A 69,976-nucleotide genomic window follows, 5' to 3' on the forward strand; every position below is an offset into this window, starting at 1 on the left:
CCTCCGTGGCTGGGTCTGGCCCCTTCACTCGGTGTCTTGATTCCAGGGTCATCCACGGTGGAGTGTGGGTCACAATGCCAGTCCTCTTGGTGACTGAGTGATAGCACGCTGTGGGTATGGCCCTCTTGCCCTCTGTCATCAGCAGCAGACCTGGGGGACGTGGTGGTGTCCAGGCCTGTGGTCACGGCTCTGCTCCAGGACCCTGGGAGCATTTGGCCCCATTGTTCTAGGTCTGTCCCCTGTGCTCCAGGGATGTGACGCTGGGGCCGCACCACTGTCCTGTCCAATGCAGTGACGAACTCGCCATGGTCCGTGCTGAAGCACACCTGGTCTCTGCACCCTCTGCCTGCGGGCGTCGTCGGGTGCGGCCTGCGGTGCCAGAGAGGGCACAGTCTCAAAGTCTCTGTGGAGTGGCTGTGGTGTGACTGTCCAGGGGTGGGAAACACGTTTCTGTAGTAACTGGGCCTCAGGGAGCCCAAAGAACACCCACCTGCCCACTTACCCATGCACATACTTGCCCACCTGCCCTCCCACTCACCTGCCTGCCCGCCTACCTGTTACCTGCCCCCCTGCCCACCTGCCCACCCAGGTGTCTACCTGCTCATCTACCTGCCTACCTGCCCACCCATGCACCTATCTGCCCACCTGTCTACCCACTCACCTGTCCACCTGCCCACCCACTCACCTGCCTGCCCGCCTACCTGCTACCTGCCCCCCACCACTTACCTACTCACTAACTTTACCTGTCCCCCCACGTACCTACACACCAACCCACCTTCCTGCTCCTGGTCCACCCATGTGTCTACCTCCCCACCCGTCCACCCGTCCACTCCCTTACCCCTCCCTCTTTCTCCCTGCCCCCCACCATTTACTGAGCAATGGTGCGCAGCCCAGCCCTGTCCAGTTAACTCTGATGGTGGAAATATCCGCCTGTGCTTCCCAAGACAGCCACCGGCCACATGTGCCTGTTGGACACTTGAAACACGGCCACTGGAGATCTGGATTTTAATGGGCGTTTGTCCTCTTAGGTTTATGTGTAAACAGCCCCAGGAGCCCAGAGGCCAGCGTGTGTGATGGTGCAGACGAGGCTTGGTGGTCAGGGCTGCCCTCCCCAGCAGTTGGACCAAGGCCCTGCGCCAAGCCTTTGTGGCTTTCTAGAATGCTCCATGAGTCTGGTGGGTGCCGCGGACATGCCGGTCTGGATGCTGTCCTTCCTAACCTCATCCCTGCTTTGGGGTGAGGGCAGTGGTCCCCCCCACATTGTGAACTGGCAGAGCTGAGATTCGGGTATGCTGGCCTGGCTGTACTGGACCAGCCAGGGGTGGCCGAGCCTTCTGGGCAGTGTGGGAGAGAACCGGGGGCCTGGATGTGGAGGGAATGAGGGTTTGGGAGGGTTCAGGAACCTGCCCAAGGTCACAGAGGTCATGAAGCAGGAGTGTGGCCCAGAGCCCAGCTCCACCTACTATACCCTCGTCCCAGGCCTCAGGCAGGGCCAGCGGTGCGTGGAGGACACCCAGTGGCCAGTGGGGGGAGCCCTGCATCCTCCTGGACTGACCTCTTGGTGTCCAGGCTCCGTGGTGCTTCTGAGAGGTCAGGAGCTACCTGGGCCTCCCCACCTCCCTCTCCCAGGACCCTCTGCACATTCCTCCCCTCACTGTGAGCAGCCACGTCCTGCCGTGCGGGCAGTGATGCCCACGGGTGTTCACTGGGCTCTGTCTCCGCAGAGGACAGAATGGCGGAGGTCCCACGTGGGCCCCGGGCAGAGGGTTATCCGTCTGTGTGTGGATCTTGCTTTAAGGATGGGGAAGTGGCCTTAGAGAGAGGAGTGTGGTTACGCAGCCAAGTGACGGAGCTGGATTCAAAACAGCCCCTTCTGGTCCTAAAGCCCCTGCCGTGGCCACATACGATCCCACTCCCAGGAGCCCCGTCAAGACTCTGGTGGCAGAAGACCCCACTTCACCCACCCCAAGCAAAGGGATTTTGTTCCTGGTCCTGGTCTGGGGACTTCTGTGTCTCCCTCCTGGACTTGGGTGTGCCACAGTGACCTCGGTCTGCTGAGACCATCCAGCTCCTCCTCTGGACTGAGTCCACTGGCTGCTCAGCAGGAGCTTGTATACAGTCGGCACACAATGGTGGCTTCATTGAGTGAGTGAATTCCAGAGCTCCAGCCCTGTGCCGGGAAGTACCATGCTGTTTTTTGTGGGGGTGGCCTGTTGACCAGGGGGCACCAGGAGCTGGGCTCCCGTGTGGCCATGGGGGATCAGGCGTGCCTGAGGGACGAGGTGAGGGCTGGGGCCACTGGCGGCCTGCAGATGGCCTGCCTTGCCCGCCCAGCCCGGGCTGTGCCTGCCCAGCTCCTGGGCAGCTTCCCAGGTCTTTAGGACCGACCTGGGAGTGCCCTGCGATGGGCTCTCATGCCAGGGCTGGGGTGGGCCAGAGCCCGGTGGCTCAGCCAGGCCTCTGGGGCAGGGCGGAAGCTTGGGTTTGCCTGGTGCACCCCGTCCTTGGGGCCCCTCTGACGGCTCTTATTGCCTGGCCCTTCAGAGTGCCCCCAGGTACCCGTGTTGGAGACCTGGCATCTGGGAGGGTGGGGGACTCGCCGTCCCCCCTCACCATGGGTGTCGTAGCCAAAGCTGCACAGCAGGCGGCTGGCAGGGCAGGACTTGAACTTGGGCCTCCCGCCTCCCACGCAGGCCGCCTCCTGTTCCTGGAGCCACCTCCTCCTTCCCCAGGAGACTCTATCCACACCCCCTGCAGGTGAGTGGCAGAGGGGTGGGCTTCACACGGAGTCAGCCCTGAGCTTGGCCCGGAGCTCGGGGCCAGTCGCCAGGTCTGCCTCAGGGCCTCGGCCCGCTGGCCGCCCACTGCTCACCTACCCGCCCACCTGTGACTCTCGCTGTGCTGGGCGCCTGTGGAGTTGGAGATCGCTGTTGTCTCTGGTGGGTGTCCTACTCGGGCTCCTGGGGACCCCCTGGAGGGATTGGGATGTCACTTTTTCACTTCTCCGTTCCCAGAGTGGCAGCCCTGACTGGGGCACCTTCTAATGCTAGAACAGGAAGCCTTAGGCTGACCCGTGAGCAGAGGAAGGTGCTGGCATTGCGGGCCCAGGTGGCTGTCTCAGCACCACGCAGCGAGACAGTTGTCTTCTCAGACACCCACAGCTGAGGGAGTCCCAGCCATGGGCCCCTGGGCCCCGGGGAATGAGGGGTCCTCAGCCAACCTGGCCCGAGCTCAGTCCTGAGTTTACCCCCATGTTAAACAGCCTGGGCTTGGGGCTGGGGGCACCAGGCCAGGGTTAGGCAGATGGTCCCTGAGAGACGAGGGTGAGGCAGAGCCTCCCACCTGTGTGCCTCAGCAGCCTCTGCCTCCACCTGCCACTCTGTCCCAGCCATGCCCACCCCTCCCTCCTCCCTCCAGAAACCATTTTATGTATAAAAACAGGTTTATGAATCTGAAAAATCAAAGGACAAAGGTCTTTAAAAACGTAGCCACAGGCTGGGCACAGTGGGGCATGCCTATAAGCCCAGCTGCTCAGGAGGCTGAGGCAGGAGGATCTCAGGTTCAAGGCCAGCCTCAGCAACTTAGTGAGAACTTGTCTCAAAATAAAAAATGAAAAGGGCTGGAGATGTGGCTCAGTGGTCAAACACCCTGGGTTCAATCCTCAGTACCCAAACCAAACCAAACCAAACCCCAAACCCAAACCCCAAAAAACAAACAACACACAAAAATCGTAGCCGCAGTGCACAGCCTCTCTCCTCTGTCCCTGGTGGTGTCCTCAGAGCTGCCTCCTGCCATTTAACACCTGGGTGACGAGCTGCTCCACCTCCATGTTGTTTACTGCCTTCTTCATGGGCATGGCATGGGGTGACGTTGATTTCAGAGAACTCTAATGACGTGTGTGTATGGGGGACTACTCATCATCTATCCATCCATGCACCTATTATCTACCTGTCCATCCACCTACCCATCGTCTATCCATCCATTTACCCATCGTCTATCCATCCACCTACCCATCACCTACCATCCACCTACCCATCACCTATTCAGCCATCCATCATATATCCATCCATCCACTCATCCATCCATCTACCCATCATCTATTTATCTATCCACCCATCATCTATCCATCTATGCATCCATCATCTATCCATCCACCTACCCATCACCTACCATCCACCTACCCATCATGTATCCATCCATGCACCTATCATCTACCTATCCATCCACCCATCATCGACCACCTATCCACTGGTCCATCATCCACCACTGACACCCCACCCACCACTAGCCCACCGACCGTCAGGTCCGTGTGCTTCGTGTAGCACCAAGGCAAGCCTTCCCGGTGCCAGGTCCTACCTGTGGCTCACCTGTTTGGATTCCACGTTGCCCTGTCACTTGGTGTGGTGTCTCTGGGGCACGATGCAGGAGTGACGTGTGACCTGGGCAGCCCAGGCCCCTGGACCTGCCCTTTGGTACCTGAGTCCCTGTGATTCCTCTGGGTCTCTGGGGGTCTTTCTGGACACAGGTTTCAAGGGCTCTCGTGGGAGGAAGCAGAGCCTGGGACTTCCTATCTCTGGAAGGAGTGAAAAGACCAGATTGAGGTCCCTCGTCGCGGTCGGCTTTCCTCAACGCGGGTTCTTTCCCCCACTCACTCCAGGACACCCAGAGTGTGTTCCACGGTCCAGCTTCTCCCTTGTTCTGCACTCCCCGTGGGCGCAGAGAGCCCCGTGGGCAGTCCCACCTTCTTCCTCCTTAAATCATCGATGAGGCCATCTGAGGTGACCGCCCAGGCTGCCTGGAAGGCCTATGGGCCCAGCCCGTGCATGTGCTGGCGTGACCGCCCTCGCCTGTTGCCCTACGGTGAGCGAGAAGCCTCCTGGTCAGCACTGGGGGCAGCCACACGAAGGTGCACCCGAGGTGACAGAGGCCTCGGATGGCATGGTGTCCGTGGGAACCAGTCTCAGAGACATCTTGACAGCCAGCTGGTCCCTGCTGTACTTGTGCCGTCCTTGAGATCTGTTATCTGGGACGCTCTGTGCCCTGACCTTGGGCTCCATGCTGCCCGGGGTCAGCTGGAGCGTGCGGTTCCTGCAGCTGTCATTGCACGGCGGGCCACTTGCTCCCTGGGACCCAACAGGAGGAGCTGACTTCGGGTCAGGAAAGAGACTTCACTTGCCCACTTGCTGGCCATGTGCCCACAGATGGCTCCTTTAACCCCCCCTGAGCCGTGGTCTCTGTCTGCGAAGCGAGCAGTGACCATAACATGGGTGGGGCCCGGGTGAGCGTGAGGCCAGAGCGGCCACTTCTCCTTCTTCTTTCTCACGTGCCACCCCACCCCCTCTCTCCTGCGACCTCGCTGGACATGGGTGGTGCTGCGGCCCCTGGGATCCTTGGCGAGGACACTGGAGATGGGAGGGACGAGGAGTCGCCACGCTGTGGACCTCACTTGGCGCTGACCGTCCTCTGACCTCCTCCTTTCGTACTCGGCTAAACTAGCTTCTCATCACTTCCTGTCTTTGCCCTGGCCCTCCTGGAGAGAGGGTAGGAGTCCAGCTCTGCTGAGCACGAGATTCCAGAGGCCGCCTCTCCAGATGGCCACTTTAGAGAGCAAACTCAGGGTAGGGAGGGACTGGCCAGCAGTGCCCGGCCTGCCCCCAGCTCCTCCCCTCCGATAGTCTCGTGGGCGCAAGGAGGCAGAGCCCTGCGCTGACCGGGAGCAGGGGCTTGGGCCCTGTGCTGGGCCCGCAAAGAAGAGTCCACGTCCCACTCCTTGCTGTGGCCGCAGGTTTTGTTACCTTGTTCCTCAGGTGGACACCCTGAGGCTTCCGGAAGCCCAGATGAGCAGCCTCACGCAGACCCCACGTGGGATCTGCACCACTGGCAGGGACGAAGGGGGCAAGGACAGCTGGGCACAGGTACGGGGAGAGCCCGCAGGGTAAGGGAGCCTCGGAGAGGAAGCTCTGTGTCCCCGAGACTGTGCCCACCTCCTGTCGCTCCCCAAATCACAGAGCGAGAGAAGAGCCACCCTTGGCAGGGACAAAAGGTCTTTTTGGGGGGCTGTGGCTGGGGCTCAGCGGTAGTGCTGTAGCGGTAGGCATGTGTGAGGCACTGGGTTCGACTCTCAGCACCGCATATAAATAAGTAAAATAAAGATCAACAGCTAAGAAAAAATATTCAAAAAGAAAAAGAAAAAAGTGCAGGGCATGTCTGGAAATGCCCGTCCCTAGTCCCCGGAGCCCTGGGGCCTTGTCCCTGGAGGCAAGAGCAGCCCTCCTGGCCTGTCTAGTCCTCAGAGATGGCCCCTGGGCCCTACTGGAAGAGCCACCGCCCGCCCTCTGCTCCATCCCGGATGCCCCGTCTGCCAGGCTCGCGCGTGACTGTGCGCTCTTTGAGACCTGATGTCACACACATCGCCTGTCACAGTGGGCAGTTCAGCAGGCTCTAGTCCTCTGACCCGCAGCACAGCCTGAGAGGAGCCGCCTCCCGCTGCCTGGCCAGCACCTCCTGCAGCCGCGCCCGGCCTCCCTGCGTCTCTGGACGCACCTGCAGCACTGCATCGTGTCTTGCTGCAGTCACTCACATCTCGTGTTCCTGGCTCACCCGTGTGGTGGCGTGTGTCACCCTCATGAGGACAGACACAGTTCAACTCGTGCGCTGGGTGGATGGGAACCTGGGTTGTCTGCACTTTGGGGTCCTTGTGAGTATTATCTGCCCAGGGTGAGGGTAGTGGACGGCTGGGTGACCCCCCTTCCCAGGGAACGGCGCCTTCTCTCCTGCCGCAGCGTGTGGGGCTCCAGGGCGCCGTGTCCCCCCAGCCCTGCACTGCGGGACAGCAGGTGGAGCTCGCTGGGCCCGCTCCTGATGGCCGGTCTTGTGAAGTCTTGACGTGTGTCCGTCGGCTCTTGGCAGAATCCCTTTTCAGGTCCTCCTCCAGCGTTTATTTTGGGCACTGGTTCTGGTTTTCTTTTTTGTGGGGCTGGGGACGGAAGCCGGGGTCTCGAACATGCTGGGCAAGTGCTGTCCCACAGAGCCACAGCCCGGCCTGCGTGTTCTTCAGCCCTGGAGCCGTTGGAGTCCCCCGTGGATCCTCCAGACGCCTGACTTGTGAATATCCCCCGTCTCTGTTCACTTTGGGTCGTGTCTTTGAAGCTTTTTAAGTTTGACCAAGTCTGACGTCTCTGCTGCTTTTGGTGCCCCCCCAAGAGCCCGCGGAAACCTCCGGGTGGTGGAGCTTCATCGCTAAGCAGCAGGAGATGGAGGTTCTAGTCCCGCCTTGTGGGTCTGGTCTCCTGTGGTTTTCGCGGTGGTGTGAGGTAGGGATCTGGCTGTACTCCTGCTCCGTGCCGTCGTGACGTCCCGTCCTGCGTGGCCATCTGTCCCAAGGAAGGGTTCCTGAGCCACCAGGAGGTGACGTTCAAGAGCCTGACAGACCCAGCACTTGGCAGAGACTGCTCTAGGCAGGAGTGCCCGCGGGTCCCGAAGCCAGCGGGTGGAACGTCACGAGTCACAGGACACGCACGCAAGGTGTCAGGTAGGGAAAGTGCAGTGTTCCGGGGGAGGGCCAGAGGCCCCCCGGTAGTGGACACGCACCTGCAGGCCTCCTGACGCCTTGCCCAGAGGACACAGCCCCCCCCCCCTCCGGAGGTCCTGCCCCGTCAGCCAGGCTGAGTCTTGTCACGAGGCCATTGCCGGCGCGCCCAAGCCAAGGGCGTTAAAGTAACTGCCTGAGAAGGGCCCGGAAGACGGAGAGACCTTCCCACGGAGAGCCACAGGGTACAGCTGCAGGCAACGTGTGGGTCAGGGCTTTTGGTCTAAAGGGCTTTTTGTGGCAGTTGGTGAAATCCCAGGGAGGTCTCAGATCAGGAGGCTACAGGAATCCGAGCCGAGGCCTGATCTCCAGGGCGCTGCGGTGGCTGGGAAGAGCCACTCGTCCTCAGGATGAGCGTGGTGACGTGTGCAGGGGAAGCATGTCCCCCACCTCGGCCAGGCAGGGCGAGGAGACAGGCAGCGGAGCCCCGCTGGGAGCAGGCGTTGGTGCCCTCGTGTGAGCTTCTTCACCCTGCTCGCCCTGCCTGCCCACGGGGGTCCCCTGAACCTGCTGGAGGCCTGCCTGTGAGGGGCCCATGACCACCTTCCCGGTGAAGGGCACTTACTTCCCGGGCTTTGGGGTGGAACCTTTGCCTGAATTGTGGCTCTGCTGTGAGAAGCTCTGTGAGCTGCGGTAAGTGGGTTAGCTTCTCTGGGACAGACTCTCATACCTCCACACGCAGACTCTGACTCCTGCCTCGCGGGCGTGAGAGTGAAGCCCCGTCAGACAGAGCGAGGGCTGTTGCAGGGCCTGGCACGGCCCCGGGGCTGGACCCATACTTACCGCACGAAAAGCCAGGGAAGAATGAGAGAAAGTTTCCAGTGGCCTGTCCCGGGGGCCGCTCATCCTCTCGCAGCGTCTGTCAGGAGCTCTGGGGGGTTACCAGGGAATGTCAACGTGACTTCATAAGCCATGTGTCACGTTGTCATGTTCGTCTGCCCCTTTCCTCGGTGTCCCGGGGCGGGCGCTGGGCAGGCCCCTGCCTGCTGCTCAGGCCGTGTCCCCACGTGCACACGGCTCACGTTCCAGCGCCCGCGGGCCTGCTGTGGACAGGGATGGGCCCTGCTCCTTTTGCTCGGTGACAAACTCCCTGGTCCATGCCTGGTCCTGCACAGGTGCTGAGTGTCCGCCCCTCCTGAGCCTCCCATTTTTTCCCCGGGGGCCCCCAACCTCCTCATGGTGGGGTCCCTCAGCCAGGGGTCCCCTCCTGGGAGTCCCCTGCCAGGGTCTTCTCTGCAGTGCTGTCCCCCCAGCTGCCGGGTGGCCCCGCAGCCTCTGTTCTGTGGGCCAGTTGGCTGTCTCCCTTTGGAAACCTCAGAGGCCCTGAGCGGCTGGATGCCCATGGCAGCTAAGCAGGCCCAGGAGGCCAGCCCACCCCCTTTCCCCACGTCTCGTGTCCTCTGTTTGCGCCAGCCTTCATGGGAACCTAGAGGCCCAGCAGCCCAGGAGGCCACGAGGTGGGTCTGCTGGCCACGCTGGACACCCTGTCCCACCTTCTGGCCAGCAGGTGGAGCCGTCCCACACTTTATGGCCCTGAGGTGCCGGTGCCGGGAAGCCGGGTTTGTCTCCGAATGCGGCTTCAAGATCCAGGGGCTACGGTGTCCCTGACCAGTCACTGAGGGGGTGGGGGGAATCATCCTGGTCTCCACCCAGGTTTTGCACTGAGTTTTGAGGCCAGAAGAGAATTTCATTTAGATACCCCAGGATACCTGCAGGAAGGCGGGTGGGCTGGACCGTGGGCACTGGCCCTGCCCGCCAGGCCCTGCCCTGTGCCCTGTGCCCTGTGCTCTGTGTCCAGGCAAGTTATAGACCACTCTGAGCCTCAGTTTCCTCACCTGAGAGGCAGAGATGGGAGTCCAGTGCCACAGCTGTCCAGGGGCTCAGCCGATGCTTGCTCCGTGGCTGTGGGTGGCCTGGGGGTTGCAGAACAGCGGGTGCCCTCTGTCATGCGGGGGGCACTGGTGGTGCTTCCACAGGACCCAGCCTGCCTCACAGACCTGAGGGAAATGGGGCTACAGTCTTTCTGGAGGGTCCCCTGGGGACATGCTGAGTGGACTGTGGTGTCAGCATTGGAGCAGGTGCCTTGAGCTGGGCATCAGAGGACTGTAGGGCCTCTCCAGGGAAGGGCCTGTGAGCAGAGGGAGTGGCCAGGCAAGGGTGAGACGAGCCCCCTGGCTGGGCCCAAGGGGTGGTGTGGAGGGGCCCATTGAGAGGGTCTTACTGAGGTGGGGTGGTGGCCCTGGGCTGGGGCTCTGGAGGACATCAAACCAGGCTGAAGCAAGCCCCCCAGCAAGGATGGAGTCCCACCGCTCGGGGCCTTCATCTTCCCCCCAACATGGTGGCGCAGGCAGGGCACCCCCCCGAGCCTCAGACTGAGATTGTGGAAAAGGGAGCCCGGGGTGGGCCACGCCTGTGGGGAGCTGCTCCGGAGGCTGAGGCAGGAGGTCAGAAGTCCCAGGCCGGCCTGGGTGACTTAATGAGATTCCACCTCAAAATAAAATAATAGGCAGGGCTGGGGGTCCAGGCGGAGTGCTGCCTCGTCGACCCCCACGACCCTGGTCCCACTCCCAGGAGAACGGAGCCACCCAGCCCCGGAGGCTGGGCCCATCGCTCCTCTCTGCCTCCATTCCTGCCTGGGTCCCCTCTGCCGCCGGCTTGTGTGCTGTTGGCCACCTGGGCGGGGGCCTGGGGCGCTCCTTCCTTGCAGGAGGTCGGGGCCAGGCCCTTCCTGCACCTCCTCTCTGCTGAGCCCCAGCTGGGCTCTGCCTGGAGGCCCCACCCGGTGATGCTGCTGCACCCGCAGCGGCCAGGGCTCCGACTCAGGGTCGTCCTTGCTTCTCAGAGTCGGCGAGCAGGGCGGCCCTGTGCCCCCGGCGCCTTCCCTGGCCCCCACGAGCGCAGGAACACGGACCCCTCTGGAGCTGGGTCTCTGGCCCCTAGCATCTGTCCATCTGTCCAGAGGCCAGTGTCAGCATGGCCGGGGGATTTCCTGTGGAGGCGCGGCACCCGGGATGGCCAGGCGATGGCATCGGGCTGTCGGCTGCTGTTCCCATCTGGGGACAGGAAGGGCCCTGAGATGGAACCACCTTGGGCAAGGGCACAATCTGACTGTCCCTGACGGTGACCACTCCACCAGGGCTGGGAGGGGCAGGCCTGGCCAAGCCCCTAGTTTCCACAGTGGACCCTGGGAAGTCGGGAAAGTGGAAGGAAACCTGCAGCCCTGCCCACGGCCCCCCGGGCCAGGGGTCTCCAAGGGCCTCACAGGGGGCTTTTGTAAAGGGGCCGGAATGTAAAATTGGGGTGGCAGGTTGTCCTGCTCACAGAACTGCCTGGCCTTGAACAGTGGCCACCCTGATGACAATATTTAATCCCAGACGCCTTCCCCGGCCGCCGCCGGGGCAGAGCCTGAGGCGCCCACGCCCCACAGCCCACCCCTCTCCCAGCCTTCAGCAGAAGTGAGCTCCTGACCTTCCCAGCTATCTGGCCAGGCAAGTACCAAGGAACCGAGACTGTCACGCTGGATCTTCTCAGGACATCTGCTGTCACACACGTCAATCACCCTTTACCTCTGCATCCGAGGGTCTCCCGAGTAACTTTCCCCGACAGGGCGAGCAGGTGACGTGCCACGGTGTGGCCCCCTGGGCGAGAGGGGGGTGCCCAGCTCCTCCGGTGCCTTTGATGACTTCCTGGCACATCAGCCCCGAGTGGCACTGACCCCTGAGCAGGGTGGGCACCTGCTACAACCCGACAGCTGTGTGGGTCGGGGCTCTGTGGGAGGGACAGGTGCAGGGTGGTGAACCCCAGCCATGCCCCACTCTGGGAGGCCACTGAGGGTGTGTGCCTTCATCCCTGAGGATGGGGACGAGGACGGGGACGAGGACGAGTAGCTGCTCTGAGCTGCCTGCAGCTGCACGTGAGCTCCAGCTCTGCCACTCCCAGGCTCTGTGGCCCTGACCTCTCTGCCTGTCTGGGAAGTCGCACGCGCTGGCAGTGCCCTGTGCTGACCTGCACTCTCTGTGTGGCACACCCCCAGGCCCGGCCAGGCGAGGGCAGCCAGGCGCCCAGACACACGGTTTAAGGTGAGGCCTGCTCTTGGGTGCTGGCCCTGCACTGCATGACCTGCGAGGGAGCCTCTGCCTCCACTTCGCTGGGGCACCTCTCCTGCTTTACCCTGGCCCTGGCCTTGCGCTTTGCCCCACGTAAAGGTCAAGGGTAGCCCCATGGCACAGATGGGCTAGAGGCTCAAAGAGATGGAGCCCCACCCAAGTCTCCCCTGGTGCTGTGTTTTTGGAAGGCAGAGACTGTGCCTTATTTATCTCTCGCAGTTGTGTCCAGCACCTGGTACACAGCAGGTGCTGAATAAATGCTCATTATGTTCAGCGATTGAAGGGGAAGAGAGAGAACTGAGATGCTGTTGGGGTCCACTCTGCGGCCTTTGGCAAAGGGCCATGGTGAGCCTGGGGGAGACCTCTATTGAAAGAGGGAGGCCACCCCCCAGGGGCCACGCTGGTCAGGATCCCCGTACTGCATCCTCAGGAGGCCGCTGACTGCACACTTGCGTCTGTGGAGGTGCTGGTTAGGTGAGTCCTGAGACCCAGCAGCCTCTGTTGCCAGGGGCTGGGGGAATGGGGACACGGGGTGGCTGCTGGAGGGGATGGGGCTCCCTTCGTGGGGATGAAAATCCTAGAACGGATGGTGCTTGTGCCACTTGGGATGTGCTAAATGCCACCCAAGGGAAAACTTTGAAAGTAGTTAAAATGGCAAATTTTGTATTTCACCACCATAATAATAACAAAAAGAACACTGATTTCACGGGACTCTTTGCGGGTGAGTGGCAGAAACAAGACCGTGGCAGAAGGTCAGCTCGTGGCTGGAGTGAAGGCGGGTGGGGCAGCCAGCGCCAGGTCCGCCCGGCAGGGCACCTTCACAGCCCTCAGCAGCTTCCTCTGGCTGATGGAAAGGCCACCGGAGCCCTCAGGGCCGAGGCCGCAGGGTGCAGCGTGGTTCCCGGAGCATGTGGCGGCCACAGCCGTCCCCAGCAGACAGCTGATGTTCCAGAGCCACGGACCCCTCCTCACTGGTGGCCCGTGCCTGCCGGGAGTGAGCGTCCCAGCCTTCCGTGGAATTCCGCGTCTCCTTGGGGTCCCCACAGAGCCACTCTCATCCCCGCCCCCGACAGCCTTCCGGATCTCTCCGAAGCTGGCAGCAGATGCGGCCAAGACAGAACCCCAGCAAGGGGGTGCGTTGGAGAGGGAGGTGGATAAGGATCAGGTACACCTGGGACAGGTGTCCTGGGTGGCCGAGTGTGGGATGGGGTGATGGAGAAGCTTCTAAGATGACAGCGGGTGCTTTTCCAGCTCCTGTTCCTGCCGGGGCAAGACAACGGAGCAGGTCCCCACAGGAGGAGTCCCTGCACCCAGAGGGCCTCCGGGGAGAACTGGGTCCTGAACAGGAGTCCCAGGCTGTGTGGGCTCGCAGGTGCCACCTTCTGAGGTGGAGGTGGCGGGGCGGGGGCGGGTCTCCAGCCTGGCTCACTGGGTGCTGGTGCTGAGGAGGCATCCGCTCAGCTGGACCCAAAGCCCATGGAGAGCCCAGGAGACGGGCTCACCCGCTGCTCAGGGAAGAGCCGTCAGAGCTTTAAAACAAACAAACAGGGACCGGCTTCAAAGGCGGCTGGCGTCGGGGATTTCCTCCCGGCCTCGAGTGGCATCAACTTGTTTTTGGAGTTCCTTGGTGTGAGGTGCGTGTGGGGGGAGAGAGGAGAGCCTACGTCAGCGCTTACAGACCTGCGGCCAGCCCGGGAAGAGAGGCAGCCAGGCTTCGAAAGAACGAGAAGAGAACGGGCCACCTGTCCTTGTCCTTGCAGGGGCTCCACACCAGACTGTCCTTAACTGTACACGTGGGCTTTTAATGACTAACCCAAACCATCTCAGCGAGTGACCACCCAGAGGCGCTGGCGGGGCTCTGACTGGGGGCTTCGGCCCTCCTTCACCAGCCCCTTCCCGTCAGCCATGGGTTTGTTACCAGAATCCACAATAATCCACTTTCTTCTGTTTCATGGGTCCCCTGCTCCTGGTGGGTGAGAGGGCGGCATGGGCCACGTTGTCCTTGGGCTTTTGCAATTACGGGTCACCAGTGGTTCTTGTAATGCGTCCCGAGCTCCTGAGATTCGGCAGAGGGGTTGAGGCAGAGTCTCCTTTTTGGGGAGCGATCTTTGTTACCTTGCAGATTCCTATAGATCAGGCAAACCTCGCAGAGACCACTCGGCCCCCAGGTGCCCTCCCTCTGCAGGCAATGGCCCTCCCGCTCGGGTGTGGAGAGCCAGACGGCCCCCGTGGCAGCCCGGCCATGGAGTTGCCGCGCACACGCCTTCTTGGTCAGCCAACATCGCAACACCTGCGTAGAGGTGCATGTGCCAGGTGTGGTGCCGGAGCCGCGGATCCCTGGGGAACAGAATCGGGCCCAGCACCGAGGAGCTCACGGCCCGGGCACAAGGCGCCAGGACCTGGCTTTCCTCCCACTGAACACAGCATCCCCTACATCTCCAGCTACAGCCACCCTGTCCCTGTCCCTCAGGTCCTCGCTTGCCCGTCTGCCCCTGCTCCTCCGTGTCCGGAGGTAGCAGTGAATTTCACTGGACAGTGTAAGCGATGGATCAGCAGGGGTCCTGTCCATCCCTGGGGCTCCTGGGTGCTGCCGGAGACACAGCGTGAACTGAGAGGGAGCAGGACAGAGGCTGCCGGTGACACAAGTTTCCAGCGGGCCACATAGGGGCTGCACTGGGGACAGGGTGGCCGTAGCTGGAGATGTAGGGCGGCAGGTGTGGCGAGGGGTGGGCTTGCCAGCCCCCGTGGGTGGGCTAACTGGACGGACTACCTAGCTCCAGGGCCCGGGGCTGCCCCTGGTTGTCTGGTACCTGGCCCTGGGGAGACGGGGGGCAGATGCACGGGGCGCAGAGCATGGAAGCCTGAGAGGGAAGCGAGGCCAGAGGCCTGGGAAGGGGAACCAGTGGCCTCTAGCCTGCACCTCAAAACTGGGTCCAGACGGTGTTTCCTAAAACCCCATGAGACACCTGACCAAGGTGGGGTGGAGTCCAGCCAGGCCCAGAGCAGGGCGGACCTCCCTACGAAGTCTTACCCTCTCCAGCAGTCGGTGAGAGGTGGGTGGTGCGCTGGGCGACCCAGGGGCCTGTGAAGGAATGGCTGCACCCCAAGAGGAAGAGAGAACCCCTCTTCTGGGCGGGCAGCAGCAATAGGGCTTGTCTTGGAGCGCAGTCACAGTTTACAGGAAACCGACCTCCAGGGCCAGGTCCTGTGGACCCTCATGGCAGACTGGGGGCAGGTAGGGGCAGTGCTGCCACTTTGTAGGCGAGGACACTGAGGCCAGAGAGGCCATGAGGCTGCCCAGGGCCAGATGGCTCTGAAGGGGCAGAGGAAAGCCCCGAAGGCCGGCTGAGGGGGGCTTCACCCGTGGATTGGCCATCCTGACCGGCCACATGCTTGGTCCTGTATTTGCCCACACGGGTGTCCCTGGGCTCCCTGCACCTGACGGCAGCCTGTGCCCTCGGGCAGGAGGCGCGTTCCCGTCTGCCCAGTTCCAGTGGCTGATTTTGAACTTGGAGCAGGTGGTTTTCCTGCCCAGGCCCCCGAGCAGGCCTTGGAGGGCTGAGGGAGCGCAGTGTGGGCCGGTCCCTTCTCCCGTGTCCCAGAGCCCTGCACCTGCGGACAGGAGATGGTCCAGAGGAGGAAGGGCCCGGAACACCTCCTCGGGCGCTTGTCTCTCCACCGGGTCATTTTCCTTGATGGCGAACACTTTTCAACGGTGCGGGGAGGTCCGTCTCCTCCGAGAGCGCTCAGTGGGCTGCTGTTTTAGAAATCAGGCAGGCCTGAGTCTGCAGAATGGACACGGCCTTTCGGTTTTTTTAATTTAAGGTTTACAAAGTGCTTTCACACTGTGATCCTGGGGGATCCGAAAGGCTGTCTGCCTGTCCCCTGGCCTCCAGGAAATCTGCCCGGACCACCTACGGGAAATCATCCTCCGGGCCTCAGCCCAGCTGGGCGGTGACAGAGCCCCCTCCTCTGCACTGTGGCCCCGTGGTTCACGCCACATAATCTAATCTTTCAAGATAGTTTTCTCCAGAGACGCAGGGAGCTGAGTAACTGAACAGACACAAGCTGCTAATCCCTTTTCCTGGGGCCAGAGGGTTAACTCCTTGCCTTCTGTTCTCAGGCCACGAGCTCCGGAGGCTGGGGCTGTGCTGCAGAGTTCTCGAGCAGGCTTTGCTGTCTGCTTCCTGTAAGGACACAGTCAGAACAGACGCCACTTGCTGTCCTGTCCTCCTGCGTGTCTGACTCTGCTCTACACGGCTGCTCCCTCTCTGTGAGGTGGCATCGTTGCGCACAGAGGTGTGAAGGGACTTGCCTATGATCACACAGTAGAGGACCGAGGATTCCAAAGCCGGCCACTGCTCTGGAGTTGGTGTCTGACTCCTGCGCTCCTTGTTAAGCAGGAGGGACTCAGACCACTCTGAACGGTTTGCTTCGCCCGTTTTGGTCGGCCCGTCAGTGCATTCACTCTCTCGGCCCGTCCTCTGCAGTGCGCAAGGCTGCTGGTTTATTTAGATGGAGGTGCTCAGGGTCTTGAGCTGGCAGCCCGCTGCGGACGAGTCAAAGCCGGAATAATCGTGCTGAGAGAGCAGAGGGGCTGTGGCGTGAGGGGAGCAGGGGAGGGGGAGGTTCTTGTGGAGCTGGGGAGGAGGAAGGCCAGGCATCTGCAGGAGGGGGTGCCGCGTGCTTCAGGGCAGTGCCCACTGGGACACTCTCTGGCCGGCATCGTCTCCTTTGAAGGTGGTGCTCAGTGTGGAGGCCTCAGAGAGCAGAGCAGAGCGCAGCGGGAAGGGGCCAGGTTTCGTTAGCTTGCCTTGGGCAGGGTCTTCCTCAGGGTCCCTCTAAGCTGAGGGCCAGGTGAATGCTGCCCTGACCTCATAGCTCCGCAGGGGTGTGGGGCAGAAAGTTCCTGCTGGAAGTGCAGGACGGAGGGCTCTTTCTGCAAGAGCAGCTGCTTCCTCCTGCTCCAGACAGAGCCTCTGGGTGCCACGGAGCCCTGCCACAGAGGCTGGTCAGCTTGGCCCCTCCTCCTGGAAGGCTCAGGGCTCTCAGTGCAGCCTGGCCTCCAGGCCCCAGGCCAGCGGCAGGTTCTCGGCCTTGTCCATCACAGCGCGGCTTCTGCTGGAGCCCATGTGAGCTGACTCCAGCTGGTTCCATTCCAGGGCCAGTGGACAAACCATCCTTGCATTCTAGCTCTGGGGCCAGCCAGGGCAGCACGAGGGGGGAGCCCAGTGGAGCAGCCCCCTCTCCCAGCCAGGTCAAGATGTTTCCTGCAGCTTGGTGAAGCTGCTGCTGAAAGCCCCTCCTGGGCAGCTGGGTCCAGAGGCTGATGGGCTCTGCAAACGGAAGGTGGAGAAGTGGAACTGGACACTGCTGCCTGCTCTTCTGAGAGGTGCAGATGTTTGCACAATGACTTCCAAATGCGGAGGCTCTTCCTGTCCCTCCTGAGCTCTGCACCACCCAGACCTGCTCGCGGTGGGCCTTCCTCTGCGGCCCCTTCCTCCTGTACCCCTCCCAGCTCCCCTCACTCCTGGCAGCCCCTCTCCTGCAGCCTGTCTCTCCTTGGCTCTCCCTCCCGCCGGGCGGAGCTTGGGTGGCTCCAAGGTGCCTCTGCCCATTGGTCTTAGTTTTCTGTCCCCACAGAGCGGGCCAGTGCTTGTTGTAACTTGGTGTCCCCTCCCATCAGTCCTCACCAACCAAGGTGCCGTGGTGCTCCTGGCCTGCAGGAGCTGAGGGACTTGGAGGGGAGGCCAGCAGACACCCTGGGGAACAGGCCCGTTTGGAAGTGCTCTTGCCAGCGGCAGTGCCGTCCCCCGGGCTGAGTCTCCCTCCCTTTCTCTCCTGAGCCCCACAGGTCGGTGGACGCACCTTTCCCTTTGTTTATGGCGAGGAAGCCAGGCTCAGTTGAATGGCCAGCCCAGGGTCACACGTGCAGGGCACAGAAGACGAAGCCCTTCAGTCCCAGGCTGCCTGCCCTTGGCCCGTCCCCTGCTCCTGCTTTATGGTCTGCAGGCCCCAGAGCTTCCGTGGTTCCCAGGATGCGATGGCTTTCCTGTCCCCTTCTCAGACATTCCGGGCTCCCCGTCAGGGAGACTAGAGGGACACAGGATTGTCCTCCTGGCCTCCGCCCCACCCTGCCCAGCCAGCTGGGTGCTGGGGTGCCCTCTGGTGGTTGGTGTGGAGCACGTGCGTCCGGTCATGTGGTGGGGGGCGGCTGCCAGGGGGTCGTGCCACCTGAGCGGTGGGCACAGCTTTGAGCCAGGCCCCTGCTCCAGCCGGCCGGCTCGGGGCTGTGGGCCACTGTGTCCTCACAGGGCTGCGTGGCCGGGCACCTTGGTCTTGAGCAGAGAACTGAGGGGTGCCACAGGTACAGTTAGATTTAAAGCCTGTCTGTGACGGTTGCAGGGTATTTTTTTAATCAAGGAGGTAAAATTAATTTCAGACTTTCCCTACTTGAAGACAGAGGGGAAGGTGGCTGCAGGAATTCTCATCTCTCGTACTTGCCTAGAGTGACCTGGTTTTTTTTTTTCCTTCCTCGAGAACTTTATTATATATTTTAATAGCAGAAAATATTACTTTGGAACAATGGGGAAATATAGAAAGCATATCGTAAAATAGGAAGTTGTCCTTAGAGGCAAATTTGCGCACATGTGGATTAGTAGTTTTATAAAACGTATAATGTACCTATATTTTTATGTTAATTAAATACATCAGTCACCGAAAAACTTAAAAAAAATGAGCCTCGTCCTTTATGTGAGCTCACTTTACCTCAGTCTATAAATTCAGAAAGCAAGAAAGTGGGAGAATTCGTGAAAAGAGAAATGTGGTTGGAGCCCGTTTCTTATTCTAATGTTGCCATGACGCCCAGTCTCACGCCCTTTCTGGAATGGAGACGTCTACTTGCAAATTTTGTTTTCTTTCTAGTAATTTATTCCACAAATATTTGTGTCAGAACTGAGGAAACCCTGGGAAATGCGACCGCCAAGGGCCCTGGGCATACAGGTCTTGGCATCTGTGGGGAGCCACACACGGCCAGACCACAGGGGGAGGTGCAGGCAGGTGGGGGTTTGCAAGGGGTCTCCTCGGTCGCAGGAGTGTGGGGTTGGTGTCTGGGGACAGAATGTGTCCTTGGGACGCTTGTGCACCTGTGGAGGGAAGCAGCTGGCCAGGTGAAGGTGTTGGCCAGGAGAAGCAGCAGCTGGTGAGGGACAGCATGTGCAAAGGCCCTGAGTCTGGAAGGAGCGTGCTGGGTTTGACCCAATCTGCACCCAGGTGTAAGTGGGCAGAGGACGTCCTTAGCCGTGAGGGAGCCGTACGGAGGCCCTGTCCTCCCCCACTGCCCGATGGCCAGGCTCAGCACCTCCACTGCTCCTGTGTGGTGCCAGGCGCGAGCAGACCTGGGACTGCATCGGGGTCTGTGGGACGACGTGGAGAGAGGGAGTCTCTCCAGGAGGGCTTCCGGGTGAGCGCCACCCACTCCCGCCCTGAGCCCCGGCTCTTCGCAGCCGCCCCCCGTTTTCAGCCGCGCTCTGCGGCTCCTGGCAGGCAGCCTTGCCCGGAGGTCACGGTGCCCTTGGCTGCTTCGCTACCCACTGCCCCGTCCTTTCCTTTCATGGAGGCCCTGCTAGGGTCAGGCCCCTGGCCCGGCTGTGTCAGGTGCAGAGCACAGCCACAGGGGGCTTCCTCTGTGCCCACCCACAGGCACCTGTCCTCAAATTGCAGCAGTTGAGTTGAGGGGTGGACCGGACCCTAGGAGCCCGCACTGAGGGTCCTCTGTGAAGGGTGAGTGCTGACCCCCGTGGAGCTCAGCCCCGGTGGCCCCGGAAGCTGGAGGTAGACCCAGGCTGCGCCGTGTGGGGCGTGAGGCGGCTTCTCTGAACTGCAGGCGCCGTGAGCCTTCCTTCAGCTCCTCCCCACAGCTCCTGGAGGTAGGGAAAGGAGGACAGAACCGAGGGCACGTGACCAGCAGCTTGTCAGGTGGCACCAGGATTCCCGCCATCTCTGGCTGCCAACAGGGGTCCCGACTCTGGGCCCTGGCGTTGAGGGCTGGTGCGGAGCAGCAGGCCCACAGCACCAATTCCTGCTGGACACTGGCCGTGCTCACCCCTGGTCCATTGCTGCTTTTTCTCAGCAGATGCAGCTGGTCTGGGAGGGCAGGACATGGTGCGCAGTCCTGCGTCCCAGCCTCGCTCCCCACTCTGCCTGTGGGGAGTAACGCCACCGGCCCCTGGGGCCCTGGAAGGCTCCGGGCTGTGAGGCTGCTGAGCACTGGGTGTGTGGGCAGTGCCCGATAAAGGTGGCCACTGCACAACTCAAAACCAGGCTTTGCCGGAGGGAAAAGGCCCGCAGAATTCACCATTTGGTCAAAGACTGTGGACTGCGGGGACAGGGAAGCAGAAGCCGCTGCCGGCTCCCCCCTGGGGCCTTGCACAACCGTCCAGGAGTCCCGCTCTGTCTGTGGGCGGTGCTCTCCTGTGCCCAGCATGTCCAGGAGGAAGGCACAGCAGAGGGAACCGGCCTCCAGCTCCCGCTCTTGCAGGTGGGTGGCGGCGAGCGCTGACCTCATCCCGGGGCTGGCGGGCTTCGCCGCGGGCGCTGTGGCCAGTCCCACCAGCAAAACCCACGGGCTGTTAGCTGTGAACGAGGGAGGGGCCCAGAGCCGCCCAGGACCACAGGGGGAGTAGAGCCGGCCTGGCTCAGTCCTCGGCAGCCAGGTTTGTGGTCGGAGGCCGGTTACCAGCTCAGGTCTCATATTTTTGGCCTATGAATTTCTATTGAGTCAGTTATGAAATAAATGGATCCATTTAAGTGAAAATGCTTAGAGGCAGGGAATTTAATGACTCAATAGCTTATTCTTTCATTATTAAAATTAATTAAAAAATAATTCCAAGATGTATAGCTGACACTTTGCCAGGAACATGTCACACTTGGTGCCTCTCTGCCCAGGGTGCTCCTGAACGCCGGTTGGTCATCTGTTCCTAAGATCACCAGGAGCCCTCCCCGGGGAGCCTTTCCCCAAACAAATTAGGATTCGTGGCTTTTCCTTGGGGGGTGAGATCCTGACGGGTATGCACATACGCACACGCACACACACACACACGCACACGCACGCACACGCACACGCACACACGTCTCCGTCCCTCTGGGTTTGCATCTGCCGCGTGTGTAAGGAAGTGCACACGTGTGCCCATCTAGACTTGCCACACAGCTACACGTGGTTCCAGGGTGTGTTCTGAGAAACTGTCCTCAGGTGACTCTGTCACTGTGCTGACTCTGCAGAGTGTTCTTGCACCAACCAAGATGGCATGTGTCACTAGCCAATGTCATCCTATGGGACAACTGGCATATGTGCAATCTGTCATTGGCTGGGGTGTCACCGGGTGGCCTGTGACCCTGTGTGTCCTGTCCAGAATGGAGGTGTCAGTGGGGCTGGGTTCTGGTTGTCACGATCCCTGTTCAGTGCGGAGAGCTCCTGGGGGCACCAGGGGCTGTGGGGTGGGCTGTGGGGGGGGCTGGGTGGACACGGCCAGCCCAGGGTGTCGGTGAGGAGGGTCGTGCCTGCCAGTGGCCTCTCCTGCTGTTGCTTCAAGTCCTTTCAATCTGGTTTCAGGAGGCCCTGCCCTGTCCTGCCCACGAAGGCTTGTGCTGAGTTTCTCTGAGATCCACCTGGGACCCCATCATCCAGGCCTACCCCGGCCTCCACGCCGGCAGGTGCGCTGTGGTCAGCGTCCTGGGGCTGTGGTCACAAAGGGTGAGCGGGGCCTCCTCTCACTCGCCAAGCCCAGAGGCTGGGATTGAGGTGTCGGCTGGGCCACGCGTCTTCTGCCGCCTGGGAGGGGAGAGCCAGCCCAGGGTTCCTCAGCCTCTGGTGTCCCTTGGCTTGTGCTGCCGGGCAGTCTCCACCTCCGCCTCCGTGGGGCTGCGCTGCACCTGTGTCCAGGTCTCCCCCTTCTTGGAGGGGCACTGGTCATTGGGTCAGGCCTGCGTAATCAGTATGAGCTCATCTTGAGCATGCCCACAGAGACCCTGACCCTAATAAGGCCACGGTCACAGGTCGGGGCCAGGAAGGGGCCACAGCTTTTGGGAGCACACAAACCAAGTGGGGAGGTGCGACAGTGGGCCCAGGCAGGCCTGGGGACGGCCATTCTCAGCTTCTGCAGTGTGTGGTTGGGGCCCGGCAGGGATGTGCTCTGGTGGGTGGCCTGGGCCAGCACGGGAGTGAGCCATCCTCTCCTGACACCCCAGTTCTGTTGCCTGCTCCCCACCCTGGCCTTCACCCCACTCTTGGAGGCTGAGAGGAAAGTCACAAAGAATTTTGTTTGGCCGCGAGACCCCTGGCCAGGCCGCGTGCCCCTTCCCGGGGCCCTGGGTGCTGGTCTGGCTCGGCAGGGGTGGGGCTCTTCTCAGGCTGGCCTCCGCCAGGAGCTGACACGTTTCCACCCACACCGCCTCATAAAAGCTGGAAATATATTGAGCAAAGGGTTCCATTTCCTGTCCTCCGGCAGCGGGCCTGTGTACCAGGCTTTCATTCAGGGCCAAGCACTCTGGGGAGGTAACAGTGCAGACCGTTTTTCTGAATAAATGTGTGCACTGTCTGATTTTCCTTTGGTCAGAGCGCTGCGTGCACAGAGAGGGACAGGAGCAAGCGAGGCCGGCTCCGTGTGAAGACCAGCGCCGCGGGGCCCATGGTGCCGTCGGGAGGGGTGTGGCACGAGGCACACTGGCTGGTTGGCTGCTCCGGGCCCCCCCTGGCCCTGCCCTTGAGACCTGGTGCCCCCACCCGTGTTAGGAGGCTTGAGAGTTCTGCAGGTTCGACTCATTCATTCCCTGGGCCTACTTGTTGCAGATACATAGATGGTTTTTTCTTTGATTTGGTTCCCTTGGTGGAGACTGTGATCTAGCTGACGGTTTTCAGGTTCTGAACCGACCAGGAGAGGTTCTATTTTTTAAATGAATAGGCTGTTTTTTAGAGCCGAGTTTTTTAGAGCCAGAGACCTCCCACACTCCCTCCAGCCCCTGTCCCCCGTGACCGGATCCGTGCACCAGCGACTGCTCCGTGGTGCTGAGCGTCCCTGGGTCTGACCACACACCAGGACAGGCCTCCTCCATCCCAGTGCGCTCCAGGCCCTGCCCACCTGCCGTCCTGTCCCCGCTGCCCTAGGCCCTGGCAACCACGGATCTTTCCGCTGTGTGCACGGTTCCGCCCGTTCCGGAATGTTGGAGCTGGAATGACAGCGCCTGGCCTTCGCACTCGCTTCCTTCTTGTGAATTGTCTTTTTTGGTGGTGCTGGGGCTGGACTCTGGGGCGTGTGGGGTGTGCGCTGCCGAGCCGACCCGGCCCTGCCCCGTGTTCATATTCAAGTTCTTCAGTGTCTCTCGAGCAGACTTTTATGGAACTCGAACACCTGCGGATGGCTCCCCAGTCACTGTGCCAGGTCACCGGGTTCTCCCAGCGTGACCCCCTGTGAGGCCAGCCCCAGGTCTGAAAATAGTAACCACCCTGAAGACCCCATGTCCACTCAAGTCCCCCTCTCTGGACTCCCAGCGCCGCAGCTGTGCCTGCTCAGACCTGGTTCTACGTCTGGTTCCCCCGCTGGGCCTCGCGTCCATGGCTCCCGTGCTGTGGGCCGTGGCTTGGTGGCTCCTCCTGTTGTCACGCATCCACGGTGAGAGACTGCTGCTGCCCTCACCCGCCATTGCTGGTGGGCAGCTTCAGGGCTGGGCCTCACGTGGAGCTGGCCCTGGCCTCTCACTGTCCTTCACACCTGCCGGTTACACGCGTCTAGCCAATCTGTGGATTTTGGTGACACCACCAGAGGGGGTGCGGGCGGCTCCCTCCTGGGGGTTTCTCCTCTTCACGTCTCTGGTCTTGGTGGGTCTGAGCCTCCCGCAGCCTGTGGTGTGGCCCTCGAACCTGCAGCATCTTGATCAAGGAGGCTCCCCATTGCCCTTCTGTCCAGCCCCGGAGCTGGCTGGGTTCTGGGCTGTAGCAGCACCCCTCAGGGCCGCAGCAGCACTGCTTGTGGCCCCAGGAGCACCCCTCCTGGCCCCAGGGATAAGCCTTGGTTGGCTTTAGCCATTCACTGCAATCCTGTCCCTCTTGCTGGGGTTAGTCTAGCAGTGGACTGGGTGCTATTTTCTAGGCCAGCAGCCCTTGAGGGGAAGTTTCCTGGAGCCTCCGAGAAAGATCCCACTCCCTTCTCTCAACGGGGCCAGGTAAGAACCAGGAGTCCCCATTCCATCCTGTCTTGGGGTATTGCTTGAAGCTTGGAGCAGTGGTGGCCTTTCTATGCCCATGAGGGGAGAGCTGATAGACAGCCCAGAAACTGGACGTTACTGACTGGCTGGATGGACACCTCTACACCTGTCCTCTGGCTAAACGAGCCAGTTAGACGCCGTGTGGCTGGAGACATATCCAATTCTCTATTCTTTGTTTTACAGCCAACACCAGCCCAGTGTCACGGCAGGTGCCCCTCTGGGGCTGTGAGGCTTGGACGTGCAATCAGGCAGTGAACGTGAGACTCTTGGCTCCAGGCTGACCCTCAGATCTCCCAGAGCTCACCTTCCGAGTCCCGTCCGGGGGTTGCTTCCTGGAGCTGGTGGCTGCAGGAGGAACCGGCCCTGTCTATGCCAGACACGGCCAGACTCCCACGTCGGCCCAGCCGGTTCTCAGGGTGGTGGGGCGATGGCTTGGCCACCAAGGCCTCTCCAAGTCTCATCTTGTGCTCACAGCCCTATCCCAGCTCCTCCTGTGCTCCCCCGAGGTGGAGCTAGGCCGTGCGCTGTTTGACTCCCAGCTGTTTACGCACTGGTGGCTTTTTAAAATCGACTTCATGAAGAGGGCGTCCCTGCTGGGGCCCGGGAGGGGCCTGCTATGCTCCGTCCCCAAGCCGTGTTCTCAGGGCCCATCTGACTTGTGTCCATGGCATGGTCACCACGCACTGGCCTCTTGGCCATCTTGCCTGTTTCCCTAATGACTCCACAGACCCGTGATCCGCCCATTCTGTTCTCCTGGCCCTGTGTTTCCTACTTTAATGTGGACCCTTTCCTGGTTTGTGTGACCCCCACCCTAGAGCGCCGGGCCTGCTTCTCATCTGGCTCCGGCATGGGCCAGACTTGGAGGTTCTACTGTCCAGCGGAGTTTCCACGTGGGCAGGTGGAGGCCTGGGGATCCCCTGGGCACCCAGAGCCATTCTCTTTGGTGACCCTGTGCCTGGGCGTTGCTGGTTCCTCGTGGAGATGAGAGAGGGCTTCGGGGACAGCTCCCCATGGCGCTCTGCTGTGCAGCTGGCCCCAGCTCATCGGGATGTCCCCGGCTAGTGTCCACAGTGGATTCACGGTCACACTTATTTTACCATCGGGGACCTGGAGGCAGACGGGCGGGGTGGGCCCCCTCTCTGCAGAGCCGGCATGACACCGGCATGACACCAGCATGACACCGGCGGTCCCACGGCTGGCCCCGCCTTCCTTGGCCTCCCCTGCCCCCCACGCCTCCTGCTTCCGGGTGTGGGTCTCCTAATGGTCTTGCATTCTCTGATCCCGAGGAGGCCTTGGTGGACGCTCCTTGTTCCTGAAGATCCAGCCTCCGAGACTCAGGGAGCAGGAGAGGCCTGCAGGACGCGGCACGTGGCAGGAGGCTCCTGTGCCCTGGGGCGGAGGCCAGCGCCCCTCAGAGTCCTCTTGAGTGTGGGGGTGTGGACAGGGCCCCTTGCCCCACTCAGGCGCGGGGGAGTGTGGCTCGGAAGGCTGGACGGGCTGGGCGCTTCCTGCAGGGTCTGTTGGTCTGTGCTGCCCTGCTAGGCCAGGCGCGGCTCAGCTTGGCTTCAGCCTGCACTGACCAAGCCCTCGGGGTCTGTGACTGCAGCCCCCGCCCCTTACTGACGCATGTGCCGCACCTTGTATGCTGGCTTAGAAACTTCTGCACAATTGCTATTTTGTATCCTTCACAGGACCCAACTGCGTTCTTGGCTGAAGGAGGAGAGATGTGTCCAAGACATCCCAGCCTCCCAAATTCCCCAGATTAGGAAGGGCTCAATATCATGGCATCATCATTATTTTCTGTACTGGGAATTTTGAACCCAGCATTGCTGAACCACTGAGCCACATCCCCAGTCCTTTTTGAAATTTTTAATTTTGTGACAGCCTCTCACTAAGTTGCTTAGGGCCTTGCTAAAGTTATGAGGCTGGCTTTGAACTGGCGATCCTCCTGCCTCAGTCTCCTGGGATGCGAGGCGCGTGCCTCTGTGCCCGGCTCGACATATTTTTGGCCTAAGTATATACTGAAAATTAATTTTGGTGACAATCCCGTTGGTAAAATCAGGTTGTTCACTTCATTAGATGTAACCTGATAGGTATGTTTAGATACCTGTCGAGGGTTATGGAAGTGTGCTGGCGTCACACTGGAGGTGGGGATGCTGAGACGGCTGAGCTCTGCTGGCCATGGAGGGCTTGCCGGGTACGAGGTCCCCTGCCGAGGCTCCTCTGTTGGTGTGGTTGGTCCCGTGGTTTTCTCATTGCACTGATGTTGGAGAAGTTGAATCCAGAGCCATGAAGTGAGGAGTCCAAGTCCAAGTTTGGTCCCAGGGTCAGAGCCCCCCTGAGCAAGGACCAGTGGACTGGGAGTCTGTGAGGCGCCTCGCCTTGTCCTGGGGGCCCTCTCTCTGTGGTTTTCCGTCTTCTGTGCAAGTCTTTCCTGCAGACAGGGCTGGGGAACCCTTCCTGTGCCTTCCTCCGTGGACCCTCTTGAAACACACTGGAGACCCCGTGGCCCAGCCGCCTCGATACCCAAGTGACGTTGGAAGTGTCCCAAGGTGCAAAGTGCACAACCCACCGTGGAGGGAGACGTGTGGGAGCGGAGGGCATGGAAGGGGTTATTTTCTGTCTTACTCTTCAAAGGACTGTGGAGTCACAGGGAGTGGCAAAGACAGAGTGTAAGGTCGCTTGAGCCCTCCCTCCTGCTCTCCACATGGTGACATCCCAGGTTTACTGCCGTAAAATAGCGAGACCAGGAAATCGACACGGGAACAGCGCTGGGCTCCAGCCTCGCACAGATTTCACCAGTCCGTGTGCGTGTTCTGTGCACGTCACCTCTGGAGATCCGCGTAGCACCACCACCGTCAGAGGGAGCTCCCTGGTGCCGTCGTGGAGGAGATTAAAAACGGTTTACTTCACTAGTATGGCAGTGTGTATAAACGTGGATGTGTAACCAATGAGAATCTGCAATCTGTACACGTGGTAAAAATGGGAGTTCATAACCCACTTGAATCAAATGTATGAAATATGATATGTCAAGAGCATTGTAATGTTTTGAACAACTAATAAAACAACAACAACAACAACAACAAAAACGGTTTACTTAAGTGGACAAGTGCAGATTGCATATATTCATGGGGTAGAGCCTAATGCTTTGGAGCCTGTGCACCTGGTGGCGTGGCCAGGTCGAGCTGAGTGACGGGTGCATTACTTTGTGTACTCCTCGTGTGGGGCAAGACCACTTAGTATGTGCCCTGGAAGCAACCTCAGGGTTAATGACATGGCTACCAATGCAGGCCCCTTGTCCTGTGGCGGATGGCCCTTTCTTCCCCTGTAACTGAGACTTAGTGTCCTCGGGTGGCCGTCCTGCCAGTCTCCCTGACCCCAGCCCCTGGTGGCCACCGTTCGACTCTGTGTCACCAACACCAGGGTTTTGGATGCCACTCACAGGTGGGATGGTGGGTCACTGTCCTTCGGTGCCTGGATCGTTGCGGTTGGCAGACGGCCCCGTCCACCCCAGGTCCACCCCTGTGGTCACAGATGGCAGGGTTTCCTTCCCTTTTAAGGCCTAACCGCCTCTCAGCAGGTCTGCAGCGCCTTCCCCCGTCCACCCTGCCCTGGAGGTGGGTGCTGGGGTCCACTCGTCTTGGCCTTTTGACGGCTGCCTGTGGACACGCGGTGTGGAGCGCCTTGGTGCTGACGTCAGCTCCTGTGGGGTGGTGGACCTGCTGATCCTGCAGAAGTCCTATTTTTAATTTCCCGAGGCCTCTGCTGCTTTCCGCAGCAGCTGCACAGTCTACGTTCCCACCAGCAGCGTGCGCGGCGTCTCTGGGGGACTTTTGAGCGTTAGAACACATTATGTGATCAGGAAATGTTGACGGTCAGAGGGGGACTTCCGAGGCCCAGCCCCCGCCCGAAACGGCCTCTTTCCCTGTGGACTTGGGGGGCCGTTTCCTGGCTTTCTTCCAGCGACCTTGCTGCTGCTCCCCGAGGTGTGCTTTCCCATTCCGACGTGCCGTCCACTGGTGACCACAGCTCGCTCGCCAGGTCTTCTGTGGGTCCCGACGCCGAGGGCCGGGTCTCCCTGTCCCCCACGGGCTGGCCTCCCTCTCAAAATGCTTCTCGGAGACTGGGGACGGCAGCCCCCTCTTGCAGGGTGCCCGGTGTGGGGCTCTGTGGTCACAAGTGCCCGGGGCCCTTTCACCTGCTTGAGGGGAGGGCGGCTGCTGAGCTCGGGTCCCCCGAGCACAGGTGGCCGCTCTTGTCCGTCCCCTCCCTGTGGCACGCTGCACCAACAACCGCGGCCCTGGTTTAAGGTCTCCCTCTGCTCTGACGAAAGACGAGGCCGTGGCGGGGCCTGGGGGCCGTTCTCCTAAACATGGATAAGAAAGTGGGGGCTGGAGCGGCTTTTCCTCTTGGGATTTTCAATAAAGTCAGAGACTAATCCCTCCTCTAACCCAGGCAGCGAGGGCTGGGTTGGAGGGAGTCCGCTCCGTCTGTGAACAGGGTTAATCTTTCTTTATGGAAAGCCGGACTATTTTCAGAAGCATTTCAGACAAACATCCTAAGAAGACTTAGCAAGCTCAAGATGTTTACCTTGGACCCAAAGCTCGTTTCTAATTAACCAAGTCTTCAACAGTCCATCAGAGAATGCAGCTACCTGCCAAATCTCACACCTAAGGGGAAAAGATTCCCAATAAAATTTTCCTAAAAAAAAAAAACACACACACACACACACACACACACACACAAAACAAACCCCTGCTCCCTCTCCCACCAGGCTTCTCAGCTCATTGAAGTCAGTGGGCTCCTCGGACACGAGGGCTCGGGCACTGCAGTCCCCTCCTGCCCCTGCCCGCCCGGGTCCCCGAGGCCGTCTCCCTGGACTCCGCGGCCCCAGCGGATGCCTAAGCAAAGGTTCCGTGCCCAGGGGAGCGGTGGCCTCCAGCCCTCCAACTGCCCAGGACGTGCCTCTGATGCCACAGGTGCCGTGCAGAGTGTGAATGGTGGCCTTGTTCCAGCCACTTACGGAAACAGCCGCGTGCAGAAGCAAAGCCGTCCTCTCAGTCAGAAAGGAGTGAAGTCCCCGGGGCTCCTCCCCTTGCCACGAGGAGGGACCGAGCTCCCAGGCCCAGCAGTCCTGCCGTTTCTGCCCCTCCCCTGGGTGCTGGTGCCTAGCCGGCTCCTGTCAAGGATTCACTGAACCCAGAAAACGTCTGTGGATGGGTGGCAGCTTGTCTTACTGATGAGTTCCCAGACTTAAGCGATGAAGACTTAGGGATTGTCCCAATCTAACAGATCCCTGTACACGCACATACACACAATGCACACAGGCACACACACACACACACATGTGCACACATAGAAGACCCACATGCACACAACATACACATATGCACACATACACACATACTGGCACACAAACACATGTACACACATAGAAGACCCACATGCACACAACATACACATACGCACACATACACATGTGCACACACACATGCACACACAGACATGTACACACATGCACATACACATGCATACACATATACACACAAGGATATGCACACATGAACACACATACACACATGCACGCATACATGCACACATGTGCACACACATGCACACAATGCACATACACACACACGGATATGCACACACACGTACACATGGACAATGCACACTTGCACACATATATACACATATGCACACACAGACACACACATGCACACACACGTGCACACTGGGCTCGCTGGCTGTCATGGATCAGTCAGTGGAAATACTTTTTTCCTTTTCCTTTAGCTTGTCGGTTGGCCCAGGAAGAAGTCCTCTGTTGGTGATTTAATCTTGAGTCTCGCGAGGCTGGCGAGCCCAGCACACTGCGCTGGGGACATGAGGCCACGGGAAGGACTTCACCGCTTTCCAGCTGTGGCCATAGGCCACTTGCTCTCTGGGGCGGTGGGTTGGGGCGGATTCTCTGGGGTCCCTCAGCTCTGATTCTGGGGCCAGCAGGGGGTGGACCTGCAGGTTCAGGCTCAGAGCTGGAGAGATGCTTTGCTGCCACTGTCTGGCTATCACCGGTCACCAGTAGGGAAAGGCTCACAGGGACAATCTGGGTTTTCTGAAAGATTGACCATTAACATGGGCTTTTTTGGGCGGGGGGAGGGGAGTTCTTTTAAGTATTTTCTTTTGAGTTTTCCCTGCAGTTGGCTATCTGGAATGGAGTGATTCTTTCACTTTGGTTTGGGATCTGAGAGAGCATGCATTCTTTACTTACTTTCATAAAAAAATTGGAAATGATTTTCTAAAAATGCAGAGCATAAAAAGCATTAATCCAGAGAGTCAGGGAGAGTGAAAGAGGTGAAGGGTAGAGACGGAAATGATACGAGGACCCAGACTGATAGCAGTCACAGCAATAAAGACACCATTTAGCACTGAGCTTCCTGGCAGCCAAAGCAAAGACCAGAGCAGCAAAGTGTTGTTCTCAGGTGTTAAACACAGGGAAGCAGAAATCCAGGAGAGGGTGCTTGTCCACAGTGAGCCCTCAAAAGTTCCTGGAACATCCTGATCCCATTCTGCAAAGGAAGATTTGGTGAGAGTGTGGAGTCTTTGGCTGAAGTTCAAGTCCGAGAGGCGGAGGGATGTGGAAGTTCAGTGCTAGGGAGTCAGGAAGTGCTAGAGTTTGGGAAAGGGAAGATGCTCTTCAGGCATTAGGGGCCACAAAGACAAGCTCACTGAGGGAGGGCAGGGGCTGCAGACGGGTGGGAGACTGGACTTGAGCCACCGCTCTGCCGATGGCCTCTGGGACTCGGGGAGGCCCTGCCTCGCAGGCCTCCGTTTCCTTGTTGTAAAAGCAGAGGGCTACGCGGCTTTGAGACCCCAGCTGTGGCGCTGTGCTTGGGGGTCTGCGGTGGGGTCAGGAGGGCGTTTCCTCGCCGGGCACTCAGCCTTGCTCCGAGCCCAGCCTGGGCCTTCGGACGTGGGTGACGCCGCGGGGCTCCTGCTGTGGACGTCTTTCCAAGAAGCTGTCTCTGGGCAGAAATGCCGCTGCTTTCATGGGAAAAATGGTCTCAAACATTGGCTTTTGTTTCTATGGAAAATGGTGAAAAATCTGAGGGAAACCACAAAATCCTTTGCTTTTATTGAAACCACAAAAATTGATTAAAATTTTATGTTTTTAAAAAGCAGAGTTTTGCCGAGAGCTGGGCTTTCTCCTTTGAAGGCTCTGCTTCCTTCTCCTGCTGAGGGCCTCCCGGGAGCCTAATGAAAGGTCCTTCTGTTGGCCGGGCGGGCGGCCGGCGCTCGCAGGCGCCATACAGAGGTGGCTTCTGTGCCCGAGCAGCCTTGGGGTGCTTCCTGTGCTGGCTCCAGGCACCCCTTGGCTCTCCCCAAGCCCCCAGGTGGGCAGGGGCCTGAGGCACTGGTGAGCGTGACCTGGGCAGCACCCGGGGACACTCAGGCTGGAGGGGACCTCGATAAAATCAGTTGGCTGGTCCTGCTCGGCTCGGCTTCCTGCGCCAACGGAAAACCAGGCTCAGAGCTGCTGCCTTGCCAGGGGCCTCCGCCGGCCTCGTGAGTTAATTGGTCCCGCACCTGGAGGCTGGCATGGCTGTCCCCGGGCAGGACGCAGATGTCTGTCTTTCTCTGTGTCCACCGGCACTCAGCCCTGTTCAGCCAGGGCACCGCAGCTTCACGCTGCACCGGGGCTTTCTTGATGAAGGAGGCTGGGAGTCCCATGCCACGGAGCGGGCGCTGGTTTCTGGCCGCCACACAGAGGCCCTCTCCGTGCAGTGGGAGGGGAGGAGCCGGGGCTTCTCTGGAGACGGCGCTCAGCCCAGAGCCAGGCATGTAGGGCATGTCGGGCCTGCTGTGCGAGGGCCCGTTCCCAGCCCAGGTGGCTGGGTCTGTGTGAGGCTCCACCTGCCCCGTCTCCATCCCCCTGCACTGGGGGCAAGAGGACACCCTGTTCCAGGCTGGCCTGCTGGTCACTCCTCCCCCGGCAGGGGCACTTGCCCTTCTGGGCCTTGGTTTCTCCCTCTGCCAAGTGGGGCAAGGAGAGCACCTGCCGTGGGTTTGTGGAGGGCGGAGCTGCGTGGGCACGTGGGAGGCCAGAGCTGTGATGCTGGGGTCACAGTCCTGCCTCCTCCAGGTCTTGTTCCAATCTTCAGATGACAAGATGGCAGACTGGCGACCTGGGAGGCAGACTTGGGGATAACCGTCAGCACTGCCCACCGTCCTCAGGCCATGGTGCCACACAACTGCCACCGCGGCCAGTCTCTGCCTCGTGGCCTCCGTGAGGAGGAGTTCCAGAGGATATGGCTTCATGCCCAGTGCCTTCAGCCCACTCCCTGGCCAACACTGGGAGACCCCAGCCCCTTGCCGCAGAACCTGGCTGCAAGCCTCTGCGCTCACCGACATGCACAGGACTTCTGTTCCTCGCGGAGTCTCCGGGAGGGGGTCTGGGGCATGGTCCCATCAGTCCTCACAGTGGGGGGGAGGCAGCTGGAGTTGGGGCAGGGGGAGCTATCCAGTGGTAGGGGGTGGTAAGGAGCTGCATTTCTGTGGTCAAGGATCACTGGATGGCTGGGCACAATGGCCACGCCTGTCATCCCAGTGGTTCAGGAGGCTGAGGCAGGAGGATTGTGAGTTCAAAGCCAGGCTCAGAACAGCAAGGCACTAAGCAACTCAGTGAGACCCTGTCTCTAAATAAAAGGGCTTAGGGGTTTAGTTTAGTGCCCCTGAATTCAATCCCTGGTACCAAAAAAAAAAAAAAAAAAAAAAAGAATCATTGGTATTGCTCCCAGGGTCGGGTAATATTCAGAGTCGTTAAGCGCCTACGTGACAATTGGATCATCGCGCAGCCCACTGTTATGTTCAGCGCCAACACTGATAAAAACATTTGGAAAAGAACAAGTCACACAGCCCCGGGGGGGACCAGTGGCCCTGCAGGTCCTCCTGGGGTTCCCAGCACCCTTCCCTGCTGTCCCAAGCAGCCATCAACCTTCCTGATCCCCTGATGTCCGGGGTTCTTCTTTGCCCATCTCCAAGGATTCCGCCGTGTTAGTCGGGGGCACTCCCCGTGTAGATTTCCTCTGGATCCTCAGATGGGAAGACGGCGATTCCAAACCTCATTTAGGAGACACCGAGGAGAACCAAGTCAGGCCTGCGGGGGGACATCTTTCCAACCTCCCGTGGCTCCCCTCCATGTGCTTCCGGATGCCCTCCTGTGGCGTGGAGCGTCCCACGTCCTGGACGTGACATGCATGTAGTCCTCGGCGGCACTCGTTAAAATGACACTGGCAATGGCAGGTGGCTCACAAACCCAACACAGTGGGGACGTCCCAGGCCTCCGGCCTGGATCCAAGAGGGCAGAGTGACCAGCCTGCCCGGCGGCCCTTAGGTGATTTGTCAGGACCGCTGGTGTCCTCTCAGAAGGGGTTGGGCTGGCCCAGGCAGCTGACCCACCCACCCTGCCCTGCTCCTGGCCTCGGCATCTGCAGAAAACCCCACTTTCCTTGTCCCACCGACCGGGACCTGGAGGCAGGGGCTGGTGCAGACCCATCCCACTCCCTGGGCAGCACAGCTGCTGGACACAGCTGCAGCCCGTGGACTGCATTTGGACTTCCTGAGCACCGACTGTGTGCGGCTCCAGGGCTAACACAGTGGTTGAAGGGTCTGAATCCCCTCTCAAGGGGCTTTGTCCAAGGGGGGGGGGTCGCACACCAGCACCTGCACCTCTCACCCCAGCACAAGCTTCTCCACCTGCCACCTGCCTCCACGTGAGCAGGTCCTCTGCTCTCCACAGGGAACAGGCTCCCGGCTCGTCCATGCCTCAGGGACCCTTCCCTGCAGGGCTGAGGGCTACGGCCTGTCTCTTGCTGGGGCCCCCAGGGACTGCAGGGAGCTGGGCTGTGCCTTCTGCCCCTCATCCTGCTAGATCCCTGCTGAGAACCCGTCCATTTCAGAAGGGCCAGGGCATCTGAAGGAGCCAGCATCGAGGGTGAGAAGCGCGTCACGGGCACTGTGTGGCCATGGGCTGCTGGGCCTCCCTCCCTCTGCCTGTGGACATCTCTGTGGGCCGAGCCATCCGGTGGCTGCGGAGACTCAGCAGCAAACAGGAAGCTCATCCCCTGAAGCCCCGGGCTCGCGTGCAGAGACTGGGGACTGAGACGGCCGCTCTAGAGAAGCCCTCAGGGGCAGCAGGGCTGGGGGCTGGCCTTGGCCGTGAGCATGGCGGGTGGTGCAGAGGCCTGCTACGTGGCCAGGGCAGGATGCGCCTCGCAGGCCCCTTCTGGGCTGGTGGAGGTTGGAGGGAGCTCCAGGAGCCCCATGGCCACCTAGCATGCCCAGCTGCCGGTGCAGGGGCAGCAGGGAGGCCACACTAGCCGCACCCCTGCTGGCTACGTGGTGGCCGGGGCCCCCTCCTCACTGTGCCTCTGCATCAGTGACAGAGGTGTGTACCCTGCACGGCTGTGGCCAGCGGGTCCTCGCAGGAGCACGGGCCACTGGGTGAGCAGACATGTCCCACCCACCTTCCATGCACTGGCATAGGAGCTGACCTGCCCGGGGCCGACGGGCGCCTTAAGGTTCCTGTTTCAGGGCGAGGCCCCAGCTGGAGCCTGGTACGGGACCGGATGTCCTGATGTCTGGGGTTCTCTGGGCTGGGATGGCCCGTTGCTGGGGATGGGCTTCTCTCCAGTCTGGCACGCGTCCCGGACCAAGGGTGGGGGCTCCAGGGCGGTACTCCTGCACGTGGGAGGGACGTGGAAGGAGGCCCAGGGGCACTGTCCCCCGGTGGCTCATCCACACCACACCTGACCCGTGGGAGGCATCCTGGAGCCCTCCACTGCTGCCCAGAGGTGGGGCGCCCCTAGCCTCGTGGGGCTCACTGCCTTGCCTTGCCCTGGGCCTGCCCACTGCTGGCACTGCTGCCCGGGGCCACCCGGCCCTTGCCCTCACCCATCCTCTGGCAGGCGCTCCCACACCACCTGCAGCTCCACGGACTCACCTGACTCCGTAGCCCGGGCGCCCACTGCACTGCCAGCTCCCTGCACCCGGGGTCCTTCTCTGGGGCACTCCCAGAGGCCAGGACCCAGCTGTCATTACACTCTCAGCCCCCTCCCTCATGGGGTGGGCGGCAACCTGAGAGCAAAGGCCAGGCCTCTGGACTCTCATGGCCTCTCCCCTAGCACCACGCTGGACACACGGTAGTGTTGAGTGTGTTGTTTTCCACAGACAGTGGCCTTAGGAGGAGAGAGGAGCAGGGTGGGGACTCTCCTTGTGCCATCCTGAGCTGGCCTAGGGGACGGTGAACTCCGGTCGGCCCACCAAAGCCTCTCACTAGGACACTGCTCCCTCGGGGTGGGCACCACACGGGAGCCGTGGGGTGTTCATGTGCCAGTGGGTGCACGGGGACCAGGGCAAGCCGGCCTGGAGAGGGCAGGCGGGGGCACAGCCCAGGTGAGAGACAGAAGCTTGAAGACTTGTCGAGGGGCGGGAAGAGGAGAGAGCGCTGTGCCCACCAGGTCCCACAAGGTCCCCGTCCCTGGTCTAGTCCCTGAGTGTCTTCTGCACTGCCTTGTCACCTGGAAACCAATCCCTCTCTGTGGCTTAAGCCAGTTACCCCCAGTTCCTGTCTCTATGGCCCCAAGGGCTTTGCCAAGGCTCTGCTCCTAGGGCCACTAAGGGCAGGCACAAGAGGCTGAACCTGGAGCAGCTTGGCCTTGGCCACGAGGGTGACATTCCCGGAGCACCCCCTCCTCCCTGAGCCCACGCAGCCGGGAGTGAGGCCCTGCCCCGGGAACACATGTTCACGCTCCGGAGAGGGCCTGCAGAACTCCACTGGGCCGGAGCCCTGCCAAGGGACAGGGTCTGGACACGCATTCCAGCCAGGGCAGCGGGCACTGGGACTGCGCGGGCCTCCTCCAGGGCCCTGCTGGGCGGGGATGCCAGCTGGCCTGTGGACTTTTATTGGTGCTAACTTTCCGTCCTGACCTGTGTGACTGCCCAGGCTTCCGTCCAGGATGGCGCTGGCTCCCCCTCAAGAGTCACACCTTATAAACCACGGCTGGGACCCGTCTGGGAGCCTCGGGGAGCCAGGCTCAGCCTGGTGAATTACTCGGCACCATCTCCGTGCACATTTTCAGCTTTGCCTTCAGTTGCAGAAGAAATAAAACAACTTACTTAATGGTGCTCTTTAGTCTCCTGCACCAGGGGCTCTTTACAAGCTGTGACTTGGAGTCCGCGTAAAGCCAGACCCTGCAACAGGGTCAGTGTTTCCTGACAGGGGCTTGGGTGGGTGGGGAGGGCCAAACCCCCCCCCCCCCCCCCGGGCCCATACAGAAGCAGGGGCTTCCTGTCACCCAGTGCCACTGACCAGCAGGAGAGCTGGGCTTGGCCAGCTACTAGGACCCTGATTCCCTCCCCCATCCCTCCCCAGCTCCACTGAAGTCCAGACCACAGAAAGGACAGGAGAGAGCTGGTCCCCATGACAGTTCAACCCGAGAACGTCTGTCCCTCTCACGCCTGCCTCTCCCTGCCTGCCAGCTCTACACCCTCCAGACATTTCCTCCCGCGAGCGCAGAGGACCAGCCCCTGAGCTGCCCTGGAGAGAGGCAGGCCCTGCCCCCTGACTAGGAAAAGTCCCAGGGAAGGACTCTGATTGGATCATGCCTCTCCACTGGCCAATCAGCTGCGACCGTGGGGGTGGAGTCATGGAAGCAAGGACCATCCCCCTAGAAGGTGGGGCTGAGGGAGAAGGGAGGGGCATGGCTTGTGCTGGGGGTGCATTTGGAGGAAGGAGGGAGCTGGTGATAAGGTGGGAGCCCACTCTCTGCCCTAGTGTGGTCCTGCCACTGCATGGATCCCAGGGCTTCCACGAGCCTGGGCCCACGGCACCGAGGGTGTGGATGGAATGGCCAGAGGTCCCTTCTGCTTCCTGGCCTTCCTGAACCCAGTACTGCCCACGTCCACCCCACAGTGCACCCGACTGCAAGCCTGGGGCCCTGGGATCTCTTTGTGAAGGCCAGGCCTCCACGGCTCTGTGGGGCCCAGGTCTTGGTCCCACTGGGTGGGCCACGCACGCTGCAGCTGGGAGGCCCACATGTGGCTTCCTGGAACCTACGCTGTCCTTGGCAGCCGGTGTCTGCAGCACCCAACCCCAAAGACCGGAGCACCGAGACCTTTCTCATCAGGTGCCACAACTTGCGTGACCTAGGACCTAAGTCTGTTCAGGTCTTCATTCATGCCACTTAGTGGGCGATGTTCGTGTTTCTTGTGGAAGTGTTACGCACTTGACCGCTGGGGCTTCCCAGGCCCACACCCCGAGGTGCTGGGATGCCTTCCCCAGCCCCAGACTCCGAGCTCCAACAACATCTGGCCCCAGAGTTTCAGGTGAGGAGCTTGGAGAGCCACAGCCCTGCCCCTGGCCCAGTGCTGAAACCCTACGGGGATAAAGCTGGCCAGCTCCCGGGACTGCTGATGGTGGGGGCCAAGGCAGGGGCACAGACCTCCCTTCATGCCGGCTCCACGCGTTACGCGTCCCAGGCTGTTGGACCTTCGCCGCCGCCCTCTGAGGCTGGGGTGTCACACCGCCCCGTTTTTTGAAAGCCAAGGTGGGGAGTCACCTCTGTCAATCAACTTGCCTGGGTCACAAAGCCAAGGAAGCAGCATCTCCGAGACGGGGCGAGTCTGACAGCCCACAGCGGATGCGCAAGGTGCCGCCTGCTGATGCGCCCGCGCTCACCCAGGTTCCCGTAGCGGGAGCCGTGCCAGGCACACGGGGCTCCTGCAGGCCCTGCGAGGTGAGGGCTCGGCTTCGACACTTGGCCTGGGGGAGGGTGATGCTGAGCAGGCAGGTCACTTGCCCAGCCTCACAAGCAAAAACGGGGAGGCCGTGGCTAGAGGCCAAGTGGCCTTGCCTTTGCCTGGGGCTGAGCTGCTTCAGGTGGGAGCCTGAGTACATAAGTGCTTCCTTCCGTGTTCCCCGCGGCTCGGTTTCCAGAGCCCTGCGCAGGGTGGGTGCCGTCCTGTGCTACAGCTCGGGCAGGCGTGGGTGGCCGGCCAAGGGCTCGCTGACTGCAGGTGCGCCATCTGCCCCCACCTCTGGTGGGTAGTCTCCTACGGGAGCTGGAAGCAGGGCACCGAGGCAGCACAGTGCTCCCCGGGCCCAGCGGCCAGCGCTGGCTGTTGCTCAGGCCAGAGGAGCTGGTTTCGGGCTGAGCAGGCGTGTGTGGGGGGGGGCTGGGCGTCTCCAGAGGACAGGAGGCGTGTCGGCAGGGACACGTGCTGCAGGCTCTGAGGACAGCACATGGAGGTCTGCTGACCCAGCTGACCCAGGCTGCACCCGGGACCGGGCAGTAGAGGACACCATGAGATGCCCCAGGCAAAACGGAACAGCAGGAGGCCCGGCTGCACCCAGGCAGCCTCGCAACACCTGGTCCTCCACTGGCACGCTCGAGTGCCTGGAGAGCCGCTCTCCTACACGCACACTTGCACACGCGTGTGTGTATGTGTTGAGGGGAACAAATCAAGTGTAAAATACAAGACTAAGGTCATCAGAACTTGGCTCTGATTCCGACAACTGTTAAGGGATGATTCTTGGTGTCGATCGGGTTGGAAATCAGAGGCTCCCACTCTGTGTACGGAGATGCCCAAACACCTCCAGCTGCTGCTCTTCAGGGACTCAGAACCCCCTGGTCTCGGTGGCCACGTGACCGGGCAACGCACTGAGGGTCTCCTGCTGGCCTCGCTGTGGATCACGTCTGACGTGGGGGCTCTGAGTACAGTGGCCTAGGTTACTCCTCAGGGACCTGAGGCTGCTTCTGTGGAAGACACGGACTCCTCTCTCGAGCCTGCAGGTGGCCCCCGGTGGCTGGCCTGGGATGAAGAGGCATGGCATCTCTGCCTTCACTTTGCGTCTGTCCCCTTGGTCACCGTGACCTTTGGGTCAGATTCTACTCGGCTCTGCGGGTGGTCACCAGGTGTCATCCAGAACTGTCATCCAGGGCTAGCGTGACCTGGNAGGAGCCTCTGGGCCTGGCTCAGGTGGCACTATGTTTGCTCCCTTTAAGAAGTTGTTGTTTTCTGGTGTGAGCCGGGCTGTGCGCTGGGAGCATGGCTGGACAGCAGTGCACTGGCCTTCAAGCTGGACGGGGTGGGGGCTGCTGGTCCGGCAGTTCCTCCCGTGGTGGCCGCGTGGCACAGGTCTTCTGGCCAGGGCAACGGTGCTCCAGACAGGACTCAGGCAGCAGGGGGCTAAGGACACATGACAGCTGCTCGTGTCTCAGTGTCCCCCCGTCACTGTGGGCTGAGTTCCACGTGTCCTCCCCAACTTTCCAGGGTGGTCCTAAGTGACTGGAGTGTGCTTCTTTATACCCCGGGGGTCACGCTGCAGGCCCAGGGCCGCTGCCTGCTTTGGTCACTCAGAGCTTCCTGGCCAGAGGGCAGCCGGGCAGGAGGATGAGGACAGGCCGGAGGAGGCAGGGCCGACCAAGCATGAAGGACGGTGGGTCCCCTGAGCCTGCATCACCCTGAAGAGGGGAGGGGAGGGCAGGCGGGGACCTTGAGGTGGGATATTTAATTCTGAATAACTAATCAACACAGCTGGGAAATCTCATAGCAGAGGTGGAAAAGTTTGGAAAAGTACTTTCCAGCATGAAAAAGAATCTTTCCCCAGTCCCATCAGTGCCAACAGGAAGGAGGCCCTACTGTTACCCACCGTCTGGGTTTCTCCGGAAGCCTGCGCCACGTAGCCGGGCAGGGGCAGGGCACACAGCCCCGCTGGGCTCCGTCCAGCGCCGCAGTAACAGCCGCCTGAGGGGCCGCGGGGCCTCGGGGTGCAGGGAGCTGGCGTGGCGTGGCGGGGCGGGGCTGTGCATCTGTGTGTGGTGTGTGTGGGTGTGTGTACGCACGTGGGTGTGAGCAGGTATGTGTAGGTGTGTGTAGGTATGTGTAGGTGTGTGTGTGTCTCTGTGTGGGTGTGTGCAGGTGTGTGGAGGTGTGTGTGTCTCTGTGTAGGTGTTGTAGGTGTGTGTAGTCACATGGGTGTGTGAAGGTGTGTGTGTCTCTGTGTGGGAGTGTGTAGGGGTTTGTGTAAGGTGTGTGTAGGCATGTGGGTGTGTGCAGGTGTGTGTGTCTCTGTGTGGGTGTGAGCAGGTGTCTGGAGATGCACAGGTGCCCACACTCAGGGACAAGACACAGACACGGTTGGTGGCTGTGGTTAGGTACTGGACTCTGCCCACCCCTGTTTGCAGGTAACTCCCTCCTCTTCTCAAGCCGGCCCCCGTGACGTCCCTGTGAAGGAGGCCGGTGGAGGCCGGCGTAGCAGGGCTCCTGGGACGGTTCTGTGCAGGAACGGCTGCCCGGAGCCGCAGATGGCTGTGTTCCCGTCTCCCTACAGGTGAGGGCCCCTCAGCCGCCCCTGGCTCACGGTCACCAAGGCCACTGCTGTTGTTTAAGACGGGGGTTCACACGTTGGAGACCCAGCAGGGTCCGGCTCTACTTGGAGGGACACTCTGGGCATCCAGTGCACAGATCCACATTCACCACCTGGTTTCTGCTGGCCAAGGTGACTGGCACCTCACGCCGCCACCAAGAGGACAGGACGGCAGCCTCGCAGAAGGGACTGTCAGGGCCTCGTCCCTGGTCCGCCTGTCCGTGGGCCCCGCCCTGCAGTGGCCTCCTGAGCTTGCTCTCAGGGCCGTTGGCACAGCTCCGTGCACATTCCGGGAGTTTGCTGCTGAGGCCCTTTCCTGGGCCCAAGTTCGACAAACAGACGGACGCCACAATCCTGCCTTGACATGGGCTGGCACTGCAGGCCCTGGTGCTGGGGACGTAGATCTCTGTGGCCAGGGCAGCAGCTCTGTGGGCGTCCCCAGCTGGCCAGCTCTAGGGGCGGGAAGGGGCCTGCACAGGCTGCAGGCTGGACCCGGGGAGTGGGGAACAGAGCTGCTGGGGTAGGGGCCGTGGCCTCTGCTGGGGTGACGCTGTCAGAGGGCTTGTCAGAATGTCCACACGTGCTCTGGGATTCCCGTGGCGTGGCCCAAGAGCAGCTCCAGACAGATGGGAGACTCGCTTCTTATATGAACCTGAAAGATCCTTTGAAGCCTGCTCACCTTTGTGTCCTGTTAGGGAGTAGGGGACCCGAGACTCTCCAGTGGGAACCTTCTCACCGCCGCTGGGCTCCACCCCGGCCACATCCCTTTCAGGGTGGGTGGGACACGGGGACATTACCAGGTCCTCCAGTGGCAGCACCTCACATGGGAAGCGCTCTCGGTCATGTACTCAGCCTGGGGTGCACGTCCTCTCTCAGGGGTGAACACCTCTGGGACCGCTGACCGGGACCCCTCACCTTCCTGCCCAGGACCTCGTCCTTGAGGACATCCTCTGGACCTCATTTCAGCCATCTTGGGGTGATACCAAAGGTAACGAAGTTTTGGTTTTAAGTTATATTTCATTATCATGATTTCATGATGAATCGCTGTCTGTCTGAAAGGCACTGAATTCAATGTGTCGTAAAATAACGGCATCTAACTGTCCTAACCAAGGTCTGTGTCCTGCACGGCTGGCCAGGTCCTCAGGTCTGCGCAGGACCTGCACTCTGACCATCCCCTTTCCCCGGCCCTTGCCTCCCGTTTCAGAGAAGAACGTCCTAACCAATCTTGGTGGGTGGACCGTCCCCTCCGGGGCTCCAACATGGGGCCCCTCCATTACGGAATTTGCCACAAGGAGGGTTGGGACGCGGCTGGACACCACAGGGTTTCTGTCGCACCTTGAGCTTTCTGGGTGGGCTTAAGCTGAGGGAGGTTGGCATCTGTCTCCGTGGCCCTGAGGGCCAGAGGGAGGCCGAGGAGGCCGTTCATTTGTGCAGCCGAGTTCCTCGGGTAGCCTAGAGGTGGGCTCCCTTCCAGCCCCCCATGCGCTTGGGGGAAGTGGGGGATGGCGTGCCGGGGGCTCAGGTGAACCCCTCGGAGGCGCGGCGGCCTCCGCCCCTCAGGCACACGGCAGCGAGAGCTGAGGGCGGCTGCTGTCCACTGACCGCAAGTCTTCGCAGAGAGCATGCAGAGCAGCGGGCGGGTCCTGGGGCAGATGCGGCCACAGGGCGGAAGCTCTGGGCGCGGCCTCTCGGAGTCCACACTCCTGCAGTGGATGAGGACTCGGGTGAAACGGTCCTGGACGGCGGCCACGTGGGTCCTGCAGGGGAGACACTGTAGCATGGCCGTCTGCCCTGCGGGCCTCAGGGCTGAGACTCAGCTGCTGTCAAGTGTCAGGGGCTGGACACGCCCGCTCGGCTCCGGGCAGGGAGTGCGCTGAGCTGGGCCGTCCTCTGTGCGGTGGGTGAGGCTGGAGCCCGGCGGCTGCCTGGAGGGTCGCCGGACTCCGCCATGTGCCCAGCCGTGTGTGGGGCGTGAAGAGCAGAGCCCAGGTCAGGCCACCTCACCGTCCACAGCCCACGTTCCCACCGGGGCCCGGGGCCTGAGCTCCGGGCAGTTTGACCAAAGGCAGTGGGCAGACCCCAGGTGGAGCCTGGGTGGAGAGAAGCAGCCTGCCAGGGGTGGGCCTGGGGACGAGAGGGGGAGAGGAAGTGGCTCGAACGGACCAAGAGAGCAGCAGCTGAGGACCGCTCAGCAGTTTCTGGGAGCACTTTTCTTGTGTTACCTCATAAGAGCGAGTGTGAGGTGTGACTCCAGGGACCAGCTCCCCGCAGCTTGCCTTGCTCTCCTTGTTTTCTCAGGGACACTGTCCAGGCTGCATTTGTTGTGACTCAGCTGAGGTTGGAGGGTGGGGCCACCATGTGTAGTTGTTCAGGTTGTCCACTGCACAACCCCCAGGGCTCCACTCACCTCCGATTTCACAGACGCGACCTGTTATGACGCCTTCCTGTCAGATAGGGGTCAAGTGAGTTTCCCATGAAAGGCACGTGTGGCCTCTTTCTGACAGATGGAAGACATGACATCTTCCTAGTTCACAGCAAAGGTCCGTCTGGGCCCTTAGTAGCATGCTTATTGGATGAAGTCGCCGCTCGCTCTGTCCGGAGGAGGGAGTCACATTCTACTACATCTACATCTCAGGAACCTGAGATGGTGGTAGCGTCTCTGTGTCTGGTAGAAAAGAACCTGCAGTCAAGTAGGCCTTGCCAGAGAGGCTTCTGCAAGATCAGGGAGAGGATGGTGAGGAGCAGGGGCCCAGCTGGCTGGCCTGGGCCCAGGCCGGGCTCTGCCACCTCCTGGCTGTGTGTCTTTGGGCGACCTCACTTACCCTCTCTGTGCCTAAGTGTCCACATCTGTGAAGGATCAACAAAGACAGTGGCCATTCCACAGGGCTGAGTCGGGAGCGGTCCCCGTAGTGCGAGAAGCTCTTTCACTCCCACCCAGGGCCCTCAGCTGGCTGACTGAAGGCCTCCTCGGGAGCAGAGCCAACCCCAGGGGCTCTGCCAGGCCTCTGTCCCTGACTGCTCTGAGCTCTGCATCCCTGCCTTTCGCGGAGGCGGAGGGCTCCGCGGGCAGCTCTGAGGGGGAGCGCTGCCCGCGTCCAGGGAGGGCTGGCTCAGCTCGTTCAGCGCGAAGCACTCACTACAGGCGTTAGTGCTAGATTCTGCTGTGATTCTGTGGGTGGAATTTCATAAAGGGTTTGTGGATTCTACCCTGATCGCTAAGTGTGCGATATTTAAAAATAGACCTGCAAAGGATAACGCGGCCCGGCGACGGACACCCTCGAACGGCGTCTAAATGGAACGAGTCCACGCGATTGGGCTTCGGCCGAGTTTGTCTTGTGTTTTTTTTTTAATATCCCAAGGCGTGCAGGGGCAGGTTATGGAGTAGGAAGCTGGCCAAGCCAGGGCTCTGGGCCGTGTGGCAGCGTGAGAGCTGGCACGGCCTGTGGAATTCTATCCTGACTGGGACGTGCTCATTTCCCACCTGCAAAAACAGCTCTCTGCGGCAGAGCAGGCTGTGGGCGGCACTCACCCGCCCCGGCCCTGCTCGGGTCCCTCCACCAGGTGGGCGTCCTCAACGGGCCTTATGTAACGGACCCCTCGGACAACACTGAAGATGCTTGTTTGTGTTTTTAAGTGTAAAAAGGGTTTCCCACCAGTCCATGATGAAAGGAGCTGTGTGCAATCTCACTGGACGTCTCTGGGGTGCTGAACAACCCCTGGGACTGCGGGGTCTTAACAAACACTTGTGAAACCCAGGGACGAGTGCACGTGGGCCCAGGGGAGTGATGGGATTTCAGAGGGAGGTCTGAAGACTCGGTGCAGGTCTCAGGGTGACACGCAGGAGGCAGCACCTCAGGAGGCAGAATGGAGGGTGCATCGTGGGCCAGCCCAGCATCAGACCCACATGGCAAGGCTCGGCACCTCTCTGAGCCTCAGATCCTCACCTATAAGAAGGAAACAATGACTTTCCCCATGCTTCTGAGGGTTTTCATAAGACTTGAATGAGGGAAGGCAGGTCCAAGGTATAGGATTAAATGTGCACAATCAGCACTCAGGATACTGGCTATGATTTTTAGAAATAATGATGGTGGTGATTGATGATGCTGGTGACTGATGATGATGCGATAGTGATGGTGATGGAGATGGTGATGGAGATGGAGACGGTGATGGAGATGGAGACGGTGATGGAGATGGAGATGGTGATGCTGGTGGTGATGGTGGTGATGCTGGTGGTGGTGATGATGGTGGTGATGGTGGTGATGATGGTGGTGGTGATCATGGTGGTGATGGTGGTGATCATGATGGTGACGGCAGTGATGAAGATAGTGATGGAGATGGTGATGAGTCTTTCTCTGTGGTCTGGAGACTTTGAATAGATTATTGCTTTCTAGGATAATTTGAAGGAACTCACATGTGTTCCCTAATAATCACTGAAATTCCACCATTGACAAGTCATTCATGTAGACTCAGTTCTATATATCCTCCCCAGTGTCCTCAAATTTATCAACTTTTCTTCTATAACTTGCATCTTTACCTCTTATTAAAAATCCTTATCAAAATTGTAAGCCAATGTTTTCTTTGAAATGTTTTAATATCTTCTTCTCACATTTTGCTAGATATAGTATATATATAGTATATTTGGAGTGTATTTTTACCTATGAGGTGAGGTAGGGTTTTAATTTTTTTTAACTTTCTAACGGAATTCCTCCATTGCCACACATTGAGGAAGTCCTTCAGTTCTGTTTTTGTTGGTCTGAATGATTTCCAGAGTATTAGATCTCTTTTCAGTTTCTGGAAAGTGAATCTGACAGCAAGGGAGGTAGGAATCTATTGTTTACTAAGTGAAGGGAGTCTTTTCTCAGGTCTGCATTTTCCAACTCAATTGAATATTGATTTATCCAACTACCCATCCATCCACCCATCCATCTTCAACTGATTCATCATCCATGCACCCATTTATCCTTCCACCACCCATCCACCCATCCACCCATCCACCCATCCACCCATCCATCCATCCACCCATCCATCCATCCATCTATCCATCCATCCATCCATCCATCCATCCATCCATCCATCTACCCATCCATCCACCCATCCATCCATCCACCCACCCACCCATCCACCATCCATCCATCCCAAGCTGTTTGTAAATCAGTATGTTTCTTTAATTCAGAAAGTCATGTTCTTGTTTAATTTCAGAAAAATTTTAGTTATTATTTAAGTTAAAAGAAGTTCTCTCTCATTCTTTACTTTATTCCTTTCTAAAAAACGTTTTTACGTGTGCATCATAGTTACACATAATAGTGGGGCTCACTTTGACCGATTCATAAATGCACATAATGGTTTGTTCCGTTTCAGTCCCGGCACTATCTCCCGTGCCCCTTCCTTCTGAGTAGTTATTTCTTTTTAACTGGTGCATTACAGTGATATAAAAACTGAAATGCCTTGTGATATATTCAAACTTGCACTTGGTAAATCTGGATCCCCTCCCCACCCCGTTCTACCGTCCCCGCTTCTGTTTTGGGAGATCCCTCTTTCATTCCTTTTTCCCTTTAGATTCTGCATATGAGAGAAAAATTTTGGCCCTTGACTTAGTGAGCCTGGCTTATTTCACTTGTAAATAAATCATTTTACTCTTTGAGAGTCTTACTGAAGACTTCTTATCTTCCATGTCTGAGCTTTCCGTATGTTTTCTACCTCTGGGTTTCTGTGCAATCCTGTAGCCTTATTCTCTCATTCACTAATTTTCTCTTTTGTTGGGTCTGATCGTCGAGGCCAACAGAACAGGGATGATTGCGTGTGGGATACTGATGTGATGCCTAAATGGAACTATTTCAGTGCAAAAAGAACTTGGGGCCAGACATGACGAGGGACCGGAAGGAAGCTCTGTCCACCTCCCAGAACCTGGGTGACCAGCTCAGACGGTCCCCTGCCCCACACGTGTGGGAACTGAGCCAGCTTCATCTGAGCTGGAATCTGGGTTACCCTGGTGTTTTCAGAATTGTGTGATGTTTTATTTAATATCCAGAAGTTTATTTTTCATTTATAACTCTTCAGGATTTTCATGGGAAGTTTGAAAAAATGATGGTTTAGAACATTTCTGTGTGTGAGCCGTGGGTTTTCCTTGGAAAGCACTAGACAAAAGCACCTGCCTTGGATCAGACTGTGGAACATCAACTTTGGAGATCTTTTGTGACCACGGATTCCTGCTGAGTCACGTTTGTGTGGTGAGACTTAAGTGTGGGCCCCAGCCCTGGAGAGGCAGGGGGCTTGCACCCTCGAGCTGCGCCGTGGGACTCATCCGAGAGGCTCCACTGCTCAGCCCCAGTTTCCTCACCTGCAGAGGAGAGGATGAGATCCGTCGACCTTCCAGGAATACGGCGTGGGCCAGGTGACGGCACAGATGTGCATGTGTTTGCCCAACGTTGAGTGTTTGGGTTGCTTCTGAGTCAGGTAACCTTGGCTCTTGGCTCTCGCTGGGTGGCAGCTGGGATGGCTCTCCTTCCCTCTCATGGGGACTGCTGGGCTCATGTGGAGACGGTGTGCGGAATCCTGAAGTGACGTCGTGTTGAAGCTATGGGAATGCTGTCCTACACACTGTAGGGTCACCATGTCCAATAGCGATGGCCACATGGGCCGCTGGCTGAGTGCCCTGACGTGCTCCTGCAGAGGAGTCACCCGGGGCCCTTGTTACCGGCGAGGAGCTTGGGGCTGGCCATGTCAGTGTGAAGGGGCTTCTGGTGCCAGCGAGGAGGTGGCAGCCGTGGGGAGAGGCCTCCAGACCCCGAGTCCACGTCTACAGGGTAATGTTGGGTTGGGTACGGTTTTGCCTCCAGCCTGTCTGATGGACACCTACGACTAATGGACAGCCAAGGGACGGTAGTCAACCAACCAGTCACCAGCCAGCGACTTGGCAGGTTTCTCGCGGTTGTCCTCTCAATACCACGTGTGGGAATGTGTCCCTCTGTCAGGGCACCTCTGCTCGGTGGGAAAGTGGACGGCCATCCTGCTCAGGGCCCTGAGTTCCAAGGCCCCCAGCTGCATGGTGATCTCTGCAGGTAGGTCACCTGTGTCCCTAGCACCCAGCACGGGCGGCAGGCTGGTGGCTGGGGTTGGTGGGCTCAGCACCCCCCCCCCCACCTTTGCTCACACAGATGCTCCTGCCCTTTCACCTCCTCCCGGAAGCGAGCAGCCGAGGCCGGTGGACGGCCCCAGGCACACACCCAGGTTGGAGGGCTGTGTGCCCAGCAGGTGAGACCTTGCTGGGTCTGGAGACCCCACCTGCAGCAAAGCAGAGATCATTCCCGAGGTGCTGCCTCCCCGGGCTCTGCTCTGGACGGGGCGCCTGCCACGTGGGCTGCACCCTGGACGGGGTCAGGGGCTTGAGCCCAGCAGAGCCACTAACACCTTGGGTGGCCTTGGCTAGCCTCAGCCACCGCACCCTCATTTTATGGACAAGGCCACCGAGGCCTGGAGTCCTGAGTGTGCCCCTCCCCAACCCCCCAGCTCTGGCATTTCAGCCCCTCTGGCCCCTCGTTAACAGTATTTTCATTTTCCAACAACCGGCATTCCAGCCTCCTCCTGGGAGCCTCGACCCTCTGGCAGGGAGCAGGCCGGTGTGAAATTCCCTGAACCGCCCTGGGGAGTCGCCCATCTCCCGTGAAAGGGCGGGAGGCCAGGCGCAGCCACTGCCCCACCGGCCGCAGTGTGCACCGAGTGGCCACGCGGGGCTGCCGGGAACCGCCTCCCCCGGCCCGCGCCCGCCCGTTATGGGCCTCTCGGTTCACCGTCTGCTCGGAAATTGGGTAAGTGTTTTCTTACCCAAACTTGAGTAACCGCCGTTGAAACGTATGGTTGGAAAGTCTTGGCGCTCGGAGCAGACCACACAGTGATCGCGTGAAACCCAACGCCCCGGGCGCTCAGCTCTGCGGACTCAGGACTCGGGAGCAGCAGGACGGGTTTGGAGGGATTCAGTGTCTTTCTGTCCTTCTCTAGGGCTTCTGTCGGTGGCCTGAGGGCTGGAAGGTGCCTGCGCTGTCAGCCTCATCCTGAGGCCTGGTGTCCCAGCTGTCCAGAGGCCCAGAGAAGGTCGGGGCCCGGGCCGTGCGTCACTGTGGCGTGACTGCTGTGGGCGCAGGGCAGCGGGACTCCAGCCCGGCCTGGTTGTGTTGGGCCTGTTCTGGGAGGCTGCTCAGCTTCCAGAACAGCCCATTTTTAATCAGCCTCTTTCAGCCGCACAGGCCAAGGAACAGCTGTAAAGTCGGGAGCAGAACAGAGCAGATATTGTCCCCGCGGCCAGCCCTGCGCAGCCTCCCGGCTGACCACACGAATGGTTCTAATCAGCCCCCGCTCTCCCTGGTGGGGACTCGCGCTTCCTCGCTGCATTCCTGGGCAAGCCACCCTGCAGCCCTGCACCGCCTCCACCCTGCCCCGCAGAACAGAGGGGCGATCGGGCGTGAGCTGGCGTGTGTGCGGGGGTGCTCGGCACACCCAGGAGGAGTCCAGTTCTGCCATCGGAAAGGCCCTCTGCGTAGAGGCCGTGGGACCCACAGTGTCCATCTGGTGACCTGGGGACTTTGGCTAACATGGTTCAGGGCCTGCAAGGAACATCTCACCCTCAGGGGACCCTTGCCAAGCCTGCCTTCCCACCCTGTCCCTAGGGACTCAGGTCCCGCATCCTGAGTCTCATTTGGGGCTGTGTCACTCACCCCTGCAGAGGACACAGGGCCTCTGTGGACACTCATCACTGCCTTCGTCAGGGAGCCCTGGGGGGCCGCGTCACCTGGGGCAGGCTCTCGGCCACACTCTCAGTGAGCAGATCATCCAGGGGGGACACGTCTCCCGGGGCTGGGGCTCATCCATACGCAGCCGTGGGACTTGAAGGGCCAGAGTGTGGAGTCCTAAGTCGGAGGACAGGCTCCCACCCCACGTTGGCAAAAAGGTGTGCCCATAAGGACCGGGGGCTGTGGTGACGCTTTCTAGACCCAAGACCCGTCGAGAAGTAGAAGTGACCCTGGAAACCCCTCTGGACGTGTGCTGGGCCTGGCGGCCACTGCGGGCAGAAGGCCAGGGGCTGGCAGGTAGGTGGAAGGGCTTGGCGTTGCAGATGTCCCTGTGGGAAGGAGTGATGGCGGCCGAGGGCCTGCATGTGCGCTGGAGGGACCCGAGGGCTGGGCTCTCCCCGTCCTTCCTTCCTGTCTACCATCAGCTCCCAGGGCTCCAGGGGTCAGATGCAGGTCGAGGTCCAGTAAGGCTCCCAACACTCGGGCTTGAGGTCCTGTGACCCCAGGGACAGAGGCGGAACCCTCTTTAGTGTCTGCTACAGATTGGGCTCCGGAGGCAGATTCAGGGGCAGAGTTGGGGTCCCCACTCTTTTGGTTTTTTTTTTTTGGATTAATGTCTGCAAAAGGCTGAGGAACCAGGCTGGGGCAGAGGGGGACATCAAGCTGCCCATGGCAGTGGGGTCTGACAAAGCAGACCCCAGGACAGTCTCCCTGGGCACCTCTGTTGAAACGCATGGGCCCTTGCACCACTGTCTTGGCACCAGACGTGGCTGTCCCAGGCTGCTGTGGCTTCTTGGAGCTGGCGTAGACCCCAGAGTGGGTGGCTGGCCGGCCGACCACATCCTGTCGCTGAGGACCTGGGGTGGGTCTCCACGTGAATCTAGACACTGGGTCTCAGGCTGCACCCTAGGGCCCTGCGAGTTCTGTGGAGGTGATCGAGGGGCCTAAGAATACCTTCAACATTGAAACCGTTGTCTTCATAATGCAGTTGCTATAGGTGGCCTTTTGGGGCCTGAGTGTGTGCCAGCGGCTGCCTGGTGGAGGCTGGGTCCTGCGTGACCTTCTCCAGCTGTGGACTTGGGCAAGTCACTTGATCACGCTTCTTAAAACAGGCCCTTTGGAGCCATGAGAAGAAAGTGGAGTTAAATGAGATGGTACGCGCAGGGAGCGTGGCGCGGTCCGAACACGTGTCCTTTGTGGTTGTTATCCGTCTCTCCATGGTGTGGGAGCTGGAACCACACTCCCCAGGTTTCCACGCCATCGCCCCACGTCAGCCGGGGCCCCAGGGGAGGTGTGGGTGACCGTGGCAGACATGGCCCAGGCGCGAGGCACCCCCTCCAGCTCTCCCTGCCAACGCAGGGCAGCATGGCTCCCGCTCCTCCAGCAACCCTGGGCTCCCCTGAGGTTTCTGAATCGCACACACAGCCCTTTCTAGAACACAGCGTCCCTCACGTCCGCTCCGCGGCGCCTGTGACCTGGCTGGGCCTGAGCGCTCCCGGGGGGCTGCTTCTTTCCTCCCCCAGAAGGAAGAAGCCTCGTGATGTCAGCTGCGAGGAATGAGCTCACCGGGGCTCTCGGCCGCACTCTGACCCAGGGGCTTGCCTGCTCCGGGCCTTTCCGAGTAACCAGACCCGCCCCAGCCTACCTTGCCTGGGCCACCCAGCCTTTCCCCTCCCTGCAGGAAGCCTCAGTCGTGGGTGGGCTCCCCCATGGGCGCCCCAGCTGGGCGTTCCTCCCCTCCAGTGTTAACCCTTTCCTGTAATGGGAGAACCAAGGAAGGGGGCGTCTTCTCTCACCCAAGGCCACGAGCGGCCCTGGCCTCTCTCCTGGGGCCGGGTGGGAGCCTGTTCCTCCAGCTGCCCAGGAGCGCCTGGCCCATGTTCCTCTGGCCGCCCGGGAGGGCCTGGCCCAGGAGCACAGAGCTTCGCTTGGCATAGTGCAAGTCTGCAGTAGAGGTTCCCCAGGGCAGGGTCGGCCGTGCCTGGACGTGGTGGTTTCCTGTTGATCTGCCTGCTCTGCGTCCAGCTTCCCTGTGGGAACAGCACCTGCATTCGCCTCGAGGGACCGCAGCCTCTGCCCGTCCAGCTGCCTGGCTCAGGGCAGCTGTGAGACCCAGCGAGAGCTCTTCATCCTCTCTGACCTCAGCACAGGGTCCAGCCCTTGGAGTATCCCAGCAACCCCACCCAGAGCAGTCCACGAAGGTCTCTTGCTGCGACTCTGAGAAAGAGAAGCCTTTGTTGTCCTGGGCTTGCTGAGCTGTGAGGATCGGGTGTGAGCATCGGGCTCCTTGTCACCTGGTGGGAAGTCCCACCTAGAGTGTGACTGACACAGGAAATCAGCAGAGGGCTGGAGAGGCCAGCAGCTGCAGATGCTGTCAGAGCCTCAGGCCCCTGTTAAGGGAAGCTTGGCCCTCGAGCTGAGAGGAGCAGGGCACCCCAGTGGGCTGTGGCGGCTTAAAATGGGCCTCTGTTATTTGCAGCCCTGAAGGGTCTTAGTCCATGCAGGTGGTGTTTTGAGAGATGCTTGCAAACGCACTAAAATTGCTCAGATGATCAAGTTCAAACCAGAGCTTCATCTTGACCACAACAGTGGTCATCATAGCTGTGTTCACTGGGGGCTTATTACATGCTGGGAATTACATGAAAGATTTAAATATTTGTCCTGAATAAATCATTAAAATCACCCTGTGCCACTATTACTGTCTCTATCACCACCATCCCCATCATCACTATCATGTGACATCATCACCAACATCACCTGACATCATCACCAACATCACGTGACAACATCACCAACATCACGTGACATCATCATCAACATCACGTGACATCATCACCAACATCACGTGACATCATCACCACCATCACCCCCATTACCACCACCACTTGACGTCATCACCACCACCAGCATCATGTGACATCACCACCACCACGTGACGTCATCACCACCGCCATCATCATGTGACATCACCACCACCACGTGACATCATCACCACCACCATCACCATTGTTATCATCATGATCTCTACACCACTATCTCTACCATTGTCAAAACTAAGGGTTGTTTGGCGATGCACAGGGAAGGTCTGGGTTGTCACCGTGACTGGGGAGAGCTACTGCCCTTATGGCCCAGGGGCCAGGAAATCAAACTGTCCTGCAACGAGCGTGCTCCTCGGTGTGGTCAACAACCATGGAGGATGGCAGAGGCCTCGGTGAGAAAGGGTCTGCTTGGAATCTCTGCACACATCCGCCCTCTGCGCCAGTTACTTGCTGCAGACCTGGAGGCTGGTGACCTCGGGGGACCAAGCCTGCCCTGGCCCAGCACTCGCTCTCTTGGGCGGGAAGGCGACCACCAGCCTCGGGTTGGGCTCAAATTTCCCTCCTCTGGTGGAACTTTGCTGGCAGTGGCTGGTGTCTCCCTGAGCCATTAAGATTCCTCAGGCTGTACAATCACTGCCTCATTTTGAGGTTCAGGCGAAATTGAGCAGGGGAGTTATGGTTCTGCGACTTCCAGCACAGACGTGGGTTTTGTCTGCTTTCCAAGGGGAGGGTCTCCCCTTCTCCAGCCGTCGACCGACACAGTCAGGGTCAATTGCTGAGTCATGTGGTCCGGGACAGCTCTTTTCTGAGTGCAGGGGAAGGCAGGGGCCCAGGGGTCCACGCCACTCACTTCCCACTCACCTCTTCCTCCCTTATCTGGCTTTGTCTGTTTTAAAGCGACCCGGGGTTCATTCGTGTTCCTTTAGCTGTGCGTCCTGCTCACCTGCAGTGGCTATGCCGGGGCGGGGTGTGCTGTGCCATCTTGTCCCCATCTAGGGCTTTCTAAAAATGGCTTCTCAACTGTTCTACTAGGGACAGGTTTGGTTGCAATTAGGAGCCGCCTGAGTACAAAGTTTAGGTAAATGGATGTTTACTTCTCTCCTGAACTGAGGGCAGGGCATCCCTGGGTCCAGCAACTCAAGTGCCCTCAGCCCCATCTCTCCCCTCCCAACTGGTCTCTGCCTCTCTCTAGATGGTCAGTCTGTCCTCTCCTTCACAATCGGCCCTTTCCAGGGGCAGGCACTAATCTGAGGTTCCTTCCTTCCAGTATCTTCCCCAAAGAGAATGAGGGCATTTGTCCTGGTCTGTATGGAGACCCTGGGGAAGGGTCTCACTGGACCAGCCGGCGCACACGTTCCTGCTCTGCGAGTCGCGTGGCTGGGGGTGTGAGCCTCTGAGGCTGAGGCTGGGGGCGCAGCTTCCCTGGGGAAGGAGGAGAGGGCAGGGCGCCCAGCACCTGTGGATGCCACTCTTTCCCTTGGAGCTGACTGGGCTCTGGACAACAGACCTGCTCTGGACAGCTGGGTCAAATGGTGGTTCCATTCCAGATTTTCAGAGGAATCTCCACACTGCTTTCCAGAGTGGGTGGCGCCAATTTGCAGCCCCCCACCCCGGCAATGACTGAACCTTTTCCCCACATCCTCACCAACTTTTATTATTACGTGTATTCTTGATAATTGCCATTCTGACTGGAGAGTGATGAGATTTCAGTGTAGTTTTAATCTGCATTTCTCTAATTGCTGGAGGTGTTGAACATTTTTTCATATGTTTGTTGACTGATCATATTTCTTCTGTGATGGGCCTGTTCAGTTCCTTTGCTCACTTATTTATTGGGTTATTTGATTTTTTGGTGTTAATCTCTCTGGGTTCTTTCTTTATAGATCTTAGAGGTTAATGCTCTATCTGAGGTGCAGGTGTAGGCTCGTTTTTCACATCTTGATTGTTTCTTTTGCTGTGAAGAAGCTTTTTAGTTTGATTCCATCCTATTTGTTGATTCTTGATTTTACTTCTTACGTTTTATGGAAGTCGGCTCCTAAACGGACGTGGTGATGATTTGGGCCCACTTTTTCTTCTAGTAGGCGCAGGGTCTCTGGTCTAATGTCTAAGTCTTTGATCCACTTTGAGTTGATTTTGGGGCAGGGTGAGAGAGAGGGGTTTAATTTCACCTTGCTGCATTTGGATTCCCAGTTTTCCCAGCACCATTTGTCGAAGAGGCTGTCTTTTCTCCAGTGTATGTGTATGACACCTTTGTCTAGTGTGAGACAATGTATTTATGTGGGTTTGTCTCTGTGTCCTCTATTCTGTACATTGGTTTACGTACGTGTCTGTTTGGTGCCAACACCATGCCGTTTCTGTCACTATGGCTGAGGAGCATAATTTAGGTCTGGCATTGTGACGCCTTCTGCTTCACTTTTCTTGCTAAGGATGGCTTTGGCTATTCTGGGTCTCTTATTTTTCCAAATGAACTTCATGACTGCTTTTTGTATTTCTAATGGAGGGGTGTTGTATTTTCTATTTCTGTGAAGAACTCCATTGGGATTTTAATAGGAATTGCATTAAATCTGTTTAATGCTTTGGGTAGTGTGGCCATTTTGACAAGGTTAATTCTGCCTATCCAGGAGCATGGGGGTTGGGGTCCGTCCATCCTCTAAGGTCTTCTTCAATTTCTTTCTTTAGTTTTCTGTAGTTTTCATTGTAGATTTCTTCACCTCTTTTGTTAAATTGATTCTCAAATATTTCATTTTTTTGAAGCTATTGTGAATGGGGGTAGTTTCCCTGATCTTTCTCTCAGTGGATTCATCTCTGATGTATAGGAACGCATTCGATTTATGGGCGTAAATTTTATATCCTGGTACTCTGATGAATTCATTTATTAGTTCTAGAAGGTTCATGGTGGAGTTTTTTAGGCCTTCTAAGTATAGAGTCATGTCACTGGCAACAGTGAGAGTTTGAGCTCCTCTTGTCCTATCTGTATCCCTTTAATTTCTTTCTTCTGTCTGATCGCTCTGGCTAGCGTTTCAGGGATGATGAGGGCATCTTGTTCCAGTTCTTAGAGGGAAGCTCTCGCTTCTTCTCTCGGGTTTAGCCTGTATAACTTTTACGGTGTTGAGGTAGGTCACTGATATCTCTAGTTTTTCTAGTGTTTAGAACATGAAGGGGTGCTGATTTTTGTCAAATGTTTTTTCTTGGTCGACTGAGATAATCATATGATTCTTGTCTTTAAGTGTGTTGATGTGATGATGGCCTTTATTGATTTCCATCTGTTGAACCAGCCTTGCATTCCTGGGATGAAACCCGCTTGATCGTGTGCATTATCTTTTAAATGTATTTTTGTATGCGATTTGCCAGAATCTTATTAAGAAATTTTGCATCTGTGTTCACCAGGAAAACTGGTCTGAAGTTTCTGTCCTTGGTGTGGCTTTGGTTCTCCTTCAGGGTGAGTCTGGCTTTGTGGAGTGGGTTTGGAGGGGTCCCCTCTGTTTCTTTCATGGAGTAATTTGAGGAGCACTGATGTTAATCTATGAAGATCCACTCGGGCCTTGCGTGAGGTCCCCTGCTGTGGATGTCTGTCCCAGGAGGCTCTGTGCGTGACTGACTGCAGCCCTGTCACCTGAGAGCAGCCTTCTGGTCTCCAGACCCACACAGAAGACAGCACCCTGCCCCTGTGGGGGAGGGACATTCTCCAAAGAAGGGTGTTGGGTGGGAGGCGGGGGAGAAGAGGGCTTGGCTGAGTGGATTTGGCTCAGTGAGGGCCATGTCCCGTGGGGGGCTCGTCTTGTTGGTGGGGGGGCTCTCTGGTTTGACTCCTTGTGCATGTCCCCCACGTGGGCTCTCAGGGGTAGCCTTCCCTCGCAGGCTGTGAGAGGCCAGGTGGAGCTCAGCCCAGACACCTAGACTGCCCCTGAGATCATGCAGGAGCCATCAGCCCCCTGGAGCCAGACCTGGCTGGACTGGGAGTGGGTCAGGATCGGGGCTCCAGGACATCTCCTGGTTCTCTGTGACCAGCTCTTGGAATCCATGCTGCAAGCCCAGGCCAGCACCTCTAAGCCCCACCCGCCCGTGGCTGCAGGTCAGGCCTTGCGTGGTGGGCCTGGCCGGGTAGAGGGCAGGCTCCAGCTAGAGACCCTGTTGCCCAGCAAGAGGGGGACACAATGCCCGGATGTGGAGGGGCTCCCCTCAGCAGCAGAGGGGTGCACACCAGCTCCAGCAGGCGGGGTGCAAGACTCACCACCCTTGCCCAGGGAGGAGCCAAGAGAGCAGGTGGAGGCTGCCCGAGGGAGTCCTGCAGTGGACAGTGGCACCCACAGGTCCCATCTGGAGGCCCTCTCTCCATGCAGCCCGGTGCTGGACAGGCGGCCCCAGAGGTGCTCACTGAGCGCCGCGGCCACTCTGAGCGGCCACGGGCCTCCAGCATGCTGCCTGCAGCCCTGCACTCCTCACCTGCACTGACCTGTGCGTCACAAAGGGACCTCCGAGGGCCAGGTGAAGACGGGCCTTTGGCCCCACGCGGGCCACCTTCTCAGATGGCCTCCTGAGCCGCCTGTTCACCATGCACAGGACATTATGTGACAGTACCCTGAAGAAGACACCCTCTCCCTTTTGCCTGGACTGAGGACACAATGCCCAGCAGCCCTGTGTGTGCAGATGACAGAATGGTCCTCCTCAGGCCCATTCGCAGCAGCGTGGCTGATGAAGGAAGGGGAGGAGAAGCCGTCACCAAGGGCCTGGTGGCCATGAGACGTCCAGCTGCATGACACGTCCGGAAGGCCCAGGACGGGCTGCAGGGGGAGGCAGTCAGCAGGCTGGTGGCTGCTACGTGAGGGGGAGGGACCGCCGGGGGGCATCCTGGGGTGGCTGCGTGACGGGGGAGGGGGTCCTCGACACCAGAGGTGTGGCCGAGCCGTGGTTGGAATGGTGGGTTTTATGTCACGTGCATTTTACAATAAACACAAGAGGACAAAAGAGCGGGTGGGTTTGGAGAAGGGCAAGCTGAAGCCGGCCCAGGCCGCGTGCGGTGGGTGTGGGGCCGACGGGTGGCCGTCTCCTATGGGTGGGCCAGCTGCGGGCTCTGCCTCCTGGGGCTGGGCCACACCAGCCTGCCCTTGGTCTCTGACCCACGCTTTGATCTCCTCTCTGGGTTTCTGTTGATGTTCCCAGATGGCAGCCCTGAGCGGGAGCCCTGTCTCTGGAGCCCAGCCTCAGGAATTGGCCCTGCCTCAAGCCAAATGAAGGTCAAAGAAAACAAGATTTATTTCCAGGGAGAAGCCAAAGCCGTGTTTGCTGTAACATCAGGCATCAAATGATGATGTGGTCCCCCCCACCGTGGAAAAATACTTGCATCTAGCTTCTCCTATTAATAACGGTGGTCAGCCTGTAAAAATCAATGTGTCAACTTCCCCAGAGCCGCGCCATCTCGGGGGCCTTTGATCACCCGCCTCGTGGCTGCCGGCCCTCAAAATGTTTTCACTCCATATTTTCTCTTGATGGGTTGGCAGGAAGGTGATTAAATTATTAAAACTTTAATTGCCTTCCTGTATGTAATTATCGCCTGCTAAAGGACACTCTATTCCCCACTGAAAGCTCCGTTTCTTCCACTCTCTCCCAGACGAGGCTCTGCCCTGCGTCAGCCGAGGCCCTAACGTGCCGCGTGTTTTTCTCCCATCTTTACCGCGTCAGCGCGGAAGGTGGCTTTGATTTTGAGGAGGAAGAGGATGTCCTCTCTCTGCCCTCCCGCCTGAGGATCTAGGGGGCCGCGGTGGACGAGCCACCGTCCAGGGGTTTCCCAAGCAGAAGAGCACAGCTGCTCCCCGTCAAGGACTCTGCGTCCCCTGGGAGGTGTTTCCCGTGTGGACTGGAAAGCCAGCGTCACGGGCCGTGAGCCGCGAGGACACAGCCTGGGCTGCTCCAGGGGTCTGTCAGGGGATTTAGAAGAGCTTTGCTCATTCTGCTTGTCCCTGGTGCCCGCCGAGCGCCGTCTGGCTTCTCACCCTCACCGTCCCCACACGGTGGCTGGTCACCGTCCCCACACCGTGGCTGGCAGCCTCAGGGTCTTACGGCTCGCTCTGGAGTCGGCTTCTGTCCCTGATGGCACAGGGTTTCCAACCGCCCAACCCGATGGCTCCTCCTGACACAGCTGCTTCGCAACCTCCCTCGGGTTCTGACGTGGAGCTTGTGTGACAAGCGATCTACACGCACCGCTCAAGGACAAGTGCTGCTGGGGAAGCCTTCCTGGGCCAGCCTGGGCTGTCCCTCGTCCGCCTTGCTGCCCACTGGCCAAGCAGCTCACAAGGTGGTCCAGGATCTAGGGGAGGAGGAGCAAAGACCCGTCCGTCTCTGGCTGGCCGCAGCCCCTCCTCTTAGGCGCTCATCTGCACCAGGCGCTGGACTTTCTCGGTGCAGGGGCCGGGGCCACTGGTCCTTTAAAAACAGTTAAAAGTCGTCCCCACGCCTGCTTTCAAACAGCCCTGGTGCCCACGTTCGCACTATTGAGTAACAAGGGGCAGCACACCCGGCCGTCTACTCAGGCTGCAGCTTCAGCTTGGTGGGGTCAATAGGGTGCCACGAGAGCCCGTCTCATTGCAGAGTGGCAGTGGCACTGGGACCCTGGGCTCTGGCACAGGCCGTTGGTCTGGATCCCTGAAAAGTGGGAACGCAGTTACCCCCACTCTGCAGGGTGCACAGGGTGTCTCTGGAGCCAGGTGAGGTGGTGCCTGGACAGTGGTCACCCAGGAAGCCTCAGCCAGTCTCGGGGGCACCCAGGCCTGCAGCGGAGGGGCTCAGCAGGGCCAGAGCTGCTGGGTGCAGTGGGCAGCTTTGACTCAAAAGACTTTACTGATAGGACATTTGCCTGCGTGTGACCTGCCCGTCTGGATGTTCTGTCCATGGTCCGAGCACAGCACAGAGGTGAGCCATTGCCACCTCTTCCTGATTCTGGAGCATTCCATCACTACCAAAGTGAGCCCGGGCCTTGTGCTGCGCTGCCCACTCCTCTCCCCAGCCCAGGCATGCAGCCTCTGTGGACCCGCCCCTCCTGGACGTTCCACACACAGGGAGGGAGTCGCTGGGCAGGTGGCCATCACGACTTCCAGGCTCTCCAGCACTGCTGGCTGAACGGAGCTCCACTGCTGCCCACTGCTGGTGACCCCATGGGTGGAGCTGCCACACTGTGCTCACCTGTCCGTTCCTAGAGCGACAGACACCGTGTGCGTCCACTGCTAAAGCACACGCTGGGACCGGGCACAGAGATGGCGGAGAGCCAGCGTCCGGTTCCACAGAGTTGTCCCCAGCCCCCGGCTTCCAGACATGGCTCCCCATGGACACAGCTTCCCATGGACACAGCGAGAGGCCAAGAGCAGCGCACAGACCCAGCCACTGAGGCCGCCCCCCCCCCCATTGTGTCCCAAACTCACACCAAGAGCTCATTTTCGGAGAACGGGGGACCTGAAAGGAAGAATAACAGAGACTTTGTTTTCGCCCGTTGGTTTTGCACAGATGCACATAAAATTTATATATGTTTTAATTATTTATATAACGTGTATTTATGGGACATATCATAAATAGATAATGTAAAAAGCATTTGGGTATAAATACGCAATCAACATAAAATCAACAGAATCCATCAAGGAAGGTGGGTTCCACAGAGCTGCTGGGTCTGGGGTTCATGCCGTGCCCTGGGCTCTGTCCTCTGCACACACACGTGTGCCTAGGTGCCCACAGGCGACCCCGCCTGTCTCCCGGCCACGTGTGTGCGGGTACCTAACGCAGCCAGCGACTCACCAGGAGCCCACGCCAGGACGAGCTCTGTGGGGCCTCACTGGTGGTGGGGGGCAGGAGCAGAGGATGAGCTCAGCATGCCCAGCTCATGGCCTGGGGACAGCAAAGGCTACCGTGTCCCTGTTGGTGCACGCCCCCTGCAGCCCGACGCCATCCACCCCAGGGGGGCATGCTGGTGCTGCCCCTGCCCTGGGGGGCCCCTGGCCTCCAGGTGGTGCCTGCCCTGGTCCACTGGAGCTCGCGCTGGGTGTGTGGGGGTGGGAAGGCATTTTGGTAATGGGCCCTCTCAGCCCGGAGAGAAGACGCGCCGTCCACAGGCCGCTTGGTCCTGGGGTAAGATTTCAAAGGTCCCTGTTTTGAAATTATGAGACCACCAAAAAAGCATGCTGGGGCCAAAAATGACTGTAAAAGGTAATAATTGTTAATAACTTGGCGTCGGCCTCGTCATTTGAGCAGCCTGGGTTTGGCAAACATGAAGGACAACATTGTAGGCAAATAGGAAGGCAGCAGCTTGGCCCGTAAAACCGTTAACCACACCATAACTAAATATTAAACGGGAGTTTTTAATTCAATTTATAGTTTAAATAAAGATCTTTGCACCAGCCTCGGGGCCGGGGGGGGGGGGGGGAGGCGAGGCCCATAAGACACAGCGGGCCCGCAGCAGGACTTCCGACCTTCTGCTGGTTGATGGCAGTGTCCTTGACCCGGGGAGGTTCCCGAGGTGTTTACTGAGTGGGTGGCACTTCTTTACTGAGAGCCATGCGGAGGGAGGCGGGGTGCCTGCCCTGGGCTCTCGCCTGCAGGACGCTGGGAGAGCTCATGCTGTCCTCGCTGACCTGCAGCTGGCCTGGCGTGGCGTGGTGTGGCGTGGCGTGGCGTGGTGTGGTGTGGCGTGGCGTGGCGTGGCGTGGTGTGGCATGGCGTGGCGTGGCGTTTGCTCCGTGGGCTCCGGCTGAGCTGCTTGTCCAGGGGGGTCACAGGTACCCATGATGCTGGGCGTCCTCTGTAGGTGGGCTTTGGCCTGGACCTTCCAGCTGTCCCGGCAGACCCCCGTGGCGTACAGGGGCAGGGCTGGGGCCTCGAGGGGAGGCCTTAACTGTGGTGTTGGCAACACCCGGCCTCTGTCTCCCCTCGTCTCCCTCCGTCTCCCCCGGGTCTCCTGGGGCCTCCCTGCAGCTAGCTGCCCGTTGGCGCCTGGTCCTGAGCTGCCCAGCTGCACTCCCAGCCGGGCAGCGGGGGAGAGCCGTCAGACAGGGAGCTCGCGTGTAGGAAGACACTCCAGTTGCTTCTCTCTGGTTCATAAAGGTTGCCCCTAAGGCAGAAGCTGAGACGCGTCAGAGCGTCACCTCTAAGGGGACCAGAGTCGTGTGGCAGTCCAGCCCTCGGAGCTCAGTCTGCCCCACGGGGCGTCCGTCCTCTCTGGCACAGGGGTGCTCATCTCCCTCCGCCACGCGCAGGTCGCTTCCCCCGCCACAGACTGCCCGGCGCTGCTGACTGAGGGCTGCTGGCCAGGGCTGCCCAGCTGCTCTCTGGGGCTCTGTGTCTTGTTGTGGGTGAGTTTTTACAGACTGGTTTGCAGGCGTCCCTCACACCCCCGCCTGGTCAGGCCCGTCTGCTCTCAGGTATCTCCCTGCTGACTGGTGCATTTGTCCTGGGGCTTCAGGGCTCAGCGTGTGGACGGGCAGATGGAAGCGTGCTGCACCAATGTCATTTCCAAGCTGCCCTCCGCAGGAGAAAGGACTGCAGGCCCTTTGCGCTTGGGTAGCTGGTTATGCACGTTATTAACAGCCATAGTGGTCTACATGGTCGTCTGATAGCCATAGCACCCAAGTGACATTATCTCCAGGCTTCACCACTAAATGTTTATTCCCAGCAATGGCTTAAAATAGACTTTTGGTGCAGAAAAGCATGAGTTCCCTTGTTTGAATGAAAACCAGAACAAAGAGATTAGGGTTAGTTCTTTGTTGCTGTGACAAAATGCCTGAGGAAGATCACTCAAGGCAGGTTTGTTTAGGCTCAGTCCTGAGGTTGCAGTTCATGGCCAGCTGGCTGCATTGTCTTGGGCCTGAGGGGAGGAAGGGCATCACGATGAAGGGCATGAGGTGGACAGCTGCCCACTTGGTGGTGGCTGGGAGGCAGAGGGGAGGGAAGGGGCCGGGACAGCACACCTTCAAGGACACGCCCCAGTGAGCTCCTGCCCCCGTCGAGGCCCCACCGCTCACGGTTCTCACGGCCTCCCGTGGTGCCCTCAGTTACGGTCCCATCCATGCCTCAGCCCACGGAGGTCAGAGTCCTGTGACCTGGTCACTGCCCAGGCCCACCTCAGACACTGCTGCACTGGGGTCCCAGCCTCACACGCCAGCCTTGGGGGACGGACCCTCACCATAGCCTTGGCCTTTAGGAAGGGAGCCCTGCAAGCCCTCGGCTTCCCTCTCAGGACCCCCTCGCGGTCTCCCCGGGGCCCTGCAAAGGTGCCCTCATGGCCCCTGTGACGTTCGCCCCTCGTCTCCCAGGCTCCGTGAAAGCACACCCCGAAACCGCGCCCGGCCTCCGGGAGGGGAGCCTGCTCTCGTTCTGTGCATGACATTAGTGCAGAAGGTTCGGGGGAACAGAGCCTTTGGAGTGGGGGTGGGTGGAGGGTGGGGTGCCCCCTGTGGCTGTGCGCTCTGGCCTCTGGGACCAGGGGCCAGGTATCCTCTGAGCAGGGACTGGCCCCCAGCCTGCTCTGGGCGGGTGCGGCTCCCACCTCCTCCCCTAGCCCGGCCTTCCCGGCTCCCTGGACCAGGTCTCAGTGTCTCCCCGGGTCACCTGCTCTTCAAGGCCAGGGTTTCCGGTGGCACTCAGAATGGTCATGTGTGACCCCACGTCCCCCCTCCTCCCTCCTCGCTCAGTGTCCTCTGAGCAGAAGGCCCTGCTTTTCCAACCCACAGTGGGCCCCGGGTCTGTTGGGTGTCCCCCTGCATGCCCTGCTGTCCCTGCCACGGTCACTCCTGCCTAGGCAGGCCAGGCCCTCTCCCGCCCCGTCCTGTCCACTGTGCTCAGGGAAGCCAGCAAGTGGCTGCACCCAGACCTCAGGCCTAGTCTGTTCTGGTGTCCCTCCCCATGAAGGATGCCATGCTCCAGGTGCCCTCTTGGAAGCAGAGCTGGGCCCTCACGGACCCTGAACCTGCTGGTACCTTGACCCTGGACTTCCAAGCCCTAGGATAGTGAGAAATAGATTTCTCTTCCTTTTTTTTTTTAACTAGGGATTGAACCCAGGGGCACTTAACCACTGAGCCACATCCCCTGCCCTTTTTATTTTTTATTTAGAGACACAGTCTCACTAAGTTGCTTAGGTCCTTGCTAAATTGCTGAGGCTGGCTTGGAACTTGGGATCCTCCTGCCTCAGCCTCCTGAGCCACTGGGATTACAGGTATTTGCCACTAGGCTTCTGTTCCTTGTATGTTATACAGCCTCAGGCGTTTTGTTATAGCATCAGGAATAGACCTCATACCACAGAATATTGTCCATCCACAGAAAGGTGAGAGGCTCCGACGCACCACAAATGGATGAGCCTTGAAAACGTGATGCTGAAGGAAGACGCGGAACATGAAGGGCCACAGACTGCCCGGTCCTGCTGACTGAGGAATCAGGAGAGGCAAGTCCGTGGAGGAGAGCAGACCAGTGGGCGTCAGCAGGGAGAGGGGAGCGAGTGCTAATGGGTGTGGGTTTCTTTGGGGGGCGATGTAAATGTTCTGGAATTAGTTAATGGGATGATTGTACAATTTGGTAAATATGCTAGAAGCAACTGAATTACATACTTTAAAAAGGAGTGAAATTTATGACATGGATTTTATTTCCGTGAAATAGAAGGCATCCATTTCGTTTTCAGCTTCTTGCCCGGCCCTTTGCCAGGTGCTATTGGACAGTCAGGCATTGGTTGTGTTAGTGGACCTCAGGGGACTCAGCGAGGAGGTTAAAACACAATGCTACGAAGTCCCAGTTCCTCCTGGGCAAAGCAGTGTGCGTGGCGTTAAGGGGACGGGGCTTGATGCTGCGCAGGGCGGTGAGGGGGCTGCCTCTGGCTGCGGGAGGCGCGCACAGCAGCTGTTGGCCACCAGTAGGCCGAGGGCGTGTAGCCCCAGGGCCAGGTTCTGCTGGACTGCGATGCTCAGGGCACATGTCCCTGTGCCGTCCTTAGAGCCTGCGGTGGACAGAAAGAGGGCGGCTGCCCGGGAGGCAGCAATGTTAGTGGGGGAGGAAGAGGACCCAGGGCAGGGGGGACAGATCTGCTCCACGGTGGCACCCCCATTTCTCTCTGGTTCCTCCACTGGGAGCAGAGGATGGTCCTGGTCTGGCCGAGGGTCACCGGGGCCTTGGCCTCTGCAGGTCCGGAGCCTGGCTTCCTTCAGAAGCAGCAAGAAGGGACACTGTGGCCAGGTGCCGTCTCTGGCCCAGACTTCTCCTCCCCGCCAGGAGCTGCCTCGCGGGCGGCAACCCTTGACCTCTCGGGTCTCAGTTTCCCCTCTTTAACGTGGGCTGAGGAAGATGAGGTGTTGTTAGTTAGGCTGCATGAAGCCCTGTCACCTGGCCCCACGGCTACGGAGGCTGTCACCATGTCACCGTCACTGTCCATGAAGAAGCTCTCTGGGAGTAAGAAGGCGGCCACTGCAGGCCGTGACTGCCACCTTCCTGGAGCACAAGCAGCCAAGTGCCATCGGGTCCCCTTGGACGGACAGTGTCCTTAGTCTTCAGTCAGCAAGTGTGGATGGCTCCAGTCAGCCGAGGAGCCCCTGTCCCGTCCACCCGACCCCTCGCCCTGCCCACGCGGCCGGCACAGGGCACATGTGCTTTAGGAAGGTGGCTTCCCCGCTGCGTCTCAGGGGCCTGTCCAGTCGGCTCAGATGCGCCCACCCCCAGGAGGGCCCCTCTGTGCACCCCAGCCCAGCCCCACGGCCACTTGTAGTGCCTCCACACTCTTGCCCGTCTGAGGGTCCACGTGGATGGGTCCACAGCACGTGGCCTCTGTGCCTGGTGCTCAGCACGAAGTGCGAGTCCCGTCCTGTGGTAGCACGTGGCAGCGTCACTCTGTTCCCGACTGTAGAACGTGGGATTGTGGCGCACGCTGCCTGTGCCCATCCCTACCTGTTGGCGGACACCTGGCTGCCCCAGGACAGCAGGGGCTTGTCCTTTAACAATTACTTCTTTATACACTATCTGTGAGCGACACGTGTGGGTGTATACACAGGTATACACCTGAGGGCATGCGTGTGCACGTACGCACGCCCCAGCACGTTACAGATGCTGTGCATGCGTGTGCGTGTGTGTGAGTACACGTTCACATGGGTGTGCGCACACATGCGAGTCTCACCTGCGTGCCTCAGTCCTGGAGGCCTCGGAGCCCGAGGGGAAGGAGCAGGAACAGCTCCTTGGCCCAGGGGTCTGGGGTCCAAGTCTGAGGGGAGCTCCTGGGCCTGTGGATGGCTGTGGCACTGCAGTGGGCTCCCAGGCCTGAGCCGCCCTGGCCAGCCCTGCCCTGAGCACGACACAGGACGAGCCCACTGACTGCCACGGCTCCCCGGGGTCGGGGCTGGGCACAGTTAGAGGAGGAAGGGGACCGAGTGGAGCCTGGGGCTCTGGCCAGCCCAGGCTGAGCCTCTGACAGACCAGTTGCGTTTCTTTCCGAGAAGGTTCCTGCCCTTGGTCCCTCCTGCTCTGGCGAGAAGAGGATGGGGCGACAGCAGAGCAAACCCGTCTGCACCACAGTATTGAGGGCTTTGCTCCCACGTCCCACGAGAGTGGAACATAGTGCCACCTTACAGGTGACACTGAGGAGGAGGCGCTGGCTGAGGCCACACGGCTGGGACGTGGCCCTGGCAGGATTTGAACTCAGCTGAGCGCAACTCCAAGCTCAGGCTCCAGGCAGGCCAGAGGCCAGCATGCTCCCTGTTCCCGTGGACATCGCGGTGCGTGGGGTGGGGTGCAGCAGCCCCGCCTCCACGGAAAGTCCCCGTTTCCTGCAGCAGGCTCTGGCCAGTGTGGGGCAGGTTCCTGCCCTGCCCTCCTGCCCCCGTCCTGGCCAGGGCCCAGCACTGCAGTCTGAGCTCCAGACAGGAAATGTGAATCACAATAGCTCAGCTCACTGACCCCAGGCTGGGGGGAGGCTGGGCCAGGGAGGAGGGCAGACCCCCACCAAACCTGACCCCCACATCTCCCCACCTGGGACCCCTCCTGTAGGTGCTCCAGTACCTACCTGCTGCTCAGCTGAGGGGGAGAGGGAGGGAGGGGGAGGGAGAGAGAGGGCAGGAGAGAAGAGGCGAGGACAGAGAAAGAGTAGAGAGAGAGACAGGAGCGGGAAGAGAGAGAGGAGAGAGAGGGAGGGGGAGGAGAGGCTGCTGGCCGGCTGGCCTTGCTGTCTGGGGCCCTACCTCTGGGGCAGCTGGTCTGCCTGTCCAAGACCTGGAGTCCGTTGGTGGGGGGGGTCCAGCTCCCTGTGGAGCATCTGTGCCTCTCTCCACCCTGTCTCCCTCTGCTCGCGGCTTCTCTCATCCGCCCCTGCCCTGTCCCCAAGTCCCTCTCTGTCCCTTCTCCTGGCCGCTCACTCTTTCTGTCTCCCCTTCCTGCCTCCCTTGCTCTTCCCCTTCCAGGTCCCTCGGACAGATGGGTGAGGAGGAAGGAGGCTTTGGCTGCGCAGGGGCCCGGGTCTCCTTCCTGTGCCCAGCTGGTGTCCCCGAGCCCTGGTCCCCTCCCCCGGTTCCCTCCCCCCTCCTCTCTGTGCCTTTCCTGTCCTCCCTCCCCCCACACAGACCCCCCAGAAGCGCCCCTCCTGGAAGCACTGGGCTGACCCCTTGCTGGCCTTCCTGGCCTCCCTGGTGGTCCTCCTTCTGGTCAGCAGGGTGAAAGGTCGCTTCCACGGTGGCTCCACATGTGTCCTTATGTTCCTGGTGGGGAACAGGCGGGCTGGGTGCGGAGTCCACCCCGTCCTGCCATGGCTCAGGGGTGGTGCTGTGTGCGGCAGAGAGCAGGAGTGTGAAGAGCCCCTGGGCCGAGTCCACCCTGGGCCTGGGCTTCCTGAGGAAGAGTGGGCCTGGATTCTCCCCGGGGACGTGGGCACACTGATGGCACTGGAGCCCCAGGGCTACGGGCGGACTGCACAGGGCACCACCCACCAGGCTCTCCGGTGCAGCCTGGGACAGGCCGTCGCGGTGGTCACTTGGGGAGATGCTGCAGCCACTCCCTGTGGCTGCGTGTCCCCCCACGAGAGATCAGGGATGGCTCGAGGCTCAGGGACCTGGCCCAGCCCTGCCCCTCCACTCCGTCACTGGTCCCCACTCTGTCTCCTGGAGCTGACCCGAGGGTGCCACGTGAGCAGAGTGGGCCTGCTCCCCACCCTCAGCTTCTCAGTCCAGCAGAGGACAGAGGGCGGACACTATCTACAGGGAACTTAAATGACCCGCCACAGCGCCATGAGCTTGAGAGTCTCGCCTGGGGTGAGGCGGGACCCCCCTGAGCGTGGGCCGTGTGCTGAGGTCGTGAGGATGAGGGCGTCAGGAAGAGAAGGAAGCACACCCGGTGGACACAGGTGCCAAGGCCCTGCGGTGAGGCAGTGAGGGGCCTGTCACAGAGCCAGGCAGCCAGTGGGTCCAGCACAGACAGGAAGCATGGGTCAGGCTGGGCAGGGCGGCGGAGGCCAGCCCTGAAGGCCTTGGAGGCAAGAGTGGGAAGTCTGTCGTGGTGTCCTGCACAGACGACCGCATTTTCCCCTCGCGGTTTAGATGACTTCCGTTTTTTTTCATGTCAGGATCAGTGGTGAAAGCAAGCCTCCTGGTCTTTCTCCTGATCCTAGAGAAGGCGTCCAACCTTTCACCATTGGGTGTGACGTTGGTCTGCATAAACACCTTTATCAGGTTGAGGAAGTCCCTGTTCCTTCTTTTCTGAGAGTTTTCAACATGAAAAGGTGTTGTTACACAATGTGGGCAGGACCCAGTGGCTGAGAGGGCCGGCCTTGTCCCAGTTGTCCGGACACTACTAGCTGATGTCGTGACGCATCCTGGGTGACTCGGTCCACCGGGCACATACTCTTCTGCAAGCTGTCCCTGTGCTGAGCAGCGGTTGTGAGCCAGGCTGGGTTTGAGTCCTGCCATGTGATCTGCTGGGTTCCCTCGGGCAGGCCATATAATGGCCCAAGGTCTTGGTTTCCCTGCCTATAGACTGGCCCAGTCGGTGAGCGGTGCACGTGGCACAGGGCTGGTACCCACACGGCATGCAAAAGTGTACGGATGGGCAGATACTCGCCGAGCACCTGCTCTGAGCCCGGGTGCTGTGCTGGGAGGCACCTGTGGACGGGGGCATCCCAGGAAGGTGCCTGGCCTCTTGGCTCCAGTGAAGGGGCAGAGAGTGGACCTGCACCTCAGGTCACATCAGGTGGCAGCTCATGGTGGAGGACACCCAGCAGGGCCAGGTGGCGCTGCTGCTTTGGGAAGTGACCCTGGGAGAGCCTCTGATGGGACAGATAGTGACCTGCAGATGAGAGGGAGCTGTGTCTCGGTGGCTCAGAGAGGGGCACCCAAGGTGGGGGCAGGTCATAAAGGCCCAGGTGCAGGTCGGGGCCCGCAAGGTCAGCCGACTGGCCAGGAGGTGGAGGTGAGGAGGTGGTGCCAGCCTGCGGAGCCTTGCTGGCCTTGCCTGGACCCTGGGGCTCCTCCACAAGAGGGCCACTGCAGGGTGGGGGCCCAACGGGTCTGACTTTCAGTGTGAAAGGGTCCCTCTGGGTGCTGGGGACGAGGGGCAAGGGCTCTTCCCAGTGTGGCCATGGGAGAGGGGGTGGCTGGGTCCAGGGTGGTGGCGGGGTGACCAGGGGGCCATTCTGAAGGCCCTTCAGGATTCAGAGGGCAGGAGGGAGAGCACACGCAGCTCCTGCCACCTGGCGTGTCCTCAGGACCTGCCGCTCGGGGACGGGGAGGTGAGCAAGTGGCTGGTGAGGACATCACCAGCTCCACTCCCAGGAGGCCCTTTGTCAGGAGGCCTGGGTAAGCCCCAGACCCTGGGGCCACCGGAGCAGAGCTCAGGTGAGAGGTCACAGCTGCCCCGGGGCGGAGGGCCTCCCGAGGCGGCCACAGGCCCGGGTCAGGGGTTGGCCTCGCAGGCCCCCTCGCAGGGCTAATTGCCGCGTAGCCTCTGCAGCTTAATCAAGGATGTTTAGTCTGGGCGCCGTGCTGGACTCACGGTCAGCCTCGTGCCTGCCCCCCAGCCCCACCAGCCAGACGGCCCGCCAGGCTCCCCCGAGAGGAAGGGAAGCCGGGGTCACACTCTAGCGCCCTCAGCCCAGGGCGGTGCGGGCTGACCCAGGCACTGAGGGGGGTGGAGGCTGCCCAGATGTGGCACAGTGCCCCGGGCACCGAGCTGCATGCAGGCGGGGCGTCTGCTCAGCTGAGGCTGCCGGCAGAGTGGTGTGCGCATGTGTGTGCGTGAGAGCCACCCACGCCACCTTCTGCTGGGGATCAGAACGAGGTGATTGGGCCTCACTCCTTTAGCAGGGTCAGGTGTGGATGGTGGCCCAGCCACTGCATCCGGAGTCCAATCAATGCAGACAGCAAGCCCTTCCCGTGAGGGGCTGGGCCTGGAGGCTGGGGCTGGAGGCCAGGATTTGCTGGGGCTGGGGCTGGGGCTGGAGCTTCTCGTTCTGTAGAAGAGGCACCAGTGAACACACACGAAAGAGCACGTGGGTTCCATGGCACTGGCTGGCTGGGCACTGGCCAGATTTGCTGACCCTCAAACTAGCACAGCAGCTTTCAGACGCGGGATTGGAGGGCAGGGAGTGAAGGCTGGGCGCGAAGGTCCTGCAGGTCGGTTAGAGTGGGCTCAGAATCAGAGCACTCCTGCCGGCCCCACCTGGAGTCCAGACCTGGTCTGGGAGGTCAGCCCATGACCCTGGGCCCACCCCTCCAATGCACTCAGCGTTGTCTGACTGGAGTGGACAGGAGGGCTTGTGGGTGCTTCTCCTGGGCAAGGCTCATCCAGGGGCAGAGTCAGAGTGGCGTGGGGTCTCAGGCCTCAGCTCCTGGCACAGGTACAAGGTGACTTCCAGCCCCAGAATTTCTGAGCATGGGGTCCCTGATGGTCCCTTGCTGGGTCTCAGGCGGTTCTTGGCACATGGATGTTTGTGGGTGTGTCAGGAGGGCTGGGTACAGTTTTGTTGGGGAAAACACAGGGTGAACACAGGCCATGAAACACACCCACACGCA

The sequence above is a fragment of the Marmota marmota genome, unplaced genomic scaffold (genome assembly GCF_001458135.2).
Source record: "Marmota marmota marmota unplaced genomic scaffold, marMar, whole genome shotgun sequence".
In the NCBI taxonomy this organism is placed as follows: Eukaryota; Metazoa; Chordata; class Mammalia; order Rodentia; family Sciuridae; genus Marmota; species Marmota marmota.